The 72,089-nt window shown below is 29.9% G+C and overlaps 7 protein-coding genes and 1 non-coding gene across 9 annotated transcripts in view; 4 read left to right on the top strand and 4 right to left on the bottom strand.

The window, feature by feature from the left end:
- LOC107932567 (calcium-transporting ATPase 2, plasma membrane-type) overlaps positions 1-1,547 on the top strand; it is a 4,602-nt gene extending 3,055 nt beyond the window's left edge. The window contains exons 4-7 of the mRNA XM_016864609.2: positions 1-20; positions 324-495; positions 615-913; positions 1,013-1,547. The exon at positions 1-20 is cut by the window's left edge and continues 136 nt beyond it. Of these exons, the coding sequence (XP_016720098.1) occupies positions 1-20; positions 324-495; positions 615-913; positions 1,013-1,252 (731 nt within the window). The 3' untranslated portion in view covers positions 1,253-1,547. The remainder of the gene's footprint in view (positions 21-323; positions 496-614; positions 914-1,012) is intronic.
- Positions 1,548-10,915: 9,368 nt separating this feature from the next.
- On the bottom strand, positions 10,916-14,269 carry LOC121215295 (cyclin-D5-1). Of its 2 annotated transcripts, XM_041089597.1 has the most exons (6): positions 13,786-14,269; positions 13,585-13,671; positions 12,727-13,018; positions 12,492-12,625; positions 11,458-11,509; positions 10,916-11,382 (listed from the first exon to the last, which is right to left on the bottom strand). In XM_041089597.1, exons 1-6 carry the CDS (start codon positions 14,035-14,037, stop codon positions 11,282-11,284), a joined length of 918 nt encoding a protein of 305 aa, XP_040945531.1. In that variant the 5' UTR covers positions 14,038-14,269; the 3' UTR covers positions 10,916-11,281. The 2 variants fall into 2 exon arrangements, with proteins under 2 accessions (XP_040945531.1, XP_040945530.1); XM_041089596.1 differs by having other exon boundaries at positions 10,916-11,509.
- A 7,091-nt stretch (positions 14,270-21,360) lies between these two features.
- On the top strand, positions 21,361-21,434 carry TRNAV-AAC (transfer RNA valine (anticodon AAC)). Its single transcript has one exon. It is a non-coding gene; the product is annotated as a tRNA-Val (tRNA).
- A 2,553-nt stretch (positions 21,435-23,987) lies between these two features.
- LOC107932589 (BTB/POZ and TAZ domain-containing protein 4) lies at positions 23,988-27,288 on the top strand. The gene is made up of 6 exons (XM_016864644.2): positions 23,988-24,280; positions 24,664-24,954; positions 25,311-25,441; positions 25,671-25,977; positions 26,055-26,368; positions 26,959-27,288. The coding sequence occupies exons 2-6, from the start codon at positions 24,718-24,720 to the stop codon at positions 27,095-27,097; spliced, it is 1,128 nt and encodes a 375-aa protein (XP_016720133.2). The 5' UTR covers positions 23,988-24,280; positions 24,664-24,717; the 3' UTR covers positions 27,098-27,288.
- A 15,961-nt stretch (positions 27,289-43,249) lies between these two features.
- Positions 43,250-47,013, top strand: LOC107932576 (BTB/POZ domain-containing protein NPY4). The gene is made up of 5 exons (XM_016864623.2): positions 43,250-43,591; positions 44,189-44,333; positions 44,811-44,880; positions 45,050-46,222; positions 46,299-47,013. The coding sequence occupies exons 2-5, from the start codon at positions 44,272-44,274 to the stop codon at positions 46,839-46,841; spliced, it is 1,848 nt and encodes a 615-aa protein (XP_016720112.1). The 5' UTR covers positions 43,250-43,591; positions 44,189-44,271; the 3' UTR covers positions 46,842-47,013.
- An 8,005-nt stretch (positions 47,014-55,018) lies between these two features.
- LOC107932557 (uncharacterized) lies at positions 55,019-56,879 on the bottom strand. Its single transcript, XM_016864600.2, has 4 exons — positions 56,708-56,879; positions 56,541-56,616; positions 55,347-56,446; positions 55,019-55,106 (listed from the first exon to the last, which is right to left on the bottom strand). Exons 1-3 carry the CDS (start codon positions 56,735-56,737, stop codon positions 55,380-55,382), a joined length of 1,173 nt encoding a protein of 390 aa, XP_016720089.2. The 5' UTR covers positions 56,738-56,879; the 3' UTR covers positions 55,019-55,106; positions 55,347-55,379.
- Positions 56,880-58,356: 1,477 nt separating this feature from the next.
- LOC121215294 (uncharacterized) lies at positions 58,357-58,841 on the bottom strand. Its single transcript, XM_041089594.1, has 2 exons — positions 58,627-58,841; positions 58,357-58,517 (listed from the first exon to the last, which is right to left on the bottom strand). Exons 1-2 carry the CDS (start codon positions 58,832-58,834, stop codon positions 58,357-58,359), a joined length of 369 nt encoding a protein of 122 aa, XP_040945528.1. The 5' UTR covers positions 58,835-58,841.
- Positions 58,842-61,612: 2,771 nt separating this feature from the next.
- Positions 61,613-63,639, bottom strand: LOC121215293 (probable N-acetyltransferase HLS1). The gene is made up of 3 exons (XM_041089593.1): positions 63,052-63,639; positions 62,762-62,943; positions 61,613-62,667 (listed from the first exon to the last, which is right to left on the bottom strand). Exons 1-3 carry the CDS (start codon positions 63,232-63,234, stop codon positions 61,803-61,805), a joined length of 1,230 nt encoding a protein of 409 aa, XP_040945527.1. The 5' UTR covers positions 63,235-63,639; the 3' UTR covers positions 61,613-61,802.
- Positions 63,640-72,089: the final 8,450 nt, after the last annotated feature.

The raw sequence follows: 72,089 nt of genomic DNA, 5'->3' as shown, positions 1-72,089 counted from the left end.
TGGGCATTTCTGGAACCGAGGTATTTGATGCAATCAATATCTTCGTATTGTGCATGCATCTTGCACTGATCAATGGCATGGGAATGAGTCGGATAGTTATGCTTATGCATGTTTGCATTAATTTTATTACTATAAATGATATTTTAGCTCGAGTTTTGATACAATATATGCCGCTTAATCATGAAAGAATACTACCACCTTTCATGCACCTGATACTAGAGTGTTGTAGTAATGATAGTCCTTTCTACATGCTAGTAAAATATTTTACCTGAGTATACGAACAAATGCCTGAAATTAACTGTATCGAGATTTCTCGATTTCAGGTGGCCAAGGAGAGTGCCGATGTCATAATTCTAGATGACAATTTCTCAACAATTGTGACAGTAGCCAAATGGGGTCGTTCGGTATACATAAACATTCAAAAATTTGTACAGTTTCAACTGACAGTCAACATTGTCGCATTGATCGTTAACTTCTCCTCAGCATGTTTGACAGGTATGAAAGCGATAAATTTCGTTTACATCTATTTTAAACTTATGTTCTAGCTTTTTTTGCAAATGGATATAATGTTGGTCATATTTGCTTATGCCTTTTTGCACCAAATCGTTCTGCAGGGACTGCTCCTCTTACCGCCGTTCAGCTATTGTGGGTCAATATGATTATGGATACACTGGGAGCACTTGCGCTTGCAACTGAGCCTCCAACTGATGAACTAATGAAGCGTGCACCGGTTGGAAAGAAAGGAAACTTTATCAGTAATGTGATGTGGAGGAATATATTAGGACAATCCTTTTATCAGTTTATGGTTATATGGTACCTTCAGGTGAAAGGAAAAGGAATGTTCAGTCTCGAGGGTCCCGATTCCGACCTGACATTGAACACAATTATTTTCAACTCATTCGTCTTCTGTCAGGTAACCTTTTATTACGAGCATCTTGATACTGCTGGAAAGGCATACATTGTCATTTCCATGAATTTACCTTACAAAACAATGCTCCGTAATTTTCCGCAGGTTTTCAACGAGATCAGCTCACGTAACATGGAGGAAATCAACGTTTTCAAAGGCATATTAAATAACTACGTCTTTGTCGCCGTCCTTGGTTGCACTGCCGTGTTCCAAGTCATCATCATCGAATTCTTGGGCACTTTTGCTAGTACAACTCCTCTCACTTGCTTGCAATGGTTCGTAAGCGTGTTCATAGGATTCTTAGGCATGCCGGTCGCTGCTGCCTTGAAGACGATACCTGTATGAGCCACTATACTCACAATGCTGTCTTCCGAGTGAATAGCAAGAAAGTTTTCTCTGCTTTATTTACGACGAGTGATTGCTATCGGATCATAAATAGAGATTTCGGGACTAAGGATCACCATAAAAACAAACATTTTGAAACATTTTGTGGATTGAAATTCTTTTGTTTATAGGTGAAGCTCTAGGTTGTTAAACTCTAGTTAATTTCATTTTCTAATTGACATGTAAGGCATGTAAGTATTTTGTTTTCACGCTTTCTAGTAATCGAAATTTATGCACCCTGTTTTGGCTTTGCAAATTTTAGCCTATCTCTAAGTTTTGTCTTCATTGACATGAATATATGCCATTCTATTTCTTGTCACTGTATCAAGAGACTCGATATATAGATATAGATATGAACATGCAAATATATATATGGAAATGAAAATAACGTGAAAGAATGAATATAGAAATGGTTAAATGTACAATTAGTCAAATTGTATTTTGCTTCCTCTACTTAAAAAAATGGGTAAATCACTCTTTATATGTCATGTCAAAATATAAATCGGTCTTTTCTATTAAAATTTCATTCATTTGTACCGTTAAAAATTAGTGTGGTTGATGGAATAACCAAAGAGTGATACATGGTGTGCCACGTATCCCTTATGCTTACATGGACCAATTTTTAATATTAAAAATAGATGGAACTTTTAATAGGTGAACCAATTTGCTCTTTGATTTAATGGACAGAGGCTAATTTATCCATTAAAAAGTGAAGTTTGATTATTATCTTATAATGTCAAAGAAGAAGAAGAAGAGCAAGGCAAACCTAAAAGAAATAAAAAGCTACTTATCTATCTTTAAGTCCTTTAGGGATTCAAATTATATATAACTACGTAATATTTTAATCGAAAAATTAATGATATTAACTATTTAGACTAATTAATAATATTATAAAAATACAGGAACCAAATTATATTAAAAATTAAAGCGTAGCAGTTAAATCTCAAATTTAGGCATAATAGACGGACCAAATTTAAAAATTAATAATTTTTTTTCTAAAACTAAAAAAAAAGGGGTAAGACTGGTGCAAACCTAAAAGAAACCACGTGTTAGTCTCTAGGACTCTTAGGGTATTCAAATTATATATAACCATGTAATGTTTTAACCGAAAAGTTAACGATATTAACTATTTAGACTAATTAATAACATTATAAAAATATAGGAACCAGTTGATGCTAAAAATTAAATTGTGGAGATTAAATCTTAAATTTAGACATATTAAAGAGATCAAAACTAAAATTTAACCTTTTTGATAAAAAAAAAGTGCATACGGGCCGATTGTTAACATTGTTAAAATTCTTCTGTTAAATTTGTTGGTGTGACATTAAAAAATTTTAAAAGGTACTTACTCGATAATCATGTGAAAAAAATGATATTGTTAGACTTGAATTTGATAAAAATTTTAATGATGCTAACGATTTTTTAAGTTTATGTCAACATTTTAATTAAAATAAAATATTTAAAGTAACTAATGGTATTATAAATGTTGAGGTACCAAATTATATAAAAAATTAAAGTATAAATATTAAATCACAAATTTGAGCATAACATAAGGACCAAAATTAAAAATTGAACATTTTTATACAATTTAGCCATTATTATTAATAATGTAAAAAACACGTGTCAAATAAGGAAAGCCCTTAGGGCCTTCCTTTTATATATAGTAGTATAGATTTTATATGAATTTTGTTCAATTTTTATCATCTATATTATATGTCTCTTATGAAGAATGGAAAATTTAAAGTAGGCATACTTGCAAATAAAAAGAAAAAACTTAATATTTGGAGGTTTTTGGTTTTGTGTCATTAACCTTTTTTTTATTGACACCTCCAACATTATAATTTTTTTAGAAATCAACCTAATTTTAACTGTAAACGTATGAAAAAAAATTGATAGTGTGATATATCTCCGACAAGCTTCCAATCCAATCGAGCTTCCGATAATCATTTCAATGCATCTAATAATTATACATATTACCAATAATAATTCAATTCCAATAATAAAATACATATTTATATAATATTCATCACAAAATAACATTCACTTTAATTAAAATTATACAAAATATAGTTCATACAAACTTACCAGGCTAAATTGCAGAAATACCAAAATTTAGGGACATTCTGGTAATTTTCTAGTTTCCTCAAAATTTCACCCAATCTTGATCTAAATTAATATTTTATTCAATTTATTAATTTAAATAATAAAACAATTCATTTCATGAAATTTGGTCACTTTTTGACATTTTTATAAATTTACCCTTAAAGTTTCACATTTATTCAATTTAGTCCCTAAACTTAAAACATGTAAATTAGCTATTTTTAAAATAATCTCATATTAGCTGAATATTCACATATATTTTTCCTCCTCCTCTCCATTCCACATCCTTGGTATATACATAATACCACTATTTACTTATTTACTCATAACAAGCTGTTCACTTGAGTCATGGTCACTAAATTAATTATATCTTAAGCTACAGAACTCCGAATTGAGATCCGTTAATTTTATTTGAAACTAGACTCACATATCTTCTTACCAAAAAATTTTCAGAATTTTTGGTTTAGCCAATAAGTACAGTTTATGTATGCTTGCTTGAATAAGTGTAATCAGTATATTTATATGCTAGAATCTTATGTTTAACTGTTAAATTAGAAATAATATGATGTTTTGTTTTATGTCTTTATTATTGAAATATAAACATTATAATAACATGAAAATTGAATTGGAAGATCAAATTGAGTAGAACGCAGGGTTGAGTACTTTCGTTCAGTGATAAAAGACAAATTGACGAAAAAGACCATGGTTGGACCATGGCAATATGTGATATGTGATTTCCGTGTAAGATCATATCTGGGATATGGCATCAGTGTGATATGTGCTACTGTGTAAGACCATATCTGGGATATGACATCGGTGTGATATGTGATTCCATGTAAGACCATAGTTGGTCTATGGCATCGAGAAAACGAAGTATTCAATTCCGTAAGACGTTCTCTAATTTGACAAATGTTGGTAAGTAAAATGGAAGCAAAGTATTGGAATTTAATTAGATATTAATATAGAGCTCGAGTAAGTAAATCCATTGTGTGAAATTGTGGGTGACAGAAAACACTCATAATAAATAGATGTGTTAATTTGCTTGGAATGAACTATGTGATTATAATGGTATTACATTGATGATGACTGCTAAGTCATATATATAGGTATTTGTGAGAGTAAGTTAGAGGCTTTACGACCTCACCATCACCCCCTTATCAGTATTACTTTTTGACAAAATTTTTACGAGAATCATGTTGAATAAGCTCATAAATGTGAACTAAAGAGAGTTCAATGGTCAAATAATTAGTAATGCAAACAGAGTTAAGTATAGTGTAACAAATGAGCTCAGTTTTAAAAGAAATATTAGATTATTTTAAAGATTATATGGATTATGTAATGTCACGATTAAATAAGAAGTTAAATTTGATGAGACAAAATATTCAGGTATGATACCTAAAGAACGTATGTATTTACTGGAAGTTCTTCTGAATTGATTTTTTTAGTGAATGGAATAATGTGAGGTTCGTGATAACAAAATTAGTCAGAGAAATGATAATTAAGTGGTAAAGATGCCTGTGTGTGACGATTACAATCAAAATGAACACGATGATCTTTTCTGGATATTCTGGATATTCTATATATTCTTTTATCCTCAGAGATATGTGTATAATTGTTCAGTTTCTAATGGAGTTCTTATGTTATGAGAATGTTAGCTAATTATGATGTTAGACGAAAACCCTGTTGGTTTGGTTGGTTTATGACCAGTTATTATTCTGTTTTGCATGCATATTTAAAAAGTGTATTGTTTTGCTACGATGAAATTTCAGAGCTGAAATGTGGTGATTTTGGTATCTGGACTTTTCTGATTTTCGTGTAAGGAATTGTCATAAGCAAAAGTAAAAAAATAATGAGAGCATGAACTTAAAATTTATATGATGGAATTTTTCCTCAAGTAAATTTGATTAAATTTAATGAGTTCAATCAGAATATTTGTTTCCTTGAACTAATATGGTTTAAAGGATTTTTGGTTTACATGCTAAAAGAATGTTGAAAGATTGTGTGTTTGAGCTGTATCCTCAGCATGAAGAAAACAGTATATTGATATGTTAATGATAAGAATGGATAGAAAATGATAACTGAAAGAATATAGAAATGATGAAGTTCATGATCAAAACAGAACAAGGAAATTTCGAGGACAAAATTTATTTTAAGGGGGAGAAAAATGTAATATCCCGAAAATTACTACAGTAAGAAAGTAGGTATACTTGATATAGTAAAATAAGGAAATAAAGTGACAAAAAGCAAAATTTTGATTTATGTTAACATTGGGAAGTCTATTATGACATATTAATGCAAGAAAGGACTAATTCCCAAAAGTGAGAAAAGTTTTGTTGCCCAAGAGTAAATATTTAAAATTTGAGGGGTTAAATATGAAAAAGTTGAAGGATTAATTGTGAAAATATTTTAAGGGTGAAATGATCTAGAAACTAAGGAAAATGGATGAATTAGGACCAAATTGAATAAGTGAAGAATTATGAGGGACTAAATCATAATTTTACCAAATTGAGTGATGACTCAAGGATGGAATTTTAAAAGATCATGAAGGGCAAAATGGTCAATTAGAAGGAGAGAGAAATCTAGAAGGCAATGATGATGTTGGAGATATTTTAGATAAATAAATAAGTATTAGTTTATAATATTTTATTTGATTTTTTAATGATATTTTATTATTTTATTTAGTATATATATGTGGAAAGAAAGAAAAAAAAAGCCATCATCCCACTATTTTTCCATGCATCAATTTGAGAAGAAGAGAGAAAGAAAGAAAGTTTTTCTTTCTTTACAATTTGATCATCACACCAAAAATTCACCATTTTCACTTAGAATTCAAAGAAATTTCCATAGCCACCAAGAGAGAAAATTGATAAGAAGACTAAGGGGAGCTAGAATATCAAGTTAGATTCAAGAAATAGAGGCTAGAGGAGAGAGAAAATCAAGTTAAAGATTGAAACCAATAGAGCAAGGTAAGAACATCAAGATTTCAATATATTTTTGAGTTTGATATTATTGAAAAAGTATGAAATTGATATTAATGTAGGGTTTTATTGTATAAGGTTCTATATTCTTGATATGTTAGTGAAGAAAAATAAGAGAAAGTGATGGGAAATACTATAGAGAAAGGGAATAAGGGTGTTATAAATTTAGTAATTAACATTTTGTCACTGAAACAGTTTTGGACAGAAACAGTAGGTTAAATTTGAAAAATCACCATAAATCATGGAAATTGAATTAGAGGATGAAAAAAACATATGAAATTAAATTTTATTGAGTCTAGTTTCTCATAGAAGAAACAGTGTAATCAATGAAATTGGAAATTATGAGATATAATAAATTTTGTGAGACAAGGTCAGAATGAATTCGGGTTCCCCTATTCTGACTTTGGAAAATCATAAAAAATTGGAGAAAACAAATTAGGGGCTTAAATTTATATTTTTAAACCCTTAATGAGTCTATTTCAATATAAATAAAAGGTAACATCATCTGAATTCCGTACGAGAAGATAATTAATTTTTAGTGAATAAGAGTCAAAACTATAAGACATCAGAACATGGATGACTTTAAAAAATAAACTGTATTTATTGGCTGAACCAAAAATCTAAAAATTTTGTGGTAGGAATATATGTGAGTCTAGTTGCAGATAAAATTAGTGGATCTCAATTCAGAGTTCTGTAGATTAAGATATAATTAATTTAGTGACCATGACTTAAGTGAACAGCTTGTTATGAGTAAATAAGTAAATAGTGGTATTATGTATATACCAAGGATGTGGAATGGAGAGGAGGAGAAAAAATATATGTGAATATTCAGCTAATATGAGATTATTTTAAAAATAGCTAATTTACATGTTTTAAGTTTAGGGACTAAATTGAACAAATATGAAACTTTAAGGGTAAATTTGCAAAAATGTCAAAAAGTGACCAAATTTCATGAAATGAATTGTTTTATTATTTAAATTAATAAATTGAATGAAATATTAATTTAGATCAAGATTGGGTGAATATTTGATGAAAATAGAAAATTACCAAAATGTCCCTAAATTTTGGTATTTCTGCAATTTAGCCTGGTAAGTTCGTATGAACTATATTTTGTATAATTTTAATTAAAGTGAATGTTATTTGGTGATGAATATTATATAAATATGTATTTTATTATTGGAATTGAATTATTATTGGTAATATGTATAATTATTAGATGCATTGAAATGATTATCGGAAGCTCGATTGGATTGGAAGCTTGTTGGAGATATATCACACTATCCATTGGTTTTATCAGTAATTTTGGATGATTTGATTCTGGTTATAATGGCATGAATAAGTTAAATTAGCCAACGTTAGCTCATTAATATTTTGATTTTGATTGGTTATAAATATGAATACTTGATGAAATAATGAAATGTTTGTAAATTAATTTGTAAACTCCGGTAATGCCCTATAACCCTATTCTGGCGATGGATATGAGTTAGGGGTGTTACACAAAGTGGTGTTGAATCCCGGTGTAAGTGAAGCTTGTGGAAGAGTGAGGTGTTAAATGGTTGAGTTGAAATTGAAAGGGAACTACAAATTTTATTTTTTTACTGTAATAGCAGGGAAAGAGAGGAAGGGAGAAGAAGAAAGAAGATGGAAACAAAATGAAAAAGAAAAAGATGATGTCATCTATAACGTCACATAGGCTTATTTCGTTGACCGGCGTTCGACTAATTGTCAACTCATGTTTACCGTTAAAATTGAGTTAATTTATGGAAAAATCATAATGTTGAGGATGTCAATAAAAAAAAGGCCAATGGCACAAAACCAAAAGCCCCCAAACGTTGAGGGTTTTTTTTTTGCAATTATGCCTTTAAAGTATAGAGTAAAAAGTTGTGAAAAGAAGTCTTCTACTCCACTAGATTTAATTCAGTGCAGTGGAGCGGACTACTTGCTGCTAGAATTTCTGTATCGAAGAACATCACATTTATCTATTGTCTTAACATGACAATACATACCTACGAGGACATGACATCAATAGGTCGATTGGATTCTAGGGAGTAGAGGACTAATATCAAGTAGGCATATTATGTTAGGGGCATGAACAAAGGCACCCATTTTAAAACTGACAAAGAGCAAAAAAACAAGGACTCTCTCTCTCTCTCTCTCTCTCTCTCTCTCTTTGCACAACAAATTTTTTCTTCCTCCGTCAACTCTCCTAAGAACCTAAACTTCAAAGGTAAAAATACCATGTAGGCTATTATATTAGGAACCGAATTGAATTTTGCCCCCCTCTACTCATAAAATAGGTAAATTAGTTCCTATACCTTAGATCAAAAAGTAAATTAATCATTCTGTTAAAAATTTTATCCATTTCTATTGTTAAAAACTTGTCATTATACATCAACATAAGGTACACGTGGCACGCCACGTGTCACTGTCCTCTTATTCTATCAGCTACACCAGTTTTTAACCGTACAAATGGGTGAAAATTTTAATAGAGCGAATCAATTTGCTCTTTGATACACTATACAAAGACTACTTTACTCATTTTTTAAATAGATGAGGCAAAATATAATCTAAACTCTTCCTACAAAAATTTCGATTAAAATTTTACAAACTTCAATCACTCGTAACGATTTATGACTTTCCAACGATTGAATAGATCACTATAAACCACGTAATCTCAACATTGTATCAACAAAACTCTTAAATTTATAATTTAAACAAACAACTTTTCCTTCTTTTTGAGAAGACCATTGATTTTATTTAGGGTCTGTTTAGCATTGCTTCTAAGAAACACTTTTGAGACAAAAACACTCTTTAACAATCTGTTTTTTTGAGAGAAAAAATGCTTCTCTCAAGTTAAAAATTGACTCAAAATTACTTTTTTTTTCAAAAACTAAAAATTTTAACTTCTCCTAAAAAATGTTTTTTTCCCAAAAAAAATACTTTTAAAATACCTTCTTAAACTAGACCTTAGACAGCATGGCAATTGTTGGGATGAGAGAGAGACATTAGGAACAAAAATAAAAAAACATGTACAGTCCTAAAGTTAAATAATTCAGTGGCAATGGCAGGCAAATATGATCTCACTTTAAATTGCAGCCTGCAGGTATATGTTCAGAGGTCATATTACATAGTAATTAATGGAAACTAAAATACAAATACTTAATAATGCCAGACTGAATAAATCCTAAGAACCCCATGAATGCATGTGGAGCACTGTTCAAGTGTGGAGCCTCTGACACCCCCAATTCAATCCCCATAAAAGAATGTTTCTGAAGGGTAATGCCCTATGATTCCTCTGCGTTTAATTGGGTTAAATTTAGTCTTTATATTATTAAAAAAAATCAAAAATCCGCATAAAATTAATATTTATCGTATAAAAAATGGTTCGAGTTTTTTTTCAATTGCAATTAAATTCCAAAGAACAGATATTATTTACATAACTGTAAAAATTTCAAAAAATATTAGCTCTATTAAATAGTTTATGATATTTTTTTATACAGTAGATGCTAATTTTATTTAAATCGATCCATTTAATAGTAGAGAAGCTAATTTGATCAAATCCCTATAATAGAAGGATCTCTCAAATACATTTATCATTTCTAAAGATTGCTTCAAAATTAAACTATTTAAACATCTAAATATATAGGGATCTTTTTTTTTAAAATATTAATCCATTGTGGATTATGTCACATAATATTTGTATCGAAAAACGTGAATTTATTTTTTTAATCAATTCAATGTGTTTCAACATTAGACATTAAATGAAGGAAAGAAATTGATTTTTCGGAGAAAAACGATGTATTCTACTAATTGATTTAATGAGTTTCAGGTCACCGACACAATTTCTTAATTTTTTGATATGGCTTGATCAAATGGTTGCAGTATTCTGATTTCTATATTTTAACTATAGTCATTGATTTAAAAAGAATCCCACAATATCCCGTTATAATAAGACCTCACCTTCTTTGCAACTTCAAGAAAATAAAGTTTATTTTTTATTTTTGTGTCCTAATTTAGCACTGTGGCGAAAAATGACATTTAATAGATCTTAATTCGAATCCCATATTTATAACCCCTTTGCTCGATCTCCCCAAAATTGAAATTTTAAGTTTTGATCCTTTAAAACTTATGAAATTTTAAATTATTAAATGGTAAAATTATATTTTAACTCTCAAATATAATAAAAATAAAAATTATTAAAACAATAAAATTATATTTTAACTCTTATAAAATTATACGAATTAATTCCCGTCTATTCAAATTCACCCCTGCATTTGCAGTTTTCCAAGCAAATCCAATCCCCATTTAAACTTTATAATGTTTTTTTTAAAGTAGGGTTGAATATTACAAGTGAAATATAATATAATATATATGTAATCATTTATTTTTTTCTTAACAATGTGATTAAGAAAATATAAAAGTTGATTAAGTCTTAACTCGATTGGCATTGTCATTATTGTCAGTGTAAGAGAACGTGAGTTTGAGTACACTAAAGCGCATTATCCTCTTATTTAAAGACTAGGGAGGGACTATAGACAATTTTAAGTATTGTATTAAAAAAAGTATATATTATAAAATACAAACAAATCAGTCTTTCAACATCCAGTCAATTAAATACCGAAATTGAATCAGATTACAGTTCAAAATAAAACACAAATTTTTTCTAACACCGCTTTATCCATTCACAAGATTCTAACTCAAAATCTTATTTAAAGAAAAAAACAATAATCACCTCCTAAAACTATCCTATATATTTATATTTTACTTTTTTTGTAATTGGAAATTGGTAATTTCCCAAACACACACTAAAAAGGACACCAAATCATGATATGGAAAATCTAATTGAAACAAATCAATCTAATTGTACAAACCCTAAATCTTATCACTAAAAAAAAAAACTACCCAATTTCCATTATGGCCGACATATTTTCTTTGACAGGCTATTTTGATCAGAGGAGTGATTGAATGTAAGTTTCCTCTTAATGTCACCACCACCTCCTCCATCACTGACATCTGAACAAAAAACTTCACCAATTACATTATCAACTGACCAATATTTTGGGGAAATTGCAAACTTTGGGGTCTTACATTTTCTCATCTCTATTTCCACCACCATATTATAGCATGAAAATATATGTTCCTGTTCCATCCAATATAAAAAAGATTCATATTAGTATATATACTTAAAAGTTGCACAAAGATCTGTTAGCCTTTGAGACAAAGGATTAATTGTGATTTTAGTCCCTCTCTTATGATGAAATTTAGGATTTTAATTTGAAATATTTTGAATCATACTTTTATAACTTTATTATCATGTCTAATTTGATAATAATGTTAATCGTCACGTTTGAAGTATTAACATTTAATAATGTTAACACTCTGAAAATAGTTAATTGTTGCCTTTAAAGTGATGAAGGGGATTTTTCGTGAATATGTTACTATTAATAACATTATGGGATAAAAAAAATATTTAATTCTTGAATTTGATAATTTTTCTTATATTAATTTTTAAACCTTTTTGTTGTCCACATTCATCCCGGAATTTGATAGTTTTTTTTTCAATTTGATCCTTGAACTTCGATTCCATTAACTTATGATGTCGTGTTTCTTTGAGATTGTATCAAATTATTACTTAAAAATTTTATGAGAAAATAGTTTTTTTATAACTTCTTTATATTTTTAAATGTATTTTTAGTTTTTTTTTAGATCTTATATATTTTTTAAAATTTTTCAAATGATGATATGGCATAACATCAAATCCAAGTTCAATGATAAAATTGGGAAAATTTGCTTGAGCTACGAGACTGATGTGGATCAAAAAAAGTTTAGGGACTAAATGAAAAAAGTTGTTAGATTCCAAGACTAATGTTATAAAAGTATATAAGACTAAACTATGCCAAATTAAACTAGATGAATTGAACTCAAGAAGTAGGTCCATTGGCTAAAAGGGAGTTCACCTTTGATTGAGATTAGGGTTCAATTTATAGGTTCGTCTGTATGGTAGTGTAATGTGTGCGCGTGTAAGTTTGAGATTGTATTGTATTAAAAAAAATAGATGAATCAAATATAAATTTTTAACATAGTAGAGGGACTAAAACTATAATTAAACGGAAAAAACTCACACTTTGTAAAGATCCCCACAATGAAATGCAACCAATCTTGTCCTCCATTGCTTTCCTTGTTAATCCACCGTTCAAAGCAGCTAACACTGCAGCTGCAGCAATAATCGACGGTCTACAATCCACCAAACTCATTTCTACATAAAAAAAAAAAAACATTAAATCCTATGAATTAAAAACCCAAATTTCCAGTTCATAGTTTCATTCAAAAATCATTTTTTTAAAATTTTTTAATTACCTTTGATGATAGCTATAATAAATTCAATAGCTTTGCAAATTAGTCCTTTAGTCTCAAATTCACCATGAAATTTTCTGATGAAGTAATGCAAATAGCAGAAAGGTGTTGCAGAACTCATCTTCCATCCCAATGTGGTGAGCACCATTAATTCCATCCTTTGAATCACTTTGTTTTCGAATTGATAATCTTTTGTATGAAACTCTGATAAAAATGGTACTTTGGGTTCTTCCATTTTGGCTGCTAATGATAAACATGCAATTGACAACAATGGAATAGCCCACATCTTCCCTTCCTGTAACAAACGTATTGGGATTAAGTTTTAAGGGTTTAATTAAAAGTTCTTGGGGGTTTAATTGAAACTTTTAAAAGTTTTGAGGGTTTAATTGGATTTTTTGAAAATTTTTGAAAAGGCTTAATTAGCATTTTCAAAAATTTTAGGGGATTTAATTAATTTTTTCAAAAATTTCAAGGTGCTAATGAAAATTTCTAAAAATTTTGGATTATAAAATTTGGTGTCAAAGCAAAAAAAATTAGTGTTAAAAAAATCTTAAATGAATTATTATATTTTAGGAGGAGCATTCTCAACAGGAGGGACCAAAAATAAAATTTTTCATTTTCGGAAGACTAAAAGTGATATTTTTCTTATTTAACTAAGGGGCCAAGCTCTCTTTGCCTCGCTGAGCTTCACCTCCAAAGGGCACAGGGCTTAGTCCAAAAAAGGTCAAATTTCTTTTAAGGTCCCACAAAAATTATAAAAATATAAACATATAATAGTAAATTTTCTTTTAACCCCTATAAAAACTTAAAATTCAATTCTAGTCCCCTAAATTTATTTCAGAGGAAAAAAAAAACCCTTACATCAATGGATCTTGTTGCAATGAACCGATCAAAGTAAGTAACAGATAAATACGCTGTATGAACTTGGAATCCGAAGGTTTCTCTTGTCTGAATCCAAAACAAAACAAACAAAAAAACAGTAAAGATTTATTGGAGAAAAAAAAAACAATAGATGAAAAAGATGTAAATAGAGATTATAAAAAAAAGAAAGAGAAAACGAACATTGAAAATCCATTGAATAGCATCAAAACGAGCAGATTTCAGCCAAGTTTTAGTGGTGAATAGATCATCGGTAGTTGTTTCTCTTTGAACCAAGTTCTCAATGTATTCATCATCGTCTTCATTGTCTGAACATGGTGATTTGTAATGATGGGATTCTTTTGCTGTTTCAGAAAAACAAGCTTCTTGCTCTTGTTGGGTTTCTTGGCATAAGAGATTAGAACTGGAAAACGAAGTGTTTAAGTCTCTGTTCATCGATCAGAACTGAAAGGAAAAAGGAACTGGGATTATGGAAGAACAGAGGGAAAACAAAGCATGGGGGTTTGGTCGTTTTATTGCATATGTATGTATGAATGTGTATGTAAGAGTTGAATGAGGAGATGTGAAAGGAGGGGGAAGATGGTGATTGAGATGAGAGTTTGCGGTTTTGGTGCCGCCAAAAGTAGCGGCTCTGATATAGAGGCGTTATTTAGGTAACTAGAATCAAGATTTGTACCTTAGTCTTACGATATATGTATCATATATATATATATATATGATTGAATCGGTGTCACGAGTAATTGATGTATCAGTTTAAATAAGGTTATTGAACTAATTGATTTGGGAATCAATAATGATTAATTGAAGTAGAATAAAAAAACCTGTTGAACCGAGCGGTTAAATAGATTTTTTAATATATTTTTTTATTTTAATAAATTTTTTAATAATTTATTTAATTGAATTGGTTGGATCGACAATCATTTGTCTAACTGATTTGACCATCAATTCGGTTATAAAAAATTTGGTCACAAATTAGACATAATTAAAATTTTTACTTAAAAACCATTTGTATTTTATATAATTTTTTATATAAATATGGTCTTGTCCATTGTCATTAGAATAAAAAAGTTTTATAACCAATGATTTACTCATCGTAAATTCTAATTTTAGACATGACATTATTAGAAGGTACAATCAAAATAGACATAAATAATACTTAAAAAAAATGCATCGACTTTGTTGGCAAAGTTGAGGCCTTAGGACCTTGATTGCCCAGATTCGAGTTACCTATGCACAAATATCATGTATCAGTTTTCTTCTAGATTATTCTAAATTTAAGTATAATTATATATAGACTTTATCTAAATTTATTATGATTTAGGTCTTAATATATTTTAGTTTTCAATCTACTCCGCAAGTAGATCTTACGGTGTAGAATGATGTCATTTTTCTTTAGACTATAGTAAAATAATAAATAATAAAGGATTCTCGGCGATATTCTAGTTTACGAAATTTTTTATTTTATTGGTCACGAGTTGGTTGAACATCAACACAATAGTTATGAAATGATTAAAATTTATTCTTTTACAAACATTGATAACAATGTTATTTTTTACTTCAACGCATTCGAACTCACGTCCTCCTATGTTAATAACAATGTCGATACCAATCGAATTAGGACTTAACAGTGTCACTGTAATTACAAAACAAACATTAAATTTGGCTGAACTAACTTAAAAAGGGTTCCTGGTACTTAGGGAGGCAATGGTATAATGCAATCAACTTTATAGAATAGGCTTATGAAGAAATTTTTAATGTTCAAAATTTGCATTATTTCATAATAATTATAATACATATAAGTGTAGCATAAAATAAATTAAAATTAGTTACCCTAATAACCAAGGTATAAACCTAGAACGTTTTATTATTTAAAATAAAATTAATTTATAATCAAATTTATATTATTAATTAATAACGTAGTTCGGTCCAGGTTGGAATAAAATTAGGGTTGAGCAGAATAAATCAAGAAATTGAGAACCGATTTGAACATAGATGCTTAGATGTTTAAGCAATACAGATTGAGATTACTTCTTATATTACGAAATTTTGGCACTATTGAATATAGAAATGTAATTCCGAAATATAAGATTGACAATAGTACTTCTGTATTCCATGAACCAAACCCTGTGTAAGATGGTTTGAAATGATTATTAGATGTTAGATTAATTGGTTTGATCTATGTTTTAATCCGAATTATTTTTGTTTTAGAGAAGAAAGTAACAATCAATCATTAAATTTGGTCTCGAAATTTGGTAAATGTTCTCAATTTAATCCTTAAATTTAGATTATGTTAAAGTATGATTACGTGACATTTTGAGATTAAATATCAAATAATTAATCAGTCTAGGGATTAAATTTTAATTTTAATTTTAATTCGTTTTAAATGAGAGTTCTTAAAAGTGGGAAGCAGGTGGTTCTGGCCCTTTGAGTTTTATTTTATTGAACAAAATCAGTGAAGTGGAATAAAAATGTGAACATAAAAAATTCAAAGTAAGAGGGTATACACAAGATCCAAAAACTGCATATTTTGCCAAATATTATTAATCTAATTGGTTAAAATATCCTCAATTTTTATTTTATTTATTTTTAACATGTAATTTATTTAATATACTGTCAGTGGAGTTTTTAGACTCCGTAAATAAGATCAGGAGTTGACAAGTGTTCTATAATATTTAAAAAGAGATACGTGACAATTTTTAATGTAACTTGTAGAATAAAAAAAAGTATACATCTATAAGCGTAATTAGTGTATGACAGTAAAAATTTTTAACTCCACAAATGTAATTGAGATTTTACTGCATAAATTGGGTATAAATACATTTACATAAACTATCATATGGAGGCAAAGAGCTATTACAACTAACTGAAGTGGAAATGGTTGAAGAAAAATAATATGAATATTAATTTTTCAACTTTGAAAAAAAATAATTTAATGTTATATAATTCTTCATTTCTTTAGACAAAAAAAATGGCCCATATCTAGCACAAGTAGCATACTCTATAAACTTTTAAGATGGATATATCAACATTTTCAAAAAAAATATATTAAAAAAACATTTTTATCCATATTAAAAATAGTTCACACGATGTACTAAAAGATATTAGTGGTGATCCTAGAGAGTAGGGGTGTTCAAATGGTCGGTTTGATTATTAATCGAATTACCCGAAATGTAAGAACTTCGATCGATTAACTCAGATTTCTATATTTTTGTCTTTTGATTAAAATAAGTATAAAACATATAAAAAAATACATTGCTAATGTTCATTTTCTTCTTTTTTCTATAGTTCAAAAAATATTATATATAATATATTATTTTTTTAATTAATATAAAAAATAATAGTTCAATAAATACATTGCTAATATAAAAAATATATTATATATATTTCAGTTAATTACCTGATTTCGAATCGAATTAATGGATAACCGAAATTTCAAAAAAAATCATTAACCGACTTCCAACTAAACTAAATTCAGTCACCAACCGATTAACCGAATTAGATCGGTTCTGTCGGCTAATTCGGTTTTAATCGAACAATGAACACCCTTATTAGAGAGAGTAGAAAATAGATAGTTCTAAGAGAATTTTGATTGAGTGTTAGCATGTAAATAGTATCTTGGAGTATTTGAGGGGCGAAGCCAAAAATTTTTTTTTTGAGAGGTCGGAATTAAATTGTATATTTTTCGATAGTAACAATGCAATTTTATTATTTTAATAGTCTATATATTTATAATTTTTAAAATATTAAATCAATTTTTTATCAATTTTGAGGGTTAATGTGTAATTTTATCATTACTAATTTAAAATTTTATAAATTATAAAAAAACCTAAATAGAAAATTTTCTATTTTAAGGGGGTCAAGGCACCTGCCAGCCCCTGGATTTGTCACTGGAATATTCTAGCGATGGGTAAGGTTTATTAGATCAGAAAATTAATAGGGGTATCCCTCAATTGATATTCCATATCTTAGAGTTAATGGAAGGGTCGTAGAGAACTTTATTAGGAAATTACTTAACCATTTTATGATAAAATGATTACAAAGTTATAAAGGATTTTATTGTGGATATGTTAAAATGTGATAAAAGATATTTTTAAAGGAATTCTAGCGTAGATTTGGATGGACGGCGCGGTGTAGTGCATTTAGTTTACTTTTTATCTCACACTATAATATCTAATTTTACCGTCACCTTTGTTTTTACACTAATCGCAAATAAACGCACCCTCAATATAACCCTGCAATGGTATTCTTTCGTTCTAATGATTTATTTGACGAGGTATTTATATACAACAATTTTATATTTTCAAATCTCAATTAAAAAAAATGAAAGAAATCAAATATAAAAAGGAAAATTGTCTCTATAGTTTACAAATCTTTTACCATGCTTGTTTTTTGATGAGGAGGGACTACATTATTTTCTAAAGGGTTCAATTTTAGTTTTGCTCCCTCTACTTATTAAAACTTGAGATTTAATAATTTTACTTTAATTTGACATAATTTAATAATTTACTTTTATGATATTATTAGTAAATTCAAATTAATAACACCGTTTATTATTGACTTTAAAATAATGATGCGAAATCTTTTTAAAACTAATGTTAAGCACTCGGTTGACGTGTAAACTTTTTATTAATCAAACATGATTCATTGAATTTTCAAATGTCATTGACTGAATAGTCGAATAACAATAAAAAAAAATCAACTGACAAATATCATCAAATTTAAACCTATAAAAGTAGAAGATTAAGAGTGTTTTGGATGGGCAGTCCGTTTACCTCAAATAAGACTAAAAACAATGGTGGTAGTGAGAAATCTAGCATTATGAATTAATGCAAAACCAGAAGTGTGTATATTATATAAATAAGGTGCCAGCAGTTGCAGGGGTTGGTTAAAGAAAAAAGGGAGAGATGCCAAGAAAAACATTGATAGTTAGATATGATAACAGCACTGAAAGTTGAAAAATGCAGGGACTGATGCAGTGAAAGTTAGCTGATGGAGGAGCGTCTTCACGTGCCAAAAGGCTGGACCACTCCCCCCCACTCTGGTTTTTATACTCAAACTATCATCCAATGCTATAATCACTATATACATCCATATATATAATGTTAGTGTTGTAGTTATAAGGAAAGAAATTAAGTTCGAATACGGGGAAAAGTCAGAATTTTTTTTAGGAGAGGGAAGTCGAGATTATGTTATATATTTTTATAAGAGTTAAAATATTATTTTTATCATTGGATTGACTTATATTTTTATAGTTTTTAGAACTAAATTAAAATTTTATTATTTTTGGAAGGTCAATTTATAATTTTGCTATACAAAATTTAGAAGGTCTAAAACAAAAATTTTCAATTTTAGGATCAAAATCTTATCTAAAACTCGGAACATATCCACAAATGGTAAAACTTGAATTTAAGATATCATGATTTCTACAATTTCGACTTCATCATTTCGATTAAAATCTTATTTATTTTCGTGTAAATTTTTTTTATAAATATTTATTTTTTCATTCACATCATTAACGTCTCATAATCTATTACATATAAAAAAAGAGGTAAAAGTACTATAAAGGTTCCTGTACTATGAGTCAAATTACATTTTACCCTCTTTACTTAAAAAATAGACAAATTAGTCCATGTACATTAAATTAAAGAGTAAACTAGAACTTTTTGTTGAAAATTTCATCCATTTTTACTATTAAAAACCCATATGACTAACAGAATAATCAGATAGTTACACGTGAAGTGCCATGTGTACTTTATTCTAACATATAATGACTAATTTGCTCTTTAACCTACCGTACAGACACACAATAAGACAAAATACAATTTAACTTCTAGTATAAGGACCTCAGCTGAATTAGCTATATATGCCAAAATAGTTTGTTAATTAGCCGTATAGGCCGATATTTTGAAAGTTAAGGAAAATAAACTGTTTTTGGAGAGAGTGTGTGACAGTGCGCTTTCTGCATGCTTTTACACACTCTCTTTAAAAACGATATATTTCCCTAAATTAAAAAGAAAACGACCTATTTAATTAATTAATAATTATTTTTAACATATACTACTAATTTAACCAAACACCTTAGTAATTTTATCATAAAAATAGTTTTATGTAATTAGTTGGAGTGGTGGTGCTACATTGGATTTGGAAAGGGGGGGTGGTGGGTTGTTTTTGCTTAGGTTTTGGTGCTTTGGACTAAATTGCCTTTGACTGAAACCTTGGGGGAAGGGAAACTCCAAGATGGTCAAACAACAACCCTTGACTGATGATCTGTAAATGTTATTTTTTTAATGTTGGATTTAGTTACTGACCAACAATTGATATAATATTTCATTTCTCAAGTGAGTGTGTGTTGGGAGGGAAAATCATGGTTCCAGTGCCATATTGTCCTGTTTTCAGTTGCTTGCACTCATTAAATTGCGAGTTAGTTTCAACATTTTTCAGGACATTTAGACACTTGTTTAATTCTTCTATATCTTACTGCTAATTATTATGGTCACACTATAAGACAACAACAAAAAGTTCAATATGTTTATATATATGACAGAGTTGTGTGAATACGTAAAATATTACGAAGGTTTCTGCATTACAAGTTAGATTGTATTTTGTATCATTTATTATAAAAATAAGTAAATTAATATTTTCATCTAGTTCTATTATAAAATACTAGTATGACTGACGAAATAACCAGACAGTTATATGTGGTGTGCCATGTGTACCTTAAGTTGACGTAAAAAGACCAGTTTTTAACAATAAAAATAGATGATTTTTTTAACAAAATGATCAGTTTGCTCTTTACTCTATTGTACAGGGAGTAATTTGTCATGTTTTAGTAGAATGTCTAAATTGCAATCTAACTCCTACTACAATGGCTTTTATGGTAATTTTGACGTCGATAACGTGAAAATATTGTTTACAAAGAAGTTTTGTGTTCTCGATTTTGTGTTTTATTTTGGATGTAGATTACATTTTGTGGACTTCGTTATGATAGAGTTGGGTTGACGACACTTCAAAGTTTTTTTTTTGACTGAATCGATGAATCAATAATTTATACAAAGCTGGTTAAATCAATTTTGATGTCTTTTAATTGAATCCTTGTTTGTTAAGTATATAACATTGATTTTTTTCTAAAATAAAAATTAAAAAAGAAATTAAATATCCCTTATTTTTCATCTTATTGGAATGGTTTTTAATTAAATGAATGATAATAAAATCAAGCGAAAAGCTCTAAAAATTATATTTAATGTCACTAAAATATTAGTAAACAACTTCAAAAAGTTATAAAATGATAACTGGATTATTCAAAAGTTTTCATTTAAGCCAAGAAACTATTTGAAACTTTCATTTAAGTCATTGAGCTGTTAAATTTTTTTTTTATTTCAAAAAAGTGTTCAACTAGCAAGTTTCAAGCGACAATTCAATGATCAGTACAGTGGATCAATACTCATCAACGAGTAAAAGAACATACTTTAGATCCAAGTTGATCGAATGGTTAGTGTTGTAGATCAAAGAAGAAAGCAGTTTGGATTTTGGTTCGTAGAGTCGTGATATTCAAAGTTATTTCATGAAGAAAAAAGAAAGATTTGTAGAAGAGAAGGGGAATAAGAGCTTTTGATTGATGAATGTGGTATAAATAGAGAAGCCCATACAACAATGATTTTAACAGCATAATGACTTAAATGAAAGCATTTGAATAGCGACGTTGAATACTAATACTCAGAATTGATAAGTAAACATCTGCAATGTGAAGATATCAACAATGGTGTCGTGGTGTAGTTGGTTATCACGTCAGTCTAACACACTGAAGGTCTCCGGTTCGAGTCCGGGCGACGCCAATGTTTTAGTTTATTTTCCTTCCTTTTGGGGTTTCTCCACGAGCCACTTATTTGGGCCAGGCTGCTATGATATGGTTCAAGTCCATACGGCATGTTCACAATTACAACTTCAGTCACTATGGGGGTTTTCAAGCAAGCCTTTTTGTCACATTGGGTCTTCAGTCTAGTAGTAATTGTTTATATCACAATCAATTCAGATGAAAAATCGAAAAATAACCACGCAGTTTTTATTCATAACAATTAAATACGGTGGAGGGTGGGATTCGAATTTAGGTATTATTAAAGGGTCGCACGTAAGGGTTTTATAAGTTTCAATTTGATGGTTTGAGTCGCCTTATGCTTGGATACCTCTATTATTATTCACACTCTATACGGACATATTTCTCGAGTTTTATAAATATCATCAACTGAGACGCCTCTCTTCTTGAACCAGATCCTCATGACATATTGGTTTTTCGTAAAGGCTCAGGACAAAACTCTCTTCAAAGAACAATACCTTCAATTGTTGGTAGTTCAACCAGCTGTCCGACAAACAACCTTCGAAATCTTCTTTTAAAAAACTAAACCCCCTAAATAAGTACTTAAAAACCCAAAGCTTCAGTATCTACCAACAATAGTAAGACTTCATAAACTAAATTTTGTTGCTTTTAGAACCTTTGATTTACTTATCTCTCAAGCATCAATACATTGAATCTCTTTTCTCAAAAGATTAAGTTTAATTCCATACTATAACTCATTAGGAATCAAAATCCAACTCGAATTTTCCTTATTGAGTTGTGATCTTATGGAAAAGTAGTAGTTGTGTTTTCTATTTATAATTTAGCAAGTATCAATAACCCCAAAACTAATAAAAGTATGTCAACATGTCGTTAGGGTTACATGCTTTAAAAATTAATGAAAGCGTTCACACACTTGATTCAATTATTGATGCATAATTTTATATTAAAAAATAAAAAAGTATTCTAGAATAATCCAAAAATTATATAAATATAGTAATATTGGTAATAAAAATAATTTGTCGATTGAGTCTTAATTCGACTGACATGAACATTATTATTAATGCAGGAGCATGTGAATTCGATTACACGGAACATTATTTTTAAATCTATAATATCATATAATTAATAATATTAAAATTCGATCATATTAAACATTTCATGCACCAAACCCCTAATAATTTGATAGTATAGGGTGGATCATCATCAACCTTCCTCTAGATTACCTTATCGAGTTTTTATTAATTTTTTAATTTTAATATTATAATATAAAAGTATGATAAAATAATATATCTTTCAAAAAAAATATAAAAAATATATACTAAAAAGAATAACGCACATGTGCAAAAAAGAATAATGGGAGAAGCATCTTTGACTGCTACACCGTACCGGTCCAGCTCATTAACCGAACCAAAACAAAATTGGCTCTGCCCGACCGTCGGCTGCCTCTATACAGCAAACAATTAGCTGTAGACAAACACGGCTAAAATTATTTCAATTAAATAATTTTTTCATCAAAAATAGATTCTGCATTTATTTTTCAAATTTTAATTTATAATTACAATATACTAAAAATCTTAATTAAATTGATGTGACGAGTAAACTATTATATTTCGAGAATATTTTTATGAGTTAATATCACTAATTAATCATATACCGAAGTAGTTGAAATGATTAAAAAATTTATAAAAAATAAATTATGTTTTATCATGGTTGAGTTTTTATTAATTTTATATAAAATAATAAAATAAAAATAAAAACACTTTTATGATATGGTATAATGAAGTCAAGTTGAGCTCGAATATTAGAAAGCTCGAGCTCAACTAGAAATTCGAAGCTCAAACTCGATCGAACATTCTCAATCCGAAATATAATTGAACTACTTGAGCTTGAGCTTGAGCTTGATTAAATTCATTTATTAATTTTTGTACATAAGCTTGAAATCAAGCTTAATTTAGCTCGTACGTTTTTAAGTTCAAGCTCAGCTGAATAAGGCTCACGAGTGCTTGAGTTAAGTATTGCTAATATCAAATTCAGCTCGATTGATAGTTTAAATTTGAACTCGGCTTGATAATCATTTAATCGAGTTCAATTAAACTCGAATTATTTGTAAGTACACCCTTATATTATGATTTTTAGACCTTTAAATTTATAATTTCAACAAAAACTTTATTTCATTTCCACATAAATTTTTAATAAATATATTTTTTTAAAATTTAAATAAAAATTTCGCATTAGCTTTTTTGCAATAAAAAATGGAAAAAAAGAGAGTAATTCATGACTTTTTTTGCAATAATTTAGTAAAAATTTACTGGGAAGTCAAAGACAGTTGAAAACAAACTGTTAGAATTATTTTATTTATTTTTTGCATAGTGGAGATTAAAACGCGGGAAATCAAGCACGTGAAAAACAGTTGGAGGACGTGGAAGCGCGTGACCGAAATAAGCACGTGAAAAACAGTTGGAAAAGAAACGTAGAAGAGCAGAGTGGAATTCGAATAGTAACTGATTTTTTTTCCCCAAAATTTATTTAATTTCCTTTTAATTAAAATTTTCTAATTTCTAGCTTGTTTATTTGTTTATTTGTTCATTTTCATTTTATCTATCTTTAGCCTCTGCACCAAAGCTTGTAGGCACTAGCGGTGGCGCTTGAGATAGGCGTCGGCAATTTTGAGTGCTAGGAATATCAGATTCCGGCGGTGTTTTAACTTTTAATTTTGACTCTTATTTATACTTTGAAGATTTTTTTCAACCGGAAAAGGAAGCAATCGGTCGTCGCCGTTTCCTTATTTTATTTTTGCTGTTAAACAAATTACGTTAAGAAGAGAAGCAAAAAAAGGAAAAAGAAAATGTATGTTATTCATTTACCTCAATTAATTTCAGTTTTTCTGTGAGATTTTGATATTTTTGAGATTTTTTTTTGGAGTAAATCATGTTAATTTAGTCATTATTGAATTTTGCGTTTCCGTATTTCGTTTAGTTTTGATTTGATTTGATTAGAAAATGTGAAGATTTGTTTTAATTTTAATTTTTTTTAATGTTTCAATTTCGTGAATTTTTAGATAGTTTTTGGATCCGTATGTGGATATTCAAGGGAATATTAGTAGTTTATACGTTTTTGATAATCATGCTCATTGCTTTTGCTCCTGTTTTTTAACTTAATCTTCTGTTTGATTTTGCATTGCAATTTGTGAAATCGCTGATCAAATCTATGCTTTTTTCAATCATTTTCAGATCCAAGGAGAAAAAAATTATTAAATCCTTCCAAAAGGGAAGTAAATTGAACGGATGGAAACTATTACAAAGCAATCACCTCAAGGTTGCAATAATATTTGTCCAACGCCACCTCCATTACCAGGCCCAGCTATGAACTGTCGGCGGAAGGGATCGGCAACAAAAGGAAACAGCTGTGCGTCAACAGCCACGAGAGATTTGTGGGATAACCTCTTTGACAGGGGCTATAGGGCCGATGTTACAATTAGAACTAATGATGGTGGAATCATCTATGCACATGCCGGTGTTCTTGTAAGCCCCCTCCTTGTATTTCCATCTCAGATTTTAATGATAGTAAAAAGCCTGTTTAATGTCATGAACTAACCCCAAATTGTGATTTTCTTTCTTTCTTTCTTGTTTGGCTCATTCTTTCTTAATTTAAACTAATTAAAACACTCTCAACTCCAAACATTGATGAGTTAGATAAGCTCTTTTTGGTTTCTTACACAGTTTGATAGTATATGCAAGTTTTAGACCATAGACAATGATCAATCCTCTGTGTAAGTAAATAGTTATAGGCATTGAAACGGTGGGGTTGTGACATTGCTGATTTGCATGATTTCGTTCTTATCATTGATTCAATCCATTGACTGGATATTTTCCTACAGGGCATGGCTTCTCCCGTCTTAAGAGGCATGCTGAAACAAGCAAAAGGTGTTGGCCATAAGAGATTGATTTCAATCCACGGTGTTCAGCATGACGCAGTTCGGGTTTTCATCCGGTTCTTGTACTCTTCCTGGTAACTACCCTTTCCCTGGTAGAGATTTTTTCGAATATAGTTCGTAAACCAATATAATAATTGGAAATCAGTTAACATTTGTTAAAAAGATTGACAAGTTAGGAAACTGCCAAACTGGTCTTTACTTGTTCAGTTTTAGGGCCATTAAATGTAGAAATTAGAGCCATTGATATCCTGTTGGCTGCATCATGCTACTAATTTGCTAAATGTAATTGGTTTTCATCTGTAGTTATGAGCAAGAAGAAATGAAGGAACTTGTCCTGCCATTGTTGGTATTGTCACATGCATTTGTTGTTCCTCAGTTGAAGCGAATTTGTGAACAGCAACTCGAGAACAGCTTGCTTACGCTAGACAATGTCGTCGATGTCTTCCAGCTCTCTTTACTTTGTGACGCACCTCGGCTCGTGCTGCTTACTCACCGTATGATCCTAAGGAACATCAAGGCTGTTTCCGCAACCGAAGGATGGATTGCCATGAAGAGGAGCCATCCAGCACTGGAAAAAGAAATTTTGGAATCCATGATCTATGAAGACCAAGTAAGGATATGTCTTTAAGGCTGTTTTCCATTGTTATTATCACTTTAATCTTAAACTGGTAAATGTGATTTTCCTAGATGGAGAAGGAGAGAATCCGAAAATTGAACGAGCGGAAGATTTACCTTCAATTATACGAAGCAATGGAGGCCCTTGTTCACATATGCAGAGACGGATGCAGGACAATTGGTCCATGCGATAAGGATTTAAAAGACGACCAAAAACCTTGCACTTACGAGGCCTGCAAAGGGATCGAATTGCTTGTTCGCCATTTCGCCGGTTGCAAGTTGAGAGCCCCCGGCGGCTGCATCCATTGCAAAAGAATGTGGCAGCTCCTCGAGTTACACTCCCGTCTCTGTGCGGATTCAGGTTCATGCAGAGTTCCTTTGTGCAGGTAATTAAAAACCAAGCAACATGCTTGATGTCAATTTTGTTCACTAAAATAACTAATCTAATCCGCAAAAGTTAGGTAAAAACACTTCTCCAGTCCTTCTCAATTTCGATATTAAGCAAATTGATCCCTCTTAAAAACTTGAAGTAATTTAATCCGTATTAATTTCGAAAGTGAGCAACTAAGGACTCATGTTGTTGATGTTTTTGTTAATAGTACATAATTTTGATTGGTATAATAACAAATTTAGCCCTCAATTTTTATATTTTGCGTAAATGTTGCAAGCTAAAATTATTAAATCAATGACCAAAAACGACATAATATGTAGATGTTGCGAGCTAAATTTGTTATTATACCAATAAAAAAATGTACCATTGACAAAAACAGTAACGTTGTGATTAATTATCCTTAGTTCTTCACTTTCCAAATTAACAGTGATTAATTATTCTAAACTTTTTAAAAGGGATCAATTTATTAAATATCAAAATTAAAAGAGATTAGAGACATCTTTTTGCCAAAGCCATTCATTTATCCAATCTTATTTATTCTAATGACTTATTGGGACCCTAACTTTTTCAATTTATTTTTTTTAGGAATTTCAAGGATAAAATCAAGAAACAATTCAAGAAGGATGAGATGAAATGGAAAGTACTAGCTAAAAAAATCTTGAGCACAAAGAGAATTGGAGGTGAACCATATTTTCTGTCCTCCAAGTCCATCTCTTCATATTAAAATAAAGTTATAGATCTATTTAAGGGTCACGCTCCAAACTAAGTTTTTTTCAAGTTTGGATTCGTTCAACCTGAATTACTATATGTAATACTTAATTACGAAAATAAAAATATGTATTAAATAAAAAATTATATAAATATTAATGTTTAAAAAGTATATTTTTGTTTTTAATAGTAAAATGGATTATGGGACACATTCGGGTGAAGCTTGAATAAGGAAATTAGAAAAGAAGAAAGAAATCCAAACCACAGCTACTTAAATGGTTTAGTTTCCACTGTTATACCTTTTGATATGCAAAAACAGCAATGAGTCATTCCCTTCCTAATAAGCTTGGTTTCTTCTAGTTTGCAAATTGTCAAATCTTAGACGAGATATTTTTGCCAAAAATTATTTTTTATTTTTTGAATTTTAAAGATTTCATTTTTATAATTTTTATTAAAAATTATAATTTTTAAAATTTTATATTTTCTTATTTAAATTATGAAAAAATAATTTTTAAAATTTATTAAAAAAATTTATGTATTTTTAAAGGTTAAATTCCAAGTTGACAAAAATTGTATACATAATATCCATTTTAAATGGAAAAAAAATTAAATGAGCTTAGACTTTCAAATAGTAATTTAAAGCTTGAATGCCATTTGATATGGTTGCACTTCCATTTCATAACCTCTAATCTTTATTCACAATGCCTATACCAATTGTTTGAAGAATCTCTACTTACTTTTTTATCTTTACGATTTTTTGAAACATTTTTATGTCATTTTAATTTATTTTATGCTATTTGATATGATCTTTTATTATTTAGATTTGTATTTGATGCATCATCTACTGGTATAATTTATAAGTTTAAATATGTTAAAAAATTTTATACTCTTTTAAATTTTAGTTATTATATTTTTAATTTTGAGGCATTAAGTTCTTATGTTTTTTTAATTTAAAAATCTTGATCCCTTCATCTTTTTTTTCCATTAAAATTAATGATGGCAAATATAAAATAATTTTTTTAGCCTGACCACAATTTTTGTCAATTTGGTCTTCACCCTTTAAAAGTACATAATTTTTTTAATAGAATTTAAAAAACGATATTTATTTAAAGTAAAAGTAAATAAAAAATAAGTTCTTTAAAATTCAAAAAATGAAAATGACTTTAAAAATATAAAAAAATCTAAAATTTTAACATGACAAACCATCGAGAACCCAAATAGTACATCGCCTACCGATTTGAGATTATGAAGATTTCATGTCTCTTTTTAACACAATTATTACCTCGTTGTCATCTAAAATCGTCAACAGCCATGCCGATTTAAAGTTTCCATAGGCAATCCATATTATTTGGGTAATTAAAAAAATTTTCTTTATTGTTCCATTTTTCTATATTATTCCTGAAAAAAAAGCATGAAAAATTCCCTTTCAAACCAATCAAAACCAATTATTATTGTGGGGGCAAATGGACACCTAAAAAGATTGCTATATGTCACAAGAGTTTTCATCAAAGATGTCAACTTTTGTAATCAAGCACTTTTTTTTTTTTTTGGCTTTTTCTTACATACAACTTATGACTAATTATGTAGGTGAGATAACGCCAAAGGAAAATATCATATACAGTTCATTTATAAAATAATCTATTTATTTATTTGAAATTTGCTTCAAATATCTTGGTACAGTAATTTTGGTCCCTATCTTGCTTCAACAATTTTTGCTGGTAAGGCAATAAATACTAATTTCTTTCAATGACTAATTATCACGTGCATTGGTAGTTAATTTTTTTTAATTTATAACCACGTATATCTTTAGATTATAAATTCTAAAAATAAAATTTAAATAAATAGCAAAAAAATTTCAATAGCTAGTAAACGTTGATTGTAATAGTAAGACATATAACACTTAAAAAAAAACCTGCATATTCAAACATTAGAGATAACATTTTTAGGAAAGACAATCATAAATACCGAAAATAAGCCCTAAAATGGATGTTAATAATACCAAAAACCATGCACTGGCCGCCACATAATAATTCATTCCAATAAATAATTAATATGTATGTTAATGATGTAGTTTTTTAATTCCGCAAGTGAAGTTAAAAAGTGTATACATATCCTTATGTTTTATTTTTAAAAAAAATTAATTGCAAAAGATGCCCTTAAACAATGTTCTAAAATTTAAATTAGTCCTTAAACCTCAAAATATTTTAATTTTGCCCTCGAAGTATTAAACTATTAGACTCATATTAATCAAGTCCTTTTGTTAACTTGGTCGTCATCTCAGGCATTAAATTCTTGCTTGAATACGATGTGAATTATGTTTGAAACATACGTGCTTAAAGTTTGATTAGCATATTTTTCTTTAAAAAAAAGATTATTGTTAAAATTTATTATTTTTTTAACACATCATATCCAAGTTATTCATGTTATAAGTACATGTGCTAAAATTTCAGTTAAGGTGTTCTAAATATGCTTAATATCAAATTCAATCTAACATTTAACGTTAAACTAACAACTAGATTGACAAACGGACCTAATTAATACAATATTAATACTTTGAGGATTAAATTAAAATATTTTAAAATTTTAAAACCAATTTCTAAACAATAATTTGAAGACTCCTCTTGACCGTTAAAAAATAAAAATTAAGAAAATTGTTTGTAAAATTAAAAAACCTCCATCAATCCAAACTTAAGCCTTAGAGATGATAGTGTAGAAAGAGACAACCATCAACCTTGAAAGAACTAGTCTTCATAGATCGTAAAACAAATATGAAACATACATTAATCATAACCAAAAGAAAAAACTTACGCAATAAAAGTACATTAAGTTAAATTCTACCATTTTCAAAACCTTATGTGATAAACATATTATTAAATATGTGATGTTATGTCAACTTGCTATTTCCACGTAATACTCGACAAAATTATGCCATTTTAGTTAATAGATTTAACGACTACCTTTTGAATCAAAATCAAAATTTCAAAATTTAAAAAGTATAAGAACTAAAAATAATCAAATTAGAGAACATGACTAAATCCATAATTTATGGATATTAAAAGACTAATAGCAAAATTTGACGTAACGAATTTCACTCGTTTTCTTCAATATCAACACGCTTGTCAAGATGCCTAAAAAGTTGAGTGAAGTTCAATAATTTATAATTTTTGTTGGCCATCATCAAATAAATAATTCTAGAGATAACTCTTGAAATTCTTCAGTCTTTTCATCAATGTGATCAAATCTATAACACGAATGGAGCTCATTGAGAGGTTTTTGTACTTCCATGGACAAGTTATTCACTCATCTAAAAGTTTTTCAAACTATTAATACTGAAGTCATGTCTAAATTATTTTTTATGGGTATAAATATGCACATCAAGTCCATACTAGGGAAATAACTTGCAAATAGGGTCACTTAAATGGGCAGCCTAGTGAATGCTGCTTTTTACCCTTTATGGAGAGTTCTTTGGTTATTATTTCATAACTGGACAATTAATGACATAATTCAGCCAACAATGGTGTCCTAAATCGAAAATCCCACAGCCAATAAAACTGAAAAAATCAAAATTCAACATTGAAATTCATGGTTCTTAGGGAAAGGGTTAAATCACTATTTGGGGTCTAAACTTGACAATTGTTCTCACATTGGAGCCTGAATTTTAGGGTTTTCAAGGAAATATCAGGGACTAACTTGGACAAAAAAAATTTCAAGCCTCAATGTGGGAAAATTTGCCAAGTTCAGAATCTTGGACAAAAAAGTTCAGACCCCAATGGGGAATAATTACCAATTTCAAGGCCTAACTTGGACCAAAAAAAGTTTCAAACCCCAATGTTGGAATAACTGCCAAATTCAAACCCCAAAAAGTGATTTAACCCTAAGGGAAACCATCCTATAACAACAGTTCAAAACATCCAAATTCAGAGCATATGCAAGACAAAGGTTCCAGCTATCAAGTTACCTGCCTGTGAACTGAGCTGCATATATATATAGATAGATTCTCAATTCACTAAAGCCACCAACCTTAAAGAACCAATGGTATACTATAATTTTAAGCTATCATTTCTGTTGATACTTTGTACATTCACAAATTATCGTGTTAGCATACAGAGAAACGTCCTCCAGCAGTAACCAGCTTGAGTCACGAAGTTAACCACATTCACATTCAACGTCAAAGTTGTTGTCTACAATAGGAAAAGACCTATAGTGATCTTAAAGAACCAACAAAATAAGAAAAAGAAAAGACCGAAATCGCTTCCAAAATATACAGCAATCATTGAAATTCAAAGGATGGAGAGAAAACTTTTAACACTACATTAAAAAGTTACCAGAGTTCTTGATTGAGATTTAAACTTGAACAAAGCTTTTTTCACAATTGTTCCTTGCTCATTACAAGAACTGAAGGAGCGGAATTACCTGTTTCATCACCTTCAATGCAGGCTGGATCAACTAAAGCAGTGGAAATGTTACCATTGTTTTCATTCTGTTCAAGTTAAAAAAAAAACAATAGTATTAGACAAATCATATCCAGTACTCTGGTTATAAGTATAACCAAAATATACTTCAAAATTCAATGAGATAAAAGATTATACATTTAACATCTCCTTGGTATGTAATTCTATTAACAAGGTCTAAATATCGAAAACATACAACACACGGTTTAATCAATTGGTTCATACAGTCACTTAAAAAGGCGACATTGAACAAGAATACCTTCATCTACAACAGCTTTCCGAGTCCATTGTACCAAAAGGAGAATGAAAGGCATACCTTTTTGTTTACAGCTTGAGCCTTCATAAGTTCATGAAATTTACGCATCAACATCTCTTCTTCTACCTACAAATAGGAAACTAAGGTGTTATTCTGGGTATTTTTTGGTTGAATTATGGTCTTGATCTCTAGACTATACTCAAATTCGGGATTTAATTATTATACTTTAATTTGGCATAATTTAATTCCTCTACTTTTATAATATCATTTAATACACTTTAAATCATTAACTATTCTTGTTAAAATACTAACATTTTTTTTTTTTTTGAAAAACCCTACTTCCAACTCAAAATAAATAAATAAAAACCCTACCACCGAGAATCTGCTACAAATTTTAACAACATTTTCAATGAGATCCCTAATAAGCATTGTCCTCTTTACATCAACACTGCAATTCATCCTACCCATTACCAGAAGTCTAAACCCATTACTAACTTCATACCCCCTCCTAACTACTTCAAACAACTTGGTGAATTGTTTGCCCGAGGGTAGATGCACCATTTCAGTTGTTAAATCGTTCACTAATACCTACTGATTATCCAATAAAAGCTCCATAATCAACAATAGAATTTCCCGAATAGATAAAATCCAGAGCCACCAAGTGCTTCAAAATTTTATAATCGGAATCTTTACCTCCAAGGTTAATATGTCCAGCAACGATCTTTACCTTGAATATACCCTCTTTAATGGTAGAAAGAGAGACACGAGAAGTTTCATCACCAAAACAAAAGATCAAAGCAATCCCAACTGTAGAGCTTAGGTGGGCATTAGCACTTTCACGCATCTTCACTACTAATATTGAAGAGACTGCTCTTGCAGTAATTTGCTTCTCTATACCCATGTCATAAACAACAACAATACCAGAATTGTCATCAAAGCAGGAGATAAATGACCACCTCTGAATAGTAGAACCATTAAATCTATTCTGTAAAATCAAACTGACAAACACTCCCACCTATTCTGTAAAATCGAACTGACAAATGGCCTCACGAACTCCCTCGTTCTTGTAAAAACATAATGACCCTTACAACTATAATCACACACAAACTGCGAAACCTTTGTCCTAACGGTAGTCATTTGATAGTACTGATCAAACAACAAAAGGTTATCACAGCCTACACTAGGAGATACTTCACTATCAAAAGCCTTAGTTAATACCCTTGCAAATCTCTTAGACTCCTCACTGAACCAAACAATGTTTTGGATCCAAATACTCATTATCTTGTTGTTACCTGTAGACTTGAAAGTCGAGCTGGGTATTGGAATCAAATCTTTGGTTCCTTCAATATTGATCACGTCGTCAACATTAGCAATAATCTCGGTTTCATCATTAACCCCGGACATCCCCATCTCATTATAATTTGTGTTAAGCATTTCATCGAACACCTAGGCTTTATTAGTGTCTCTACTTAACGATTCTTATTTTGATAATCACTTGGACTGGCAAGACAAAATTAAACCATGAAAAAATAGAAAAAGAAAAGAAAATAACCTGAAGCTTATGCAATTGATGAGAAACTGATGAATGAGATTCTAAAAGCAGCTCATTCTGCATCTCCAAATGCCTAAAAAAATATAAATTGAAGAAAAAAAGTAAGCCTAATTTTCGTGAAAAAAAAAAAATAAATTAGGGTTGAAACTTACTTGAATATTTCGGCGGTGTACCGTGGATCCATACACGAAATTGAAGGTTCAAAAACACTTCAATTAATTATTTTTTCGCCAAAAAACGATCAAGAACACAAATTCCCGTCCGCCTATCTTTCGCAGTCGCAGAGTATGGCGGCAACGCGCGGTTCCTTTATCTAAGGGACGGGTTCTTATTTCATAATAGGTTAAATTCTGCTATTTGTCCCTGTACTTTTACGAAAGTTGAAGATTTAATCTCTATGCTTTTCAAATTTTAAAATTTCAGTACTTACCAAACGATAATTGGTAAATTTTATTAAATTAAGTTATGATATTTCTAAATTCTGATGTGGTAAACATATTTTCATATATATATATATATGTATCTATATATATTATCCATGTTAGTTTGTTATTTTCATACATTACTCATTAAAAAAATTTCAATAAATAGATTAACGATTATCATTTGCGTCAAGACTGAAATTTTAAAAATAAAAAAAGTACAGGGAATTAGAATGATCCAAATAAATTTAACTGTTACTGTTTGGGTTAAAACTAAAATTTCAATTTTTTTTAAATACATAAACTAAAATTGACCAATTTAAAAATACAAAAACTAAATATGATCAAATTAAAATATAAAGACTAAATTGAAAACATTCACAAAAAATATAAAAACTAATAGCAGAATTTAACCTTCATAATACAACATCTTGTTCTGGGCTTAAATAATGTAATTTCACTCATGATAAAAGAGTGTCTTCGTGTTGTGGGCAAAATAAATCTCATGAAAAAATTGGACTCTATTGTTAATTTTACACGCACTAAATTCAACTCAATTAATTTAAATTCAAACACAATTCAACTCGATTTAATCAGAAAATAGTTTAGACCAAATATATCTCTATTATTATAAAAAAATATTGTTTAACAAACATTTTAAGGATATGTTTAACTTTTAAATGTTTTATTTATAAAGTAAAAGTACTATAGAGACTGTTGTATTAAAAGTTATATTGTATTTTGTCCTCTCTATCTAAATATTAGACAAATTAGTCCTTATACATAAAATCAAATAGCAAATCGGTCGTTTCTATTAAAATTTCCATCCCTTTGTACCATTAAAAATTTGCATAGTTGATAGAATAACCAGACAGTGACACTTGGCGTGTCATGTGTACCTCATGCTGACGTATATGGACCAATTTTTAATGATAGAAATAGATGAAATTTTTAATAGAATGACCAATTTGCTCTTTGATCTAACATATAAGGACTAATCTACCTATTTTCAATAAATGGGCCAAAATGCAATCTAAATCTTAAAATAGGAACCTCCATAATACCTTTACCTATATATTATATTTAAAATAAGGGGCAATTTACCAATAAAAGCCCTTTTTTTTCAAAAATTACCGAAATGGGCTCATTTTTTAATTATTTACTAGAATGGTCATTTTCCGGGAAATCGCATCCACGTCAGCGCAATGTCAGGGTACGCGTCAGAAAATTGCGTCCACGTCAGCATCTCGCGCTGACGTGGACGTGATTTCGGCCCGTGTGTGAACAGTACCCAACAGTCAAAAAATAAAATACCGGGCCCATTTCGATAAATTTTAAAAATATAGGGCTTTTTTGGTATTTTGAAAAAATAAATTTTGAATCTTTTTGTATTTGTATTTATTTTTTTAATCAATTAACTCTTCAATATTACATCAATAGCAACAAGTACAAAAAAGATTCAAAATTGTTACCAACAAGATTTGAACCAAGGTACTAAGAGAAAAGAGCAAGCATCTTAACCAACTAAGCTAAATTAACTAATTGACATATTATAGATATACTGTTATTATCTTAATTATATTACTTACGTTCTAACGATTTATCGGACCTATTCCATACACGTGTCAAATCAAAAATAATAATACAACAATTCTGTAAAAAAAAATCCGGTGTTTACTTCAAATAAATAAGGGAAATAATGATTTGAATGTTCTAAAATTTAATTCTAAACCGAAAAAATCAAAATTTAGGGGCAAAAAGGATCTTTTTCGACGAAAACTGCGGCAAACCGCCTTCGGCTGTTTGTCAGCGCGTAGATCTCGAAAAGTTAGTCGAAATAAAAAAATAGTCTCAATCGGACAACCGAGCGAAAAGTTATGGCCTTTCAAAGTTTTCCAAGCTAAAAAACATAAACTGTTCATCCACGTCAGCAAATTGCGTCCTCGTAGGCGCGATTTGTGTCCACGTAAGCAAAGCGCGCTGACGTGAACGCGATGTTCTGACACGTCCCCTGACATCGCGCTGACGTGGACGCAATTTCGGGGAAAATGGCTCATTCCAGTAAATAATAAAATACCGGGCCCATTTCGGTAAATTTTAAAAAATAGGGCTTTTTTTGGTGATTTACCCTAAAATAAGACAATTTAAACCATTACTTAGAAAATCAACCCTAAAAAGCTACTTCATTTAAAAAGGATGGTTATTAAAAATGACAAAATTAATTGATGGAAGATTCGATTCAAAAAAATTTATTTTTTTTTAATTTCGAGTTAATTGAATCGAGTTAATGGAGTCAACTCAAATAAGTAATTCGAGTTTTGAGTTTGAATTAAGTTAAATTTTACAATTTGAATAACTCGAATAATTTAAATAACAAATAGGTGTAAATATCCCTTTTGTCCCTGTCAATTTTGAAAATGACCAAATTGATCTATCTCTTAACAAAAATTATAAAAATAAAATAAAAATATTTATAAAATTTAAAAAAATTTATAAAAATTTCAAAATTTATATTTTAAAAAATATAATAAATTTAAAAAAATCTAAAAATATATATAAAGAAAGTTAGAATTTTAAATTGTTTTCTAAAATAGTAATTTTGAGGATCTAAATAAGTTTTGCTTTGAAATATCTTAATGATTCAAGTTTATCATGCTAAAATATCTTATATTTTATTATTATTTTGCTTTGAAAAAGTTTTTAAATTTATGTGCTCAAACATGAAATTAGTTATACTGTAATAAAATTTTAATTTGACATATTTAATTTTTTAATTTAATTCGAACAATCACTCGATTTGATTCGACTCGAATTTCATTTTACTCGACTTGATTTGAAAAAAATTCAAATCGAGTTAGGATGATAAAATAGGACTTATCAACTCAATTAACTCGGATTTTTTTCTCTATTCGACGCGATTTGATTGAACACTCACATTTAGATTAAATTAAAAATTAGTGATTTAACTAACTAATATCATAAAACTAGAAAAAAATTGAACTGGTCGAACCGAGTAAAATTTGAATAAGACCGTTTGAATCAGTCATACATGATTTAAGCTAATTCAAATATTTAATTTCATTATTATAGTTCATAAAATTCATGATTATGGTTCTACTATTTATATTTATTATTTTTTAGAATTTTTTAATTTTTAATAATTGAACGGAAAATTATTATCACAAGCCTTTTAACATTGTAACCATTCTAAAAAAATAACATCCATTGCTTTTTAAAAAATTATAATTACATTTTGGAATTAGGGTGTGACAAATGTTAGCATTAAGATTAAGGGTTAATGATTTTTTTTATATTTAACGATTAAGTCCACTTTAACGCCTTAACTTATATTTTATAAAAGTGTGATGACGTGATACTCTGCTTATATATCATGTTATCACATAAAAACTAAAATATATATAAATTAAAAAATTAAAAAATCATGACCTTTTAAGTTTTAGATGATGGCATGCCATAATATATTACATCATCACTTTTTTTTATGAAATTCAAATTTAACGATAAAAAATATTAAATTTAATATTAAAATGGATAAAAAAAAGTACAATACCAAAATAAACCATGTTTTATGCTTTTTCTCGACCACCGTTTTAGCTCTTGATTGGCTTTACGAGATGTCCCTAAGCTCTCTTCAGAATTGGGAACAAAACTTCGAAAATGCATTGCTTTTTAATAACATAAAAAATGATAATACTTTTACATTATCAACACGATATACTCTAATAACACCCATCAAAGGTAAATAAAAATAAAAAAAATCAAAGGTCAACGATATTTTATTTTGTAGTACGAATGTTGCAAAATTTTATTCTAAAAGCCCAAACATAAGTTTTCAACAGCCATAAACCAGGTCTTTAATGAAGGCCCATAACTCGTTTAAGCTTCAGCTGGCCCATACAGTCTGGCTCCAGACTACGTCGTTTCGGTCTACAGACATTAAAAATCTCGCACACTGAGACACAAAAAAAGTACGTTCAATTTGATATTTGGGTATCTAAGTTTTTACAACTCGAGTTTGACTTTACTTTACGTAATTACAAATTAATATAATGGTAAATTTATACTTTGACCCCTAAAAAGTTATTATTCATTTTCCCCTCCATTTAAGCAATATTTGGGTATTAAATTGAACAGTGAAATCAAACTCAGGTACCAAGAAATATATTAATCCAAAAAAGTCTTCATTTTTAAACTGGCAGACGACACCCGTGACTGCTGCAAAAACCAGAAAACAGCAACTCTGACGAAGTCATGAAATGGTGATGAACATCATGAACACTGAGAATCTGTCAATGTTCATGTTTCTTCATCATCATCATCGTAAATAAACCTCAAAGTCACTGTATCTCATGCACCTTGTCCTTACTTTCATCACTAGATCCTCTCATACGTATTTTTCTTACTCGTGCATACACGTGTACAGACACATACACATATACATATATGTATATGCATTAGTGAGACCATGATTCATGTGAGTTGTGGGTATGTTATTGGTTGTTGAAAAAAAAAAAGAACCAAAAGATAGATGATGATTTTCATAGCCTTGTTGCACAAGGATCACACACCATTAAAACCTAGCTCAAATGATATATATAGATGGTCTATTATCACGTCAACAACATTATCATTTAGTGGGGGGATCGTATAGGTTAAATTCTGATTCTATGTGGAAGTTCGTAGATTTAATCTTAATACTCCTCGAAATTTAAACTCAAAATAGTAGGTGTTAAGTTCATGAAGTTGACTTTCGCTATTTACAAAATTTTATGGGACAAATATATTATCAAATGTGTACTATTTTTATATATTATTTATAAAAAAGTTGATTAATAGATTTAATAGCATTAAGACTGAAATTTTAAAATTCGAAAAGTATATAGACTGAAAATGATTAAATCAGGGAACATTGATTAAGTTTGCAACTTTACGGATAATACAAGCCTAATGGTAAAACTTAACTGACGGAATTTAATTGTTACTATTTGAGCGAGGACCGAAACTTTGAAAAATCAAAAAACTTTTTCTTTAGTCCAAGTAGTTGAATGAATCTAATTATGATCATAGTTTAGAAGTTGGAAAAGATTCCAAATTGATTTTGGAGTCTTGACAATGATATTCATAAAAAAATCAAACCCTAAAAGCTGAATTTGCATATGATATAGAATCTTCATAAAGGATGAAATTATAATAAACATAATAAAAGGAATCCAATGGCATGAAGTGAGAGCACTATCAACAAGTTCATTGAACCACCAATACCAAAGTTTTATTTATTTATTTTTATTTCCATTGGAACTGTGAAATTCTAGAAAGCAACCCCCTCCCCATCGAACTTATCTTTTACAAATGTGTAAGGAATATTAGAGCATATGACGTTCATGATTAGGGTTCACGATCTTCTGTCCCTAAAGTTTAATTTTAAGGCTAAATAAAACAATAAACTTCCCAATGCATTTAACAACGAGCATGAGAATCCATGGCCATGTGCCTTGCCATCATTTCCTATAATATATACATTAATTTCTTAAACAAAGATATTGAAATTTAACCGGTTGGATTGAGTCAATTTGAATTAGGTTAATTCGAGTTCTGAAAAGTTTTAAAGTCGTTTTAGTTTGAACCAAATTTGGGTTTAGTTCATTTTAGATTATAATCATTTCAAGTTCGAATCGTTTTGGTTTCGAGCTTTGTTGCTCTTTTAGATCTGGGTCAATTTTCATTAAATTTGAATGAGTTTTGGGTTGTTAACTTTTCATAATCAAATCTACATTAAGTTAGGGCTTGAGTTTATATTTATCAAGTAAGGCTTTCATATTCGAGCAAAAAAGTGATAGGTCTAATCGCAAATACATCACGTATTAAGAATAGTTGCATGAATCAGTTAAACAAAACCCGAATTTAAAAACAGTGGAATTTCCTGTTTAATTTAGTGTAAGGGTGTTATGAGTTAGTAACTTTCTCCAATTTTGGTGTATGTGATGATATGATACTATGATATTCTGTCATGTGATCATCACCTAACATGGCACAATATCAAGATATTACATCATTACAAAATTTATCCTTGAATTAATTGGTCCACTCCTTGAAGCCTGGAATTTTCCATTGAGCTGGAAATTAAGATGTCTTTTTTAGAAGAAAAACAAAAGGTACCATATAGAGATGATGGTAGGGCAAAGACTGTTCCAATTTAGAACATACCACATGCTATGGGTTCAAATAGGTTAAAACACAACAATTGACATCCCACAATCTTGCCTTTCTCCTTTAAGTTGGCACATCACCTAATATTTGGTTGTGCTTGTATGGCTTTTTTTCGTCAATAATAATATTCTCCAATACCCTACATTATTAATTACTATTTAAATTCGAATTAATTAAATTATCTATTAGATCTTTAAAATCATTAAACATGAATAATAAATTCGGGTATTTAAATATTTAAATTTGAATACGTTATTCACAGATCATAAAGTAGAGCAAATTGAATTAATGAATGTTCACGAGTTGATATCTTTATTTAATCTAAACTCGTTGTGAATAATAATTAGAATATCCAAATTTAAATATTATCCAAATTCGAAAAAAATATCAAATATTTACAAATATCTAAATCCGAACTTGATCGCATGCATGCCAACTCTTGTTACTAGTTATGATATTTCGAAAGATTTTCATATATATATATTACAATATTTGTCTCCCATGTATATTAAAAGACTAGTCTAATTAGAAATCCAATCCTTTCATTTTAGTTTATAAAAATGTGGTCCTTATACTTCATAAAAATTGAAAAGTTAATCTAATTAGGTAACACCGTTAAACCTTACAATTAAATCGTCTACTTGAAAATTATTAATTTAACAATTTATATGTTATTAATTAACGAAAATCAATAATTGAAGTTTACGTGTTTACTAACAATTGAATTAGCTTCTCAATTTTTTATAAATTGCAAGGATCAAATTGTAATAAACTAAAGTAAAATAATTAACTTGTCAATTCTAGTAAATTAGTGGGATGAAATTCACAATTAAATTAAATTGGATTAAGAATGAAAGAAATTAGGAACTTATGGGAAAGTGATGAGAATCTTGATGCAAAAACAGTAAGAATATTAATAATAAAATTAAGCATAGTTATGGGGATGTGTTCAAAAGAATAATATGATAAAATCTAAGCAATTATATTTTATATTTTATAATTTGTGACATTGGATTGAGTAGATAATTGGAGCAATGCATGTTAGGTGAAGGGAATAAATAAAATAAATAATAAAAAATATTGTGGTCACCTAGTTTGTTCATCATTGTGATTGGACAAAGAATTATATAAAATATTAGCAAGAGAATTTTAATTGTTAACTAGGGTATAATTTACGTGAGGATGATCCTAAAAATTAAAGTTTTTAGTCACTGATAAAATTTTATCACATCATCAAAATTTAAAAACATGAAATTATTATTATACACTTACTCTCAGAAAAATTATTTTATGGACCCTTCCCACCATATCATTCATGGTCCTTTTCCAATTATTTAATGACATTTCATTGATTTTTTCTATGCCGTTAACACATAATTTCAGTAGCTTTTTCGCACTGAACCCCAAACCTAGAATCTTCAACCCTAAACCCTAGATTCAAAATCTAAAACCCTCAAACCCTAAATTTAGGGTTCGAATTTTGGGTAAAAAATTTATCAAAATTATGTGCCAATGATGTGAAAAAAATTGCACCAAAATTACTATTTTTTTTAAAAATTGTTGCACAAAAATAACTTATAAAAAAAACAAAATTATTAAAATTTGTAAAAGAAAAAAGGTATTTGTTTATAATTTAAAAAATTAATTATTTTAAGTAATTTAATTTAATTTAAATTAAGTTAGAGAATACAGTAAATATAAATGTGTGTATAAAAATATTTTATTATATTTAAAATTTAATGACGTGACACTATTTTATTGGTGCTTAAAAACTATACTTTTTAGAACGATATTAATATAAATTATTCCTTATAAATTTGTATTTAGCTTCATTATCTTTTATTTGTACAATATTTTTAATATAATCAATTTAATTACTATCATTAAAATGGGTGATGTAAAATTTTTATTATTATTCGATCCAATTAAATATATTAAAATCAAATGCTTATATTATTATTTTAATAACAACAATTAATAATATCATAAAATTAGATTTAATAATAATATTATAAAATATGTTAAATATTGAGAAATTAAATTTTAAATTTTAAAAATAATTATAAAAAGAATAAAATTAGACCGGATTCGTAATTAAAAAAAAATAGAGTACTAAAAGTTTTGATTAATTAAGAAAAAAATGACATAAAAAGGCAAGCATGAAAGTGAAAGGTGTCCAAATTTTAAAAGAAGAAGGCCATAACAGAGCCACGTGAAACCCAGAGCGGGGCCCAGGCCCATATCATAATATCACGATAATTTATAACATCTCACGAGAAAACGTTAGCTACCATGTTTCATTATAAAGGTTTATATTTAATTCATTTATTAATAACCTTCAAAATTACATGTATTTATTGGAGCGGGTTTAGAAACTAATCTGCATTCTGTAGGAACACTAAGGGGTAAATATTGGTCACAAGTTTTTAAAACTGTTCCATATCTAGGGCGATGATTGAACCCTCAATCACTAGTTAAGGTAAGAGAGACTCTTGCTATCTCACCTAACTTCCATGGTTAAATATTAATTTTATTATTAAATATTGATAAGTTATATGGTTTTTTTTTATAATTTACTTAAAAATATAGAGTTTAAGTATCATTTAATCCTTAAATTTGATAATTTTTTTAAATTTGGTCCTTAATTTTTTTCATATTAATCTCGAACTTTGATTTTTTTTTCAATTTGTTTCCTAAACTTGGACTTCAAAATTTTTAAAAAAATTATATGAAATCTAAAAAATGAAATACAATAAAAAATTAAAGTAATGACATGGTGCAATCTTAGAGTTTCACGTCATCACACTTTAGCGTAATCCTAATTTAGGGACCAAATTGAGAAGATTATTAAGTTTCGAAATTGAATGGACCAAAAAAAATTACCAAGCTCAGGGTCTAAAGGTTACTTTATCCTAGAGTACCCCATCATCACACTTTAAAGGAATCCAAATTTAGGGACTAAATTAAGAAAAGTGGTCAAGTTCGAAGATGGATGTGAATAAAAGAAATTCAAGGACCAAAATAAAAATTCATCAAATTAAAGGATTAAATGTTAAATTATCTCCAAAAATACATGTAAAAAAGAAAAGGAAGAGCAAAGAAATGAGGTGGATTGCATTATTATCAAAGTACGTGATGGGGATGGATGGGTCGTTATCTAATAAACAGTGGATTGTTTTAATCTCACACCACACTAAAACCAAGTGAAAGTGAAGTTTGTAAACAATAAAGGGAGCAACAAAGTTATTCATGTCAGACTTGGCGTGCATTTTCATTCTTACATTGCAGACAGTGAAACCAAATACCAATAAACAAAGATTCAAATCCATCACATTAGTGGGGTCTCCTTTTTTTTTTTCAAAGTTTCTTGCTTTACAAAGGTGAATTATAAAAAAAAAAGTTGATATATTTTTCCTGCAAAACCCCAAAAGGAACTAGTGCTCTCAAGTTTGGGTTTTTAAGGAAAAAGGTTTGGATTTTTAAAGGGAAACCATTGTTATATGAGAGGGATTAGTGTTTGAGATTTTGGGTTTTTTTATTAGTGGGAAATGTTAAGATTTGGGACATTTTAAAGTTTTTTTTTTCTAGTGAACCCCTCAAGGTATGCATCTTCTTCTTGTTCATGTTCATGTTTTCTTTTTTTATAAATGTGAATCAAGCACTTTGGTTTGCTTTGTTTTGTTCTTAAATCGTTCACAATGAAACACATGATCTTTGTTGATGTGATGCCAATTTTTTTATCAGTTTTTGATAAAGTTTAACCAGTCTCATCACTTTAGAACAATTTTATTGGAATTGATGATCACTTGTGTTTAGGGAGCAAAAGAAAGGGTTTAAAAATCTTAGATTCTTGAGGGAGGTTTAGGGGTTTTTGTGGACCATAAATGTTCTTGGTAATACAAAAAAAAAAAAACATAAACAAGTAAAAGGAAGAGGGCGGTGGTGTCAGTTTTGACCAAGTGGGGGTGTCTGGTTTTCTGAGAATTTATATATGTTATAACCATGTGTTTGTCCAAGTCTCTTTAGCCCCCTTTGTGAGGAAGTAACATTAGCCCCATTTCTTTGGAGGGGTCATTTCTCAGCTTTTGACCCCTTATTTTGTGTCAAAGATTCGGTCATACTATGAAATGCACACGATTTTTCTCTTTTGATCCATATGCTTTCCATGGTTTGAGATATTGTATCTTTGTTCATATAGGATATATTTGTAGATCGAAGAAGCAGAGGTGAAGTTTTCGAGTGCTCGAAAGAGAGTAAAGTTTCGATTTTTTCTTTATCAAGATGAAGTTTATGAAACTGGGATCCAAGCCTGATTCATTTCAGACTGATGGTGATCATATCAGGTGAGTTTTTCTGGTATATGCATATGCTCTTTGATTAGCACTCCTGTTACTTGCCTTGCCTTTGTAATTTTCAGCTCCGACATTAGGACTTGCCAGAAATGGTTTCGGGTAAAAGTTAAATCGGTTGAGTATGTTTGGCAAGCATTCGTGCTTTTGAGGCATATGTTAAACTTGTATCTAATGCATATCCGTATATGGTTTCGGACTATAACCCTCGAATCCCTTCAAACACATGGAATAACTTAGAATCCGGCACTCATACTTGAGTCCGAGTAACATAGCTTTAGGATGCTTCGGTTCTATTCATAATTATAGGGACCTAACTGCCTTTACCTTGTGGAACCCCTTGTTTATTGTTGTTCCTCGTTTGTTATGATGCGGCAAAACAATGTTATGTTTCTGAAGTTTTGTCCTAATTCTGCTGATATTTGGGCTTCGATTTTATGCTGACATAAGTCTGCAAATATTAATGTTCAGGTATGTTGCAACCGAGTTGGCAACTGACATAGTTGTTAATGTTGGGGATGTGAAATTCTACTGTCATAAGGTATGAACCATCATCAATCCACCATTACGCAAAGGATCATATACTCCATTCTTGTAATTTCAAGGTCCAAACTCGTTAAGTAGGCAAATACGTTGTGGTTCTGATGGGACGGTTTAATTTTGTCTGTATTTCTGTGTATTGATTGCTAACATCTATAATGTTTCTGTAGTTTCCGTTGTTATCTAAAAGTGCACGTTTGCAAAAGCTGGTCGCGACGTCGAATGACGAGAACGGTGATGAACTCCACATTCAAGACATACCGGGCGGACCTGGAGCTTTCGAAATATGTGCTAAGTTCTGTTACGGCATGACGGTCACTCTCAACGCGTACAATGTCGTTGCTGCTCGATGTGCCGCGGAGTACCTTGAGATGTACGAAACCGTTGAGAAAGGAAACCTTATCTATAAAATCGACGTTTTCCTCAATTCGAGTATATTCCGGAGCTGGAAAGATTCCATCACTGTTCTTCAATCAACAAAATCTCTACTCCCGTGGTCCGAGGAATTAAAGGTGGTTAGCCGCAGCCTCGATTCTATAGCTTCCAAGGCTTCAATTGATACTTCCATGGTGGAATGGTCATACACTTATAATAGGAAAAAGCTCCCGTCTGAAAATGGAAACAGTCCGCAATGGAATGGTGTAAGAAAACAACAAACCGTTCCAAAGGATTGGTGGGTGGAAGATCTTTGTGAGCTTCGTATCGATTTATACAAGCGTGTGATAACGACAATTAAAACAAAAGGCAGAGTTTCGGGTGATGTAATCGGAGAAGCACTAAATGCATACACGATGAGAAGATTGCCGGGTTTTAGCAAGGGTATGATCCCAAATAATGATATAGTAAAGTATCGGTCATTAGTGGAGACCATCGTGTGGCTGCTGCCAGCCGAGAAAGGAACCGTTTCTTGTAGCTTCTTGCTTAGGTTGTTAAGAGCAGCCATTTTATTGGATTGTGGAGAAACAGAAAGAAACGAGTTGATGAGGAGAATCAGTCAGCAGCTTCCCGAGGCAACCGTGACCGATCTTTTGATTCGTGCTCCAGCTGAAGAAGCAACAATATACGATGTCGATATAGTTCATAACTTAGTCGCCTCGTTTATGACCCACATTTCTCGAACCGACCCTGTTAAGAAAGAATTCCTGGAGAGTACTAGAAGTCCCAAGTTTGGACCGGATGCTTCTAAAGTGTTGGTAGCGAAGCTAATTGACGGCTACCTAGCTGAAATTGCTCGAGATCCGAATTTACCGGTTTCAAATTTCGTTAACCTTGCTGAAATTGTATCAAGCGTCTCGAGACCTTGTCATGACGGACTTTACCGTGGCATAGACATGTATCTGAAGGTAATTTCTAAGCATCTCGGCTTTGGTTTTTACTGCTGGGAAATCCGTCTTTAATCTCTTTTTTTCGTTTTTATAGGAACACCCGGGAATCAGCAAAAGTGAGAGAAAGAGAATATGCAGGTTAATGGACTGCAAGAAGCTATCGGCTGAGGCCTGCATGCATGCTGTGCAAAACGAGAGGCTTCCATTACGTGTCGTCGTGCAGGTTCTTTTCTTCGAGCAAGCCAGAGCCACAACGTCCTCCGGCAGTAGCACCCCCGATCTTCCGGGGTCCATTAGAGCCCTTCTCCCCGGAGGGTCTCACGGTAGCTCAAGGTCCACAACAACCAACACTGAAGAGGATTGGGATTCGGTGCCAACAGCCGAGGACATCAAGGCTTTGAAAGGGGAGCTTACAACTCTAAGATTAAGCGGCGAAACAAACAGAAATGGCACGGCCAAAACCGACATCGAAAGGGTGGCGGTGAGTAGAATGAAAGGTTTGGCCATGTCGAAAATATTCTCGAAACTCAAATCGAGTAAGGAAAGAAACGGTGAAATCAGCAGCAGCGATACGTCGGAGAGCCCCGAAGAAACGAAGTCCACTCCCTCCGTAAGTAGGAAACATTCACTGTCTTAGGTTCAGACCACACACCTTAGCAAATGATTTGATGCATATGCCATGGTCTGGTTTTTTGTAAAATTCTATGAAAAAAATGGACAGTAGGGGATTAGAGACGACGACTGTTGTAGCTGGTTTTACTACCACTTGTATTAATTTTTCGAGAAAATGGAACGAAGCATATTGAATAGTCCGGGTATTCATTTTTAAAAGCTTCCGATCCTGTCCCGCCCCGACTAATTGGAGAATAAGAGACCCGCACCGAAACCCGATTCAAAGGAGACTGACTCAATATGGTCGAGTTGAAACCCTGATCCAAGAAATTTTGGCCATCCCCAGATGCTTGCCTGGCCTAACCCTAGACAAAGGAATTTTTATATACTAGTTTTAGAGGTATTCATAGGTCGGGTAGAGTCAAATTAGATTAGGTTTGTGTATGATATTAATACACTTTATGCTTTACTAAAGCTAAGTTCGAATCAAAATATCGGTCTCAAGTTTTGCGCAAATCCATTTATATTTGTAAATGGTTAATCGAAACTTATTTTTTTAGTAGAAATAAACAGCATTAGACAAAAACAATGAGATCAAACAACTCTATTGAAAAAATCACCATTGGATTGTAAAATCTATTGAATCGAAATTGGGGATCTTTGAAAAGCTTCAACCCAAACTGATTATCATAAGTACATTTCGTCATTTGATTAGCAGTCATATTCTGAGATCTATGAATGTGATGAATTCTTGTCTTCCAATTCCTCCTAAGATAACTATTGATTAAACACAATTCAGTTAGGTTACTACTGACAGCACTACCTGTAAGAACGGACTCTACAAGTAGTGCATTGTCGCATTCCATCTCCAATTGTCTGTAACTTTTTTCCAATGCAATACATAAATCTTCAAGAATCGCTCGAGCTTCGATGCGAAATATCGTTTCCTTATTGACTTTTAAGGAGTACCCGCATAACCAATGACCATATCAACTTTTAAAAGTATAAAAACCTTCATTCATATTTAATAACTTCTCTTACGTAATTTAACTTTAATTAAATTACTTAACAAATTAAAAATTTTAATAAATAAGCAAATATGTTTTCTTCCTTTATACTTTTTAAATTATTTCATTTTTTCTTTTAAATTTAATCCTCTTTTATTTCTTTGCTTTCATATCGTATTTTATTTTGATGCAATTAATTTTTTTAATTCTTTTAATTTTTAAGGAGGTAATTTTTATTTTTTAATTTTAATTTTTAAATATTTAATTAAATTTCATAAATTGAAAAAACCACGAATGGTGGTTATAAATTTTTCAAATTTTAATTTTTTACTAGTTTTTTTTTCTAGATTTTTAATGGTTAATTTTAGTTTTTTTCTTCAATTTGTGCTTATGATTTTTATCGATTTTTTTAAAATTTTAATTATTGATTTAAGCATTTTAAAATTTTATTTATATTTTGTTATGTTTTTTTTTCCGGCATATAGTTTCTAACATTTTCCCCTAAATTTAAAATAGAGATGACATCATACGTGATTGAGTACAGAATAATATTTTAAGATCATCCTAATATAAGTTGATTCTCAATGTATAAATGTAAAACAACATAATATATTAGAAACTTATAAAATGGGTTAGTTTGAACTAGGCTTAGACCTTAAATGTTTTAACTTGAGTCCAACCCATATTTTTAATGGGCTTAATTATTTTTGTCTAACCCTATTTGTGGGGCCTCATATTTTTGTTGGAACCCTTCAAATTTGGGCAGATTTTCAAACTTGGGTAGATAGCCTGACAAGTTTAGTTTGGACTGACCTAATTCGATTTAAGTAATAAAGAAGATTTTTCATTTAAATTTAATTATAAAAGATCTAATTGTACTCTTAGTCAATGTACTCTTTACGCATTTGAAATTTAGTTATTTTATTTTTAATTTTTAAAATTTAATCGAATTATGTGGCATTTAAAAGAATTATTTAAATGACCAAATTAAAACCACGTGGAAGTCATGTAAAAAAAAACATAGACTCTCACTCTACTTAGAAACGACACTATTAAGCTTTTCATGCTTAGCTACATAAGCAATTTATAGAAAAAAAGTCATATAATCTGATTTAACGAATTCTTTAACGATATTATTATTGAACTTCAATTATCAAATTAAAAAAGAAAAAGATAAATATCAAAATTGTACATGAACTATCTCGAGTTTAGGGACTAAATTAAATAAAATGTAAAATTTTAGGGTCATAAAAAATTGTATTTATAAGCGTTCATGCATATCATAGCATAGTATGGAGATATTTAATATTGATTGATGATATAAAATGATTATTTAGATCAAGAACCAAATCGAAGTGGAGTTGATCGAGAAAAATCTAAAATTACGGATTAGCCCTTAAAGTATGCGCTTTACATATTTTGAACACGTAAGTTCATATGGGATTTACCATTCTATTTTATTTTATGTATGAATTGTACTTGAATTTATATTTATATATTAGAATTAAGTAGAATTAGTGAATTTAGCACATATCTTGAAATGGACTGAATTACAAATTCACGTAAATATAGGCTACATGGAAATAGTACAAGATGTAAATATGATTATTGAATGATTACATGACTCGAAAATGAGAAATGAAATTATGTACAAGAATTGGTATAGTTAAGTATAAGGAAATTATGCTTGAATGAACTTGGTAAAATGTTAAGATATGTATGGCATGCCATTAGGGTCATACGAAAAATTAATCAGAGATTTTACATGTTATTACGAGATCTAGTATTTTTTTTTGTAGATTCACGAGTTATACGTATCGTAGGTTTAGCCTAGATGGGTAACCTCAATATAATGTTAGCTTGCGTGAGCAACTCTAATAATGTCAACTTGTGTGAGGAACCCTAATATACTGTTAGCTTGTGTGAGCAACTTATTCCTGTGTATCCGAGTCCGTTTTACTATAGGTCCATGGGACAATGTTCAATTGATTGGAAATGGAATTTAAATCATGAAATAAAAATAAAATGGTATTAATGATTCTTGACATATAGATTGCTACATGACTTTGTTTAAATGTTTACAGTACTTAATATTCGAAAATGCAACTAATGCATTCAATTTGTGATATTGTTGCATGTATAGATATGTCATAATATGCCAAAGGATAGTTAAGTTGAGCTTACCTTAGTTGTTTACTTTCCTTATAGATTTTCACTTCGTAAAACTGTCGAGTCAGATCAGCAGAGTACACACTATCTTAAAACGGTAGTTATAATGTCATTTTGAAGCTAGACTATGTGGCATGTACTTAAAAGTCCCTAGTATGTATTTAGGTATTTTAGGATTTGGTAGTCTCGTGTACTTAATGGTTGAGTTGATTATAACTTATGGTATGAAACCAAATGAGGCATATCTTGGTCAAGATGATGCTATGAAAGTAATGATTTTATTCATGAATGATTGGTATGTTATAATTTGGATCATTTGAAATAGCGAGATTGCTTAAAGAATTTTAAACGGTGAGTTGATTGTTAGGCATGTTATATGGTTTGTAGATTGATTTGGCTAGTTCATATCAAGTTTAGCAAATACTTAGTCTAAAATTGCATGTTGAGGGTGGGAATTAAAGATGGTAGTGTTTTGAATATGTTTAATTTATCGAGGAGTAAATCAGCTTGAATGATGGATGCTTGGATAGTGTAATCTCGAATGGTTGATTTAGGTACTTTTGTACTTGAATTTGGTTATCATGGGAATGATTTAACAACTTTATTGTGTACAATGTTGATTGAATATTTATACAAAAATGGTTTATAATTCGTGAATTAGGAACCAAATATGTATTTTGCCAAAAACAGGGGCAATGTCGTGACCTCAGACTTTTGACATCGCGACATTGTCATCACAAAGAGTGACGTCATGACGAGCATAGGCATGCCATCGCGATGTGACATACTATGATGGCTGGCCACGTCGTGACGATGACATAGTGAAGTCGCGACGTCGGTCCAGACATTTAAAACCTTACAATTTGATCCTAATTCGAAAATGAACTAATATAAGAACATTCTAAGCCTATGTAAGTCTCGGAATTAGTCATATATCACATTATATGCCTGTCTTGCTTGTATCTATGTGTATAATATCATAAATTGAATGTTTATTTGATAATTGATGCTCCGGTAACTAGAGTAGCATTCTGTAACTCAGGCCTGATGATCGGGTTGGGTAAGAGGGTGTTACATGAACTTTGATCTAATGTCCAATTTGATACATGAACTTTGATTTGGTACAAGTTATACACATAAAACTTTGATTGTAATTTAAATATATACATGAAACTCTGATTTTGATTCATGAAGAAAAAAATATATCAATTTATTTTTATATTGAATGAATATAATTATTTGTGTATGCAACATGTTAATAAAAAATAATTATGTTATTGATTTGTGAAAATATAATCAAAATAATATTTATATATAAAATTACAAAAATTAAAGTTACATTTTTATTTTGAGTCCCACTAAACTTTAAAGGGCCTAAAAGGGTTTTACAAGCCTCATTGGTCTAGCTTTCTAGCCCAAATACATATGCGTGCTTTGCATGATTCCCAGATTAACATTAATACAACAATAATCAATGTTTATAAATTATACGGTGGAATTGGTCAAATTATTGGTTTTAAGTAAATAATCGATTAAAAAATAAAAAAATTATAAAAGAAATCGGTTTATACCTATTCACAAGTAACTATTTTTTCTTTTATCTCTTAATTAGATCAATACCTAAATCGAGTCCCGACCCAATCTGGCTCAGACAACATTAACAATAAAAAATAATTTGTTGCATTAATCAATCGTTGAATAATTATTTATAAATTTTCAAAATTTTAAATTAAAAATATTACGTAGTTAAATATGCAATAACCGCAATGTCGAATTGAATTCATACTGACAATGGTACTTTATCCTTTTAATTTAAAAATATTATTTTAAATAATAAAAAAGTAATAAAAAATGTTATCCTTTTAATTTATCCTTTTATTGCATGAATAATGAATGCTTAATAAACCAAATTAGCTTTAACTTTTTATACAACCAAATTAGCTTTATTAATGAATAATGATTGGATTTATCACGCTTTTCATTGACAAAATATAAAGTGATGTCGCCCATACATTAGCTTCCACATAAAAAAATTAAAATCATTCATTCGGATCGTATCTATTTTTTTCGATATAATACTTAAAATTATCTATAGGCTCTTTCTAACCTATAAATAGGAGGATAATGCGCTTCAACATACTCGAACTTACATCCTCTTATATTGACAACAATATCTACACTAATCGAGTTAAGATTCGATCGACCAACCAAAAATACTTAAAAGAAGATGGTAGACAACTTTATAAATAAAAGTAAAATTTAAAGAGCATTTAATTACCTTTCTTTAATTTAAAGGACGGTTAAAGATTATATCACAATATTTTAGTCAAGTCATGGCTTTTTTTTGCTGGTTGGTGCTTTCTTTACCATCATTATAAAAATTATTACATCACATCACATGAATATTTATTTCTTACAGTAATAATTTTATAATAAATATTGTTTTTTTTTTTTTATAATTTCGTCTTTCTACCTTGTAAAAATTAACAGGTTAGTCTATATGTTGGTAAACTGGTGGGCATAGCTAGGGCAAGTGGATAAGGTCCTTGGCGCACTTTGGTTAAATTGACTAATAACAATTTTAGTCCTTTTTAGTTGTCCATAATTCAATTTCAACTTCTTTTAGACAAATTTTCTACCATTCTTCCCTCTCTGATTTTAAAATTTTATTTAGGCACTCCGATATTGAATTCCTCTCTTTGCCTTTGGGTTATTTATTTTTATTAATTTGTTGCATATAAATTGTTGGATTATTCAATTTTGTTAATTTCGTGCATATAAGTGTTGATATTTAAATTTTATAAATTAGAACGATGAAATTCATAATTAAACCTTTAAAAAGTTCTTTTAATTTTCTAAATAACCTTTAAAAATTTCCAGCTGTAAGTCATTAATAATACATTATAAAATATCATTGTTGTTAAAATTAAAATTATTTATATTAGAAATTCTATTACATACGTATGCGTGTAAAAATTACAGATCTAACACACATGTTTGTTTAAAAGTAACATAACAAAAGTCAATTGAGTCTTAGCTCGATTGGCATGAGCATTCTTGCTAATATAAGAGCATATGGGTTCGAGTGCACTGAAGCGCATTATCTTCCTATTTATAGGTCGGGGAGGGACTATGTGTAGTTTAAGGTATCGTCGTGATTTTGAGTGCTTCTGTTATTTGACCATAAAATACAGATACCATATTAAAGAAAATATGAAACTCGTGTACCAAATTATGTCTTAAGACATTTTATAAGCAATTTAAGACATGAACTTTAATTTAGTTCAAACATATATATGAAATTTTAATTTTGATTTAATCGAACACGTTTAAAGAAATAAATACATTAATTTATTTTTATACGAGATAGATATAATTATTTTTGTGTATAGTATATAAACATAAAATAATGTTAATATCAACAATATTAATAATTTGTGAAAATCGCTAAAAATATAAATAAATAGTTCCAAAACCATAGAATTAATTCTTGCAATGATGATGATGGGAATTTATGTTTTGTCTTGTTTAAGAACAAAGAGAAAAAGGATTACGACAAAACACAAATCCTATAGAACCCTCTTACATGGCCCATTGTTATGCAAAAAAACCACTTCCAAAATATGAAAATAAAATAAAGCACGTCAAATTGAATATCATTTGTGCCACAATCCTATCTTATCCTATCCCATCAAGTTCACATCTTACCTTCCAAAATCAATGTAATAAACCAAGGAAAAAGATCGGAGATTCACACGCTCGGAAGTGCTCCAAGGTGTGCTTACGAGGGTATTTTAGCTCTAAAAGTATTGTTTTATTAAAAATTTGATAAATTAATCCCTATAAATTAAATTAAAATGTGAATCGATTCTTTTCTGTTAGAAATTTCATTTATTTGTACTGTTAAAGTTGGCATGATTGACGGAATAACCAGATAGTGTCGCATGTACCTCATGCTGATGTACAGGGACCAGTTTTTAACGATTGAAATGAGTGAAATTTTTAACGGTATAAGAATTAATTTACCCATTTTTAGGTAGACTAATGTAGAAGCCTCCATAATACTTTTACCGTATTTTGATAAAGTACAAGTATAAATTAAGATTCTCGATATATATGTGTTAAGATTTTTCAGAATGTTATTATCCAAAACTCACCTACATTGCTCATGCAAAAGCCTTAATTAGAATAGGAAGAATCCAGCAACAATACCAACGTTCACCCACAGAAAGTTGCCAATTATGGCCACATTTTTGCCATTGAAATCATACTAAGGAACTAATCAATGTAAACCAAAAATAAAAAGATGGATGAATGAATGTAAAAGGTAGAGTAGGGTGCCCTATCTAAAGCATGTGTCCAAAGCTTTGTTTCCCTATCTAAACAAAAATGAATGAATAATTTACGGCTAAAAAAGTCAAATATTTTTGGTTGGATGATAAATTTTTTTCTTAATGTTTATCTTTTTCTATTATTTTAATTTTATTGATTTTTATCATTCGGGTAATAGTTCACATGTACTTTGTAAAATTTTTAAAAAAATTCGATAATTTTAAAAATAGTTCATGCAAAGTTTCTCTTCTCAAAGCAGATGCTCGAGTGGACATGAAAACTTGGAGCATACTTTCTGGGATTGTTTCACTGCAAAGGAGTGTGGCACAAATTAAATTTACAATGGTCCTAGGAGGTCTCAGGCAGGGATTTAAATTGCGGTCGCGGTCGCGGACATAACGGACGCTATTGCGGTCACTGCGGGTATCGCGGTCGTGAATTTTTTTCAAATTCGCACAACTTACTGTAAAACATAGTAATTATAATTATAATTATAAAAAGTCACTTTTAATGATTTTTAGAGTGTTTTCTAACACTTATGAACCTTTATTAATATGACATGAGAACACAACTTTTATAATCATTAATTATTCTTATATTTATTTACGAATTTTCTAAGAATGTTATATTAACTAATAACAAAGTAAAAAAAAAGAAATATTAAACATTTATCATATTTAATAAGTTTGAAAGTTTTATAAATAAAAGAATTGAGAATTCATACATGAGAGATGTCTTCAATATTTCTTGACAGCTTTGAAGATAGTGAAGATATAAATACGCTGCAAAAGGAAAAAAGGAATAGATAAATTAATGAATAGATTCTCATTAATTATTCCTATTTCTTACCACTTATTCTCATCTCATTCTACTTTCATATATAATTTAACATGCTTCGATTCTTCATTATCTTTTCATAAAATATACTTCATTCATTTATCTAAAGATATATATTATTTTAAATGTTTTAATATAATCAAAATTAAGAACAATAACAAAGGATTTCTTTAAAAAAAACATACCTTACAAATAATGATAGTGGCACGATTTAGTTTTCACCAATTAGTGGAATGACGAGGAAGATCAAATCCTTCACCTTCACTTTGGGAGCGTTCTTGACTTGATTCTCTTGGCCTTTGTCCAAAAATATATCCAAAAAAAGCAACATTTTCACCTTGGTTTTCATTCAATTGATATGGAGGATATATTTGAGGAGGAGGATACATGAAAGGTGGAGGTGGGTGATACATTGGTGGAGGAGGATACATTTGAGGCTGGTATGGCACACCATAATTAGGAAATGGTGGATAATAACCATATGGTTGTGGATAACCATGTGAAGGTTGTTCTGGTGGATAAAAACCTTGAGTGCTAGTAGATGAATCACTATACCCAAGGTTACTAGAACTCGATCTCCTACCACTACCAGATGAAGAGCCTATAGAAGTATGCTTCTTGCCTTTTCCCTTTGATGGAGCTCTAGGTTCACTTCTATCTCTCCTAGGTTCAGGAAACATATTTCCATCAAACTCTGATCTGTCACTAAAATGTCCACCAGTGGTACCACCCCCATATTCTCCTCCATACTGACTAGAAGACCTAATTTCACCTCTATCACCACTATATCCGTCATCCTCATCAATTGGACTTAAACCACCACCATCGGGTCCATCGCCACTCTGACTTGGAGTTGAACTAGAACTTGAATGAGACAAAATTTGTTGTTGCGATTGATCAACATCCATTTCATCATCAGAGGTATCCACAGGCAACACACCGGCATTTTCACCATCTAACAATGGATTCTCTTTCTCATGAAGCCATTCTGATAGTGGATCAACATCTTCAAAGATATAATCAAGGCTGATAGGATTAAAACTAGCATTTATATCATCAGTGCTCATTCTTTGTTGATGCCTCATCTTAAGCCTCATATTATAATAGGTAAACACTAGTTTTTCAAGTTTTTTATACTTTAACCTATTTCTTGCCTTGGTGTGAATATAACTAAATGTGCTCCAATTTCGTTCGCAATTTGATGCTAAAGTTGTTTGACTAAGCACTTTAATTGCTAATTTTTGTAATTCGGGAACACATGTGCCATATATCATCCACCACTCAGCTGCATAATATTATTTAAATTTCAAAATAACTTTAAAATGTACAATATAATTAAATAATATAAATTAAATTAAATAATTTAATTAACTGTTTACCCGGATTCATTTGCTTCCAAGCTCTTTGTGCTTGTGGAGTACCGAATGTCTCATGTTTATCTCTAAATAATAACAACTGCATAAATAAAAGATAGAGTAAAAATAAAAATAAAAATTCTATTTCAAATTATTTAACTAAGTTACAAATAATAGTAGTTGAATCTAACCTGATTAACCATTCTGACTTGAGTATCCATAGAAGGTTCTAATCTTTCAATTACTGATCGTGTACCTTCTAATGTTTCTATTAATACATTCTCAGAATGCTCCACCCCAAATTGAAATTGAGGGTTGAGAAAATAACCTAAGTATAATTTATAAGAATATCATCAAATAATAATCTAAAGCTTAAAATAATAAAATATAAAAATAGTTCTTAATTATATGAAATATTTTATCTTACCAGCTGAATGCAAGTCGAAATGCATAAAATTCCATCTATTGTCAATAATCTTTTCATACTCTGTGAAATATCGACAATTTTGTTGAATTGCTCGTTTAGCCCTATCAACAGCCTCATAAATAAAGCCCATCGTTGGTTTTTCATCGCTATCCACAAGTCTCAATACTCTTACTAAGGGCTCATAAACTTTTATGAGGTCATTGGCTTTTTTCCAAAAATCTTTTCCCAAAACAATTTTTTTGGCTTCATAAGCAGGCCCTGACTTTTGCTTTCCCCATTTTGATTCTTTAAATTCCTATATATTCATAAGAAAAATTTTAAAATAATATAATTTAAATTATTTGGAACTAATAAAATCACTAAAGGTTACTATATTTAAGTAATTATATTAACTAATTATAAAATACTGACCTTTGAATTAAACATTTCTCTCAAACCTTGCTTTTGTCTTGTTATCTCTTCAAGTTGAATGAAATGAGTTGCAAATCGAGTAAGAGCGGGTCGAAGTATTTGTTTCCCTTGTGTATACTTCTTCATCAAATCAACAGTTCAAATGTGATTGTATATAAAGCAAGTCACTTTCTTTGCCTCATCTAACACTTTTGCTACACTGGGCTTTTTCCCAATATCTTCAAGGCATAAATCTAAACAGTGAGCTGCACATGAGGTCCAATATAGATGTTGTCTTTTCAACATTAACTTTTTTCCAGCAGCTTTCATTGCTGCCTCATTATCAGTCACTATTTGGACAATGTAATTTTCTCCAATTTCTTCTACAACTGAATCTAACAAACGGTAGTAGAATTCAGCATCTCTACTACGGACACTTGAGACATCTACCGATTTCCAAAAAATGGTTCCTTTACTGCAATAAACAAGGAAATTAATGATGTGCATTTGATTCAAACTGTTGTTCCAACCATCACACATTAGAGTTGCACCCAATTCTTTCCAATGAGTCTTTAGTACATTTACCCAATCATGAACTCGTTGATACTCTGACTCCAAATACACATCTGAAACCTCATAAGGTGTTGGGAGCTTTACACCTTGTCCAACTTCTGTTGCCACTTGAATTAAGTTATACAACCATGGAGAGCTTGCTAATTGAAAAGGAAGTCTTTCATATATTATAAATTTAGATACCGCTTCACCTATCTTCCTTCGAAAACTCTTTAAAAAAGAGTCATTGACCTTTGGTTGCTTTGAACTTTTGCTTCTAACCAATTCAGGTATAGCTCCCCTTAAGGTAAACTCAGACTCACCTGGAATAGATTTACTTGTTCTTTCTCGATTATGTTCTCTAGCTGATCCATGAGAAGATCGCCCTTCTTCATAAATGTTATCCCAACCACCAGTACTTCGTCTGAATTCTTCCCTTCTATGCCACTCGTGTTGTGATTGGATACTTTCTCAAGTTGCTTGCCTTATAGCAGAAACCTCATCAATGAATCCCTCATGCTCATCCTCCTCTTCTGTTAATTGAGATAAGAATTCATCTTTTCTCCTCTTTTTGTCTATTTTCTTTGTGTTGCTTTCTTTTAGTACATTCATCATACTTTCTCTAATGACACCTGTTAATAAAATAAAAATAATTCACACTTTATATTATTATCAATTATATATAATCTTTATTGATAAATTTACAATAACATTTAATAATAATAATAAAGTATCACATACCAGTAACATTAGGGCATGGTGCAACATTGCCGGTTTTATGAGCAATGTGCTCTTTAAATCGTGTTATTCCTCCTTTCACAACTTTACCACAAAGTTTACATACGATACTTCCTCTCGCATTTGGCACTAGAGTTCCAAAGTGCCAACCTATATCATTACTTGGTGCACCCTCCAATCCTTTAGTCGGGAACTCTTCACGTGGTGGCATGCTTTATTTTTATTTATACAAGAAACATAAAATTATATTTAGAAATATAAGCAACTCATTATTTATATTATCAACAATATAATACCAAAAAAAGTAAACAAAATTTAAAGCTAAAGTAAAGACCTAATATTATAGAAATAAATAAATAAATATTGTGTAAAACAATTTAATAATAATAATAATAATAATAATAATAATAATGGTAATAATAATAATAATAATAATAATAATAATGATGATGATGATGATGATGATGGTATTAATAATAATAATAACAATAATAAAAATCTTAAAATTAAAAATTATATGAAAGGATATACTATATAGATAAATAAAATGATATAATAAAATAAATGTATTTAAAATATTTAGGTAAATAAATATGAAAAGAAATATAATTGAAATAATAATGCAAAACTAATTAAATTTTAATAATATGGTAATAATAACAAGTAAATAAATAATAAAATAAAAAAAGGAAAAATAATAATAGTAATAGTAATATTAAATTAATTAATTTAATAATAAAATAGCAAAAATAACAAAAAAAGGGACTAAATCGAACTTAAAACATAAATTTGCGGCAAATCCGAAATAAATAAAACTAAAAAGGACCAAATTGAATGCACAAATAAAAAAAATGGATCAAATGGGAAATAATCCCCATCCTTCAAAACGCATAGCTTCAAGGTGGACCAAATTGAAATACAAAATAAATTATAGAACAAAATTAAAAAAGAAATAAGCTTGATTGTAAATAATAAAAAATAGGAAGGGCTAAAAGTAAAATTAACCCTTCCATTAAAAACACGCGGATCCTAGGAAACGGGTCGGGTAAGTGCACGGGTTAGGCCGAAACGGCGCCGTTTTGGTGCCAGAGTGGCCTGCCCAAAACGGCGTCGTTTTGAAGGCCTATTTAAATAAATTTTTTTTCAGAATCTTCATTTCAGCCATTCTTCAAATAATTTTTTTTTCTTTTTCTCTCAATTATCTTTTTTCTCTGCCGTTACCCAGAATCCGGCCATCGACCACCGTGGCAGCCTCCGGTCACCGGCGAAGGCGCCGCCGTGCACGTTGGTCGGAAATCGCCGAAAATATTTTAAACCCCCTTTTTTGTGTGTAGAATATAGATCTAGGGATAAAAATCTCAAAAAATCACTCTATGTTACAGATACAAGACATGCAGGTTAGTTTTCTACTTACTTGATCTTGATCTATTGCTTTGCTTGCTGTCCGTGCCTTGTGGTTGTGTTTTTTCACTTGCCGAATTATGGAGAATGAAGAAATATATTTTGCCTTTTCGTCTTTAATCTGACTTTCAGTCTTTTTTACTTTACTTTATTTTACTTTGTTTTGATTGAAAGTTTGAAACTTGACCGATTTTGCAGGTTGGGAGGGAATATATTCCCTGCCTTTTGTTTTATTATAAAGTACATACATTGATTCAGTCTTTTTTTCTCACTTTTCACTATTCACCTCCATCCACAGCACTTGATTTTTTGTTTTTAATTTACGGAAACGGAAAATAACGGGAATAGCGGCCCGTTATTGCCGCAATTGTCCGTTATCCGTTAAATTGCGGCTGCTATCCACCGTTATCGGTGTGAATCCGCTTCCCTCCGTTATTTTCAGCAATAACGGTTTCGGTCGGCGGCGCTACCGCTATATAACGGCCTCTATTCTGAAAACGTTCCGTTATTTGAATCCCTGGTCTCAGGTTTTGATTATAATGATTGGCTGGCATTTATTTTTTCAACCTTCTTAAATTATCATTGCAGGATTGTGGCTCGTGCAATTTGGGCACTATGGACGGCAAGAAACAAAGCACTTCATGAAGGGGTTATACAGACAGCTCAGGAGAAAACTAATATGATTAACTACTACATTCGTGAACTCAATGTCATTAATGAGAAATTACTTTTTCGGAGAGTAGAGTCTGAAAGATGGAGAATTCCCGTCAGTCAAGATAAACTACGACGTTGCCTTTCAAAGGCTTTACAAAGAGATCATGTACAGGGGTCGTGATTAGAAACTTAGAGGGCATTGTTTTGGGATCTAGAATGATAATAAACAACCACATACCTTCGGATTTTGCTGCGGAGGCGCTTGCATGTTTTCAGGCGGTCCAAATGGGTCTCGATCTGGGTTTTCTGGGGGCTGTGATTGAAGGCGGTAATTAGTGTGTACATTATGGACTCGAAATCATGAAGTGCAAACTATAGCAGATGTGTTTTTGTACATGCATTCAGAAAGGGGAATGGAGTTGCTCATTAGCTACTGAAGGTATTCGAAAAGGAGAAACAACTTATCTGTTAGAGGAGGTGCCTTCTCTTGCTATTGATGAAGTGGAGAATAAAACTCCATGTATAATATTACACATTGGGTGAACTTATGTTTAAAAATCAAAAACCAAAAGTTAATATGAAAAGACCAAGAATCGAACTGAATTACGATCGGTTCGATATCATCCTTAACGTAAACTACCATGCATGCTGTCATTTCAATGCCATTAAAGTTCTAATAGTTTAGTTAACTTTTCCATTCAAAACAAACAAACAAAAAATAAAGAAACAAAATTTAAAGGCTAAAAATCAAAATGGAGCCATAGTGACAAAATTTATAAATGTTGGTGTAAATTTGTTAATACACAAATTTATTTCATTATAATTTTAGAGTGTTGACATTGGAAGGATATTCTAATTACACATGATTATTCATCCCTATTTCATCTTTAAAAAACATTGAAAAGTAAATTAAAAAAAATTAAGAAATATTCCCTAAAAAATAAAATAAAAATAAAAACCTAAGGGTTGGTTTGTCTACAACATGATCTTAAAAGGCTAGATTTAGAATTAAAAAAATAAAAAGGACCCAAAGATTTACACCAAAAACCCATATCTTTTTATTCCCTTTTATCTTTGGTCAATATCTAAAAAATAAATTTTTTTTTTTTTTTTTTGTTAAGACTTTAGAATTCTCTGGGGTCTACAAATAAGGAAGGTTCAGGGGGTGATTTAGTCCAGTCACCGACAGACCCGTCACTATAGTCTTCCCCAAGCCGTTTGATGCACCACAAATCATGGTCGCACGATAATCGTTTCCAATGTGGGACCCCGTCTTTCAACGGCTCATGTTTCGCCACCTCAGTCGCCACCACACTACAGCCCTTTTCTTTCGCCAAGTTATGAGCGTGAGCACACAACGCGTTAACGAACTTAGCCGCGCGTGGTCCTTCCCCGCCAAGACCGTACAAAAAGTGAAAACCGAACGGACGAAACACTTCCGGTATCGACGGTAATCTCAAGAACGGCAACAACTTGTCCACCACCCTCGTCGTTTTGGCCAACGTCTTCCTCGTCCTCGACGCGCCACGAACTTCCAACCTGAACACGTCTTTACAATTCCAAACGCTTAATACCGCCCACGATTCTGGCGGGTCGGATAAAAATTTATCCGACCCGGACCATGATTCTCGAGTGTAAAATCCACGTGGCACAGCCAAGAACGTTCCTAAATTGAGTCTGTTATTAAGCACCGAGTCAATGTCGCGAGGGAAGAACTCCACGGTGGAGAAACGGTGACGGTACAACAACTCGGCGTCGGAAAGGGAAAGTTCGATCACGGTAACTTGGTTTGAAACAGTGAGTCGATGAGCGAACACCGGGTTAACCAAAATGGACGGCGTACGGAACCTGGAGTAACCACATTTATCGGTAAACAGATTAATGGAAGCTCGGTTATCGTTCTCGGTAGCTATATATGAATATTCGGCCCCGTTTTGAGTGAACCAGTCTTCCATTGTAACCACTAGCTTTAACCCTATCCCCATTCTCCTGCAAAAAAGAAAAAACCCAAAATTAAAATCACATAAATATTCATCGATCGCCATTGATTTTCATTGTTTCGATAAGGAATAAAAAAAATTACCGGTGGGAAGGTGAAACACGAAGGCCTAAAATGTAAGCGAGTTTAGTATAAACAGGGACGAGCTTCGTTGCGATGGGATCATTGTTTTTACTATTTCGGGAGATTTTTTTGCCGCATGTGACGGTTTTTATGCAGCCTCGAATCATACCGACGATTTCTTTGGTCGAGCTCAATTCAGCAACCTGTTTGGCACCCGAGAAAAAAAAAACCAAAAACCAAAATCAGTGAGAAAAAAAGAAAAGAAAACGAGAGAAAAGTAGGAAAAAAAAAAACAAAGTGAAGAATTGTACCAGCATGAGAAAAGCAGGGGAATGGCGGACCCGGCAAATAGGGTCACCTAAGAGGTCAGTAAAGAGAGAAAGTTTGCCGCTACTGGGACCAACTTCACATCTTTTTTCTACTTCTTCAACACTTGTTATATCTCTGCTTGGATCATATTCTCTCACCACTATATAACACTCATCTTCTCCCATTTTTCTTTCACTATATTATATATATATATCTATATGTATACGTATTGTAAAGTGGGGAAATGGAAACGGGGTTTTTGATTTCGATCAGTGAAGATGAATGGGGGAAAGGAGAGAAAGGGTTTGTTTATATAGGTGAAAACTGAAAAACCCAGTTTTCTTCAAAGGTTAGAAAATTTAGGTGAAAAACGTCATAAACAAGAAAAATAAAGAACAAAAAAAAGGGGTTTTATATATATTTTTCTTTAAGCTTTTTGTTTTTTCAAAGGTTCTTTCACAGAGAAAAATACTGAGAAGTTCATTGCCATTGAAACAAATGGTTTGAACTTTGAAGCTTCCTTTAAAAAGGAGATTTTTTTTGAATTTTTTATTTTTAAAAAAGAAAAGGAAAAGACTTATCTTTAGAATCCCCAGACCTTTCATTTTCTCTTCTGGGTTTAAATTTTTATTTTATTTAATTCAGTGCTTTTGAAAGTCTCTCTCTTTTTGTCTGTTTTTATAAATATAGTATTTTTTTATTTCTCTCTTTTATTATTAGTAAGATTAAAAAAAGTTAAAAATGGATACCGAAATAATTGGGGAAAAATATAATAATAAATTATAATTTTCTATTATTAATCATCACTAAAAGGATGGAAGTGGAAATGGCGGCTGTGGCTGCGCTGTGTTTGTCAATTTTTAAACAATTAAGTAGCTCTAAATATCTCTTAATTGAGTTGATGTTACGATCGAGCGGTAATTTAATTAGAAAAATTACAAAAAAATATATTTTTATAGTTAAAATAAATTATGTTATTTTAATATGTACATTTAGTGCCTCTGTCATATTAATACTAATTTTTATATATTTCTATTTTAATATATCTTCAATTTACGTCGATAACAATTGTAGTGCATTTAGTATTATTAATTTGACGTGTTTAAATTTTGTTTTACTCACAATTTAGTTTAAATTTTTTTAATTTTAATATCATATATATTTCATATGTTATTATGACGAGGAGCGCATTTTTTCTATGCTACTAATACTTGTACTTGCTCTGCTATTCTGCCCAAACTTAACTGAGGAAGAGTTACGGGGCGTAAAACAAAAAAAAATGCTTACTTTGTTTTGTTTTAGTTGGTAATACTATATATAAATATAAAATAGAAAAGTAAATAGTCACTCCATTTCGACAAAAAGCTCACGCCCAAGTTCCATAATTTTGGGTCCGTTATGCCGGTCATGATTTTCCTACTCCCAGAGAGAAAGATCCTTCCCTTTTGAAAGCCATACGTTTCATTATTTATTGCATGTTATTTTTAAATATATATCTATATTCTAAATCCGTGATTTTCACTACTTTATTTCAACGATTGTAAAATTCGTTTTAGATAAATATTTTAGGATAAATATTAAAATTATTTAAATCAAATTACTAAAGAATAATTAATATTTCATGAATGACAATAAAAGAATAATATAACTGAAATATGATATGGCTATAATATACTGCCGGTATTACTGTAGCGTGGCTTTTCCTGTAAGGATCACCGTTGGTAATTTGGTATATTTGATTTCATTTTAATCAGAATCCAAATGGACGGTCATGATGCCTCCCTCAATGCACACTTTTCTTCCACGTCCCCCCTTTTTTTCTTCTGAATGGAATATTTATTATGTGATACACCTCGATCATATTCATAATAATTTTGATGGAACTTGACATTTAATTTTCATTTTAATTCTCTTTTTTTTTTACTAAATTTATTTCGACTATTTTGTAGCTTTATTGAAGTGTAGAAAAAAGGGAAAAAAATTATTTTTTAATCAATCTATTTTTTTTAATATTAAAAAATTGTAAATTTAATTATATTTAGCTAATAAAAAAGTTGAAGACATTTTTTTATTTAATTAATATTTAATATATAATATTAAGAAAATGGATCCACATGATTGATAATGGAGTGGCGTTACATGTTGAGGTAGTGGGGAGTTTAATTTGTAAGCCCACCCACAACGGTTTCGATAATGATTGGCTTCTTAAAAGGAGAGGACACGTCATCAACATGATTAATTATTTATTGTGATATATTTTTACAAATTTAAGTACCAATAATTCACTGTATTGAGTAGTAAGAAATTCGACATATTTAAAATTAATTTAAATTTTATGTGTGAGTTTTTGAAGGTCGAGGTTCGAGTTTGTAGTTCCGATGTGTGAGGTAGGTTTTATTTAATTCTTTTCTGTATTAGTTTGATTTTATATTATAGTTTATCAAACATATATTTGTAATTGTACTGTCTTTGTATTAGTGAAACTTAAATTTTTACTCAAATTTTGGGCGAGCCTTCGAGCCGCAAACAGTTCTAGCTGGGACCCATGTGACTATTGAATATTAATTAAAAAGAAACATGTTGAAAATGGCCTAAAATTAGGGAGGATTTAATTGAATTAAATTAAAAAGAAAAGACTTTGCAAAAAAGTCATGTGAACTGAGTTTTGTGAACAAATTAGAAAATAAATCAAAATGTTAATGGATGTGCAGCTGACTTTAGGGTTGTACTTAAAATTACAATAGATACATTCTTAATATAAAGTTAATAAAAAATCATATCATAAACTATACATTAATACCAAATGGGACATCCCTTTGACATAATTTATGTGGATTAGTGGTGGAGATGGTATGTGATTATTGGGAGTTGATTTTGATGTAAACTACCAATTATTGCTGCTAACTACAGTTTATTTTCTAAATTAAGATTTGTGGAAAAAATTAGAGAGGATTTTTGTACTTTTATTATATTATATATGTGAATGTTCAAATGTCAGAATATTCTAGGTTTCACTATAATAATTTTCTTCCCCATACCAAAAAAAACAATAGAATCTTTTCCCACTTTTAAAATAATAAGGGTAAACTATAAAAATAATAACTTATGTTTGAAATGTTAAGTTTTAGTTGTTTACGTTATCGTTTTGTTACGAAGTGGTCACCCTACCATTAAACTCCGTTACCTCTCTAACGACAGTCCAAATGAGTTTCAAATGCCAACTTGGATATCCAATTGCTGGGTTGAAAATAGGTTTTTAATTAAATAAATTTAATTTGGACTACCATGTAGGACATCAAGTTGGCGTTTAAAACCCATTTGGGCTGCCACGTAGGACCTCCGTTAGGGAGGTAACGGAGCTTAACGGTAAAGTGATCACTTTGTAATAAAACAATAACGTAAATGACTGAAACGTAATATTTCAAACAAAAATAACTATTTTTATAGTTTACCTAAATAATAATTATCATCAAACTTGATAGGATGGTCTTATGGATAAAATATATGTCTTATCCATAAATTAAAATTTTCTTTTGACGATTGACACAAGTTGTAAGTATCTTATATATTGTTTAAATAATAAGCATGGAATTTTATATTTTTACTAATAACAAGTTGTAAATTAATTATTGAAATAGTTGTAATGTCACCTCACATGTTTATTTTTTTAATATTTTATTTTATTTTATTTTATTTTTTTACCATATTATAAAGATTGTATGTGTCACCCATTTTTTTTAATGAATTACAATAACAGAGTAAAACCCAAATAATAAACGTGACTAGCGCGACTTAAATTCAATTCACATCTGGAGCGATAAACACCATTAACCATCAGATAACAATCAGATATGTATAAAATGATTTTCTTTTCATTTGACTAAACAAAATGCATTAAAAGGGCTTTAATTAAGAAGGCAATAGTTGTTTCAAATGATTAAGGTTAGGTTTATTTGGTCTAAGAAATAAAGTGGTAATGAAATAAATAAGTATGCTATAAAGATCTAGGACTAGCTTAATGATTATTCTTAAGTACACTAGTAGTGGCAGGGGTTTAGGAAGAAGTTATCTATGTCATTTTTAATTAGTTTTTATTTTTTTAAATATAAGCAACTTTTTAAAAATTTTTTCTCGATTTTTTTAAATTTCGTCTAGAGTTTGAGTGCTTGAAAAGTTTGTCTTAAGAGGTAATGAGTTTAACAGAGTGAGTACACATCATCGGGTGTCTGAAGAGATAGACTATGTCAAGTGCAAAGGTAGAATATTGTTTAAAGGATCAAAATTGAATGATAAAATTTTGGAGGCCTAAATATAATTTTATCATTAAATTTATTTGTACTAAAGGAGCAAATTTACCACGTTAGGGGGGAATGCCACTACCTGCCCCTTTTCCCTTGGATTGTGTGTGCATGCACGATTAATATTAAAAAAATCTCAACATTTACATTCGATGGGATTTGAATCTGTGCCTTATAACAAAATAGGACATTTATGGGCAAGAATCCTGAACTCTTAAATTTTTGAAATATAGTTCATCAGAAATCGACAAACGGTCCACAAGCCTATATTATCCTTCGTGGAAATTTTATCTTGCCACTCTATGAAAACCCGAATACTTTAATTATTAAAGCTTAATTACTTAATCAACCTATAAATCAAGCCCCAAACAGCTTATGAAACATGTTAACCATAGCAAAAACACATGATTCTCGCCAAGTTTTTGGCTTTTTTGTTCCACATTTCTTTCCTTTAGTCAAGACTTGGAAACTTTAAAGAAAGATTGAGTAGGTCGATAATGGATCGAAATACCTAGTCATGTCCACACACAAACACACACACATATATATAATTAGGCTTTCAAGTTTTAAACAAATTAGGACCACAAAAACCCTAATACCAAGACTATGATATCGCATGATATATCACGTATAACGTTATACATTATATATTTATTTATATCTACATTAATTAATTTAGTTGATGTTTATCATTAATCACGGCTCAACTCTTAAATCGATTGAAAAATTAACGAAAACCCATTCTTTTTGTAAAGTAATAAACATTGCTATGATGATATATTTATTATTTTTATATTTTATGTAAAATTTAGAAAAATATACATTATGCGGTTTTGAACTTAAAACACCATATATAGTCTTCAATATCTTAACTTTTTTATTTCAACTAAAGTTTCATTTGCAGGTAGAATCCAAAATTTTTTTAGGGGGTGAAATTGAATTATAACTTTTTGAGAGATCAAAATATAATTGTATCTTGTATTAATTTATGTTTCCATTATTTTTGAAAGGACTTAATATATATTTTTCATTTTGGGAGCCAAAATACAATTTGACCATATATTAATTTATAATTTAGTCATTTATTAAGAGCCTGCATAGCAAATTTTCCATTTAGAGGGCCAAGACTCTTGCTTCCCCCTAAATTTGCCATTTTTATAAATATATTTGTTATGTAAACTTTTTTTCACCAATATCACGGGTGTGCCAGAATCTAATCATATTTAAGACTTCTGACTGAATTAGTGTCATAAGTCAACCACGCATCAGCTCAACTAAAAAATTATTCTTTGTAAAAAAAAAAATCATATTACTATACGAGTATTTTATCAATGAGTATTTTTATAGAGTATAAAAACACACACAAGTAAAGGAAGAATATGGGTCCTCGACACATGTCATGTTAACATGTTTCATTTAGATATAAAGGATTAATTAAATAAAAACAAAATTCCACAAGTCCCTCGAAATGATCGTTGTAGGGATCTTGTTCCCTCTCGCATGTAATCTAGTTTGTTCTTCGTGTGTGTGTGTGGGTTATTTTTCCTCCCCTTCAATCATGTATTAATTAATGACTTGAGTGCTTCAAAACACAACTAACATTGTAGGCCCAATTTGGGACATTAAATCCTTAAATTAGGTAATATCCCATTGTGTTTTGTGTCTGTTTTTATATTTATATATAGAAATTTATTTATGGGTAAATTATAAAAACAGTCACTTTTGTTTGACTCAGATTACATTTTAGACACTTAAGTTTGAAATATTACGTTTTAGTCACTTACGTTATCGTTTTGTTACGAAGTGGTCACTTTATCGTTAAGCTCTGTTACCTCCCTAACGACGGTCCTACTTGGCAGTCCAAATTATATTTATTTAATTAAAAACTTATTTTGATCTCAACAACTGGACATCTAAGTTGGCATTTAAAACCCATTTTAGATTGCCATGTAGGGCTGCCGCTAAGAAGGTAACGGAGTTTAACGATAGAGTGACCACTTTGTAACAGAACAAAAACATAATATTTCAAATATAAGTGACTAAAATGTAATCTGAGACAAACAAAAGTGACTATTTTTAGAGTTTAGCCTTTAATTATTATCATGTTTGAGATGATAAATACATCAAATAATTAAAGGGAAAAAAAGAAAGAAAGAAAGAAAGAGAGAGAATCTCATGGATTGTGGGAAACCAAACATGGGTTAGAAAAGAAATTAACAAGTATCCAACATGTTTACCATTGTCTTCCAAGTTGTCTTCTTTGATGGAAACGAATATATATATATATGTTTGCTATATATAACATAATTGGAAGATTAAAATAAATATTAATACAGTTGGAAAGTTTAGGGTTAAGCAAGTTGACCACCAAACATGAAAGAACAAATTTATATATAAGTTATTGGGATGGTGTGGCTCGAGGAAGGATATATGAAAAGGGCTACATATGCTTAATAAAATATATAAAGGTTAGGCTGGCCGCAAGCACCACCTACGTATCTTGTAATTGATATATATATATATATATATGATCGTAACATATTCACGAGGCGAGGGTTAAAATTAAATTGTAATTTTTATAATAGTAAAAATGTAATTTCATCATTTTAATAGTTTATATCTTTATAATTTTTAAAAGATTAATTCAACTTTTTATCATTTTTAGGGGAGTCAAAGTGCAATTTTACCTTTACTAATTTAAAATTTTAAAATTTTTAAAGGACTTAAATGAGAAAGTTTCCATTTTAGGGAGCTAACCCTTGTTCACAATTTAAGTGAAGAATTTAGGTAAAAAAAAATAAGTTTTGGTTGAAATGATAAATTTGACGTTTTAAAGATTATGTTGTCTTATGTTCGAGTATTATAAAACTATTTTTTAAATTTATTTTGAGCTTAAATTAATTTTTATATAAAAAGATAAAAATATCCTCATAATAATATTTTTTTTTGTGAAAAGAATGGTTTTTAATCATTTATAAACTAATCCGTTGATATTTGATTGAATTGTGACATTAACTTATCTAAACACTTAAATATAATACTAAATTATTTTATTCTCACAAGTGGAAAAAGAAAGAAAAAACTTTATCTATATATATTATTAGTTTTTTTTAAAGATAATAATATTTTTTAAGGAATAATATTTGGTATATTGCCAGTGAAATTTTTAGACTTCACAAGTAAGGTTAGGCACGTATCAAAATTTCTGACAGTTTTGTTATAAATTTCGATATTAGTATAAGTTAAAAATTTTGATAAACATTCAAAATTTTATATATACTGTCGGTATTTGGTACACTAGCAGTGTACTATTTTTATTTCATAAGTAATTTTAAAAAATAGACACGTGCTTCTTTTTTTAAAAGTATTTATTTTTTTTAATATTTTACTATATTTTTATAAGACACTTGTCAATCCCTAGACTTATTATTTATACTTATTTATTATTTAAGCACTTAATTAAGCTGGTGTCACTCGGGTTATCAATTAAATTATGAAATTATAGAAGTACCCATTCTTTTAAATTATAATCGATATTATTATGATGACATTTTTATTTGTTCATATTTTTATTTTATCTTTAAATAAAAGAATTATAAATTATAAATCCAAGAATTGAAATATAAATTTATTACCACTCTGCCTATACTCATTATTAGATAATTTAAAAAAAATATTTTTTTAACAAAAATAAAAAAAATCTAATCCAATATTATAATTTATTCAGAACATCAACTTAATTAATTATTATATATATTCTCAAGATTGTCTAATATTTGACCTAATGCAGACGACGTAGTACGTTATTTTGTGGTCGAAAAAGGTTAGGATTTTGCAGGCAAAATCAAGGACCTAAAATCAGACCCTTGTTTGCTTCTCATTATATGTATTTTTTAATGGTCGGGACCTGTATGACTATATCATATAATACATTTTTAAGTAAATAAAATAATATCCCACTCTCTTTGTATTCCATACACCTAGTTTGATATAATTAATTCAATGAATTAGAATATATGATTAAACCCATAAGTTTTTATTAACCTTGTTACTATGAATAATTAAATCTCAAAATGTTAAAAATTGGAGTACAGCTTTGAATGTTGGGGAAATAGAGGGGTGGGGTGGGAGGAGTTGTCATTTTATATCTTAAAATAGGTGTTGCTTTTGTTTGGATTTTTGAGCAAATTTTTATGCCACGAATCGGCACAACATTATGCACCATGTCCCCTCCTTCAAACCTACCAATTTTGCCCCAAATTATGAATAGTATATAAATTAGTTTATAAATTTTAATACGTTTTAATTGAATTTTTAAAGTATTAGTATAATATTAACAAGATCTTTTCGTATAAGGATGAAGTTAAAAATTCGGTATTGAGGAGACCAAATTTTTTTTTCAAAAGTTATCAAATTTAATTACTAAATGTTGTTTTATCTCATTTAAAATTTTTGTCATAATTTAAGAATGTATTGTTAGAACTAGCCCTATTATATTCCAAATTTAAATAACATCATATGTAGTCCCTCGGAACATGCATTTGAGTAGTAATCTAAAGCATGGAGAAAAAAAATCTCAATTGTCCATATTTTTGTATCATACATTTACAATATTGTTACAACACAAAAGTTGAGGTAGTTTGATATGGCAATTCATATAATAAAGGATGCGAAAGCTGCTCATATAAGGGCAATTCACACCAACAAAAGTGCGGAGAGTCCCTAGACTCGGAGGTTTCAAG

This window comes from Gossypium hirsutum, chromosome D03 (genome assembly GCF_007990345.1).
Source record: "Gossypium hirsutum isolate 1008001.06 chromosome D03, Gossypium_hirsutum_v2.1, whole genome shotgun sequence".
Lineage (NCBI taxonomy): Eukaryota > Viridiplantae > Streptophyta > Magnoliopsida > Malvales > Malvaceae > Gossypium > Gossypium hirsutum.
The sequence above is the reverse complement of the archived record's forward strand: the minus strand, read 5'-3'. Positions and strand labels throughout refer to the sequence as shown.

Coding starts and splice junctions, on each gene's coding strand:
- LOC121215295 (XM_041089596.1), bottom strand. CDS start 14,037: ATGAACAGAGACTTAAACACTTCGTTTTCCAGTTCTAATCTCTTATGC. Junction 13,672..13,785: donor CTATTCAATGGATTTTCAAT/GTTCGTTTTCTC, acceptor TTTTGGATTCAG/ACAAGAGAAACCTTCGGATT. Junction 11,510..12,491: donor TGTGGGGATCTTTACAAAGT/GTGAGTTTTTTC, acceptor TGGATGGAACAG/GAACATATATTTTCATGCTA.
- LOC107932589 (XM_016864644.2), top strand. CDS start 24,718: ATGGAAACTATTACAAAGCAATCACCTCAAGGTTGCAATAATATTTGT. Junction 25,978..26,054: donor CCATGATCTATGAAGACCAA/GTAAGGATATGT, acceptor TGATTTTCCTAG/ATGGAGAAGGAGAGAATCCG. Junction 26,369..26,958: donor TGCAGAGTTCCTTTGTGCAG/GTAATTAAAAAC, acceptor TATTTTTTTTAG/GAATTTCAAGGATAAAATCA.
- LOC107932576 (XM_016864623.2), top strand. CDS start 44,272: ATGAAGTTTATGAAACTGGGATCCAAGCCTGATTCATTTCAGACTGAT. Junction 44,334..44,810: donor ACTGATGGTGATCATATCAG/GTGAGTTTTTCT, acceptor ATTAATGTTCAG/GTATGTTGCAACCGAGTTGG. Junction 44,881..45,049: donor TGAAATTCTACTGTCATAAG/GTATGAACCATC, acceptor ATGTTTCTGTAG/TTTCCGTTGTTATCTAAAAG.
- LOC107932557 (XM_016864600.2), bottom strand. CDS start 56,737: ATGGATACTCAAGTCAGAATGGTTAATCAG. Junction 56,617..56,707: donor AAGTCAGAATGGTTAATCAG/GTTAGATTCAAC, acceptor TTATTTATGCAG/TTGTTATTATTTAGAGATAA. Junction 56,447..56,540: donor TTGGAAGCAAATGAATCCGG/GTAAACAGTTAA, acceptor AATATTATGCAG/CTGAGTGGTGGATGATATAT.
- LOC121215294 (XM_041089594.1), bottom strand. CDS start 58,834: ATGCCACCACGTGAAGAGTTCCCGACTAAAGGATTGGAGGGTGCACCA. Junction 58,518..58,626: donor ACCATGCCCTAATGTTACTG/GTATGTGATACT, acceptor TTTTATTAACAG/GTGTCATTAGAGAAAGTATG.
- LOC121215293 (XM_041089593.1), bottom strand. CDS start 63,234: ATGGGAGAAGATGAGTGTTATATAGTGGTGAGAGAATATGATCCAAGC. Junction 62,944..63,051: donor CCCCTGCTTTTCTCATGCTG/GTACAATTCTTC, acceptor GGTGCCAAACAG/GTTGCTGAATTGAGCTCGAC. Junction 62,668..62,761: donor CGTGTTTCACCTTCCCACCG/GTAATTTTTTTT, acceptor TCTTTTTTGCAG/GAGAATGGGGATAGGGTTAA.